Source organism: Setaria viridis, chromosome 1 (genome assembly GCF_005286985.2).
Source record: "Setaria viridis chromosome 1, Setaria_viridis_v4.0, whole genome shotgun sequence".
NCBI lineage: Eukaryota > Viridiplantae > Streptophyta > Magnoliopsida > Poales > Poaceae > Setaria > Setaria viridis.
In genome coordinates this window covers 25,853,639-25,918,422 of record NC_048263.2, presented here as the reverse complement: position 1 = coordinate 25,918,422, position 64,784 = coordinate 25,853,639, and the positions used below count along the sequence as shown (strand labels likewise).

General features: G+C 45.3%; 7 protein-coding genes and 1 non-coding gene across 8 annotated transcripts in view; 5 read left to right on the top strand and 3 right to left on the bottom strand.

Annotated features, from left to right (window-relative positions):
* Nucleotides 1-8,565: 8,565 nt before the first annotated feature.
* Nucleotides 8,566-13,286, bottom strand: LOC117866902 (mitochondrial fission protein ELM1). Its single transcript, XM_034751198.2, has 10 exons — nt 12,882-13,286; nt 12,503-12,735; nt 11,798-11,894; nt 11,526-11,675; nt 11,318-11,444; nt 10,173-10,285; nt 10,015-10,078; nt 9,836-9,929; nt 9,631-9,739; nt 8,566-8,985 (listed from the first exon to the last, which is right to left on the bottom strand). Exons 1-10 carry the CDS (start codon nt 13,071-13,073, stop codon nt 8,887-8,889), a joined length of 1,278 nt encoding a protein of 425 aa, XP_034607089.1. The 5' UTR covers nt 13,074-13,286; the 3' UTR covers nt 8,566-8,886.
* Nucleotides 13,287-28,729: 15,443 nt separating this feature from the next.
* On the top strand, nt 28,730-32,927 carry LOC117836527 (cysteine and histidine-rich domain-containing protein RAR1). Its single transcript, XM_034715982.2, is given in 7 exon segments — nt 28,730-28,808; nt 28,811-28,956; nt 30,106-30,108; nt 30,186-30,268; nt 31,940-32,091; nt 32,291-32,511; nt 32,595-32,927. Coding segments are annotated over 7 exon segments (762 nt in total). The 5' UTR covers nt 28,730-28,744; the 3' UTR covers nt 32,688-32,927.
* Nucleotides 32,928-33,177: 250 nt separating this feature from the next.
* On the bottom strand, nt 33,178-35,297 carry LOC117836538 (uncharacterized). Its single transcript, XM_034715991.2, has 2 exons — nt 34,698-35,297; nt 33,178-34,595 (listed from the first exon to the last, which is right to left on the bottom strand). The coding sequence occupies exons 1-2, from the start codon at nt 34,828-34,830 to the stop codon at nt 34,069-34,071; spliced, it is 660 nt and encodes a 219-aa protein (XP_034571882.1). The 5' UTR covers nt 34,831-35,297; the 3' UTR covers nt 33,178-34,068.
* LOC140221647 (probable carboxylesterase 18) lies at nt 34,886-36,691 on the top strand. Its single transcript, XM_072291383.1, has 2 exons — nt 34,886-34,957; nt 36,341-36,691. Exons 1-2 carry the CDS (start codon nt 34,886-34,888, stop codon nt 36,689-36,691), a joined length of 423 nt encoding a protein of 140 aa, XP_072147484.1.
* A 10,134-nt stretch (nt 36,692-46,825) lies between these two features.
* Nucleotides 46,826-49,779, top strand: LOC117852852 (protein ORANGE, chloroplastic). Its single transcript, XM_034735137.2, has 8 exons — nt 46,826-47,236; nt 47,734-47,848; nt 47,949-48,062; nt 48,163-48,249; nt 48,377-48,453; nt 48,550-48,677; nt 48,854-48,978; nt 49,263-49,779. Exons 1-8 carry the CDS (start codon nt 47,010-47,012, stop codon nt 49,338-49,340), a joined length of 951 nt encoding a protein of 316 aa, XP_034591028.1. The 5' UTR covers nt 46,826-47,009; the 3' UTR covers nt 49,341-49,779.
* TRNAL-UAG (transfer RNA leucine (anticodon UAG)) lies at nt 49,566-49,645 on the top strand. Its single transcript has one exon. It is a non-coding gene; the product is annotated as a tRNA-Leu (tRNA).
* Nucleotides 49,780-50,088: 309 nt separating the features above from the next.
* Nucleotides 50,089-52,511, top strand: LOC117852863 (small ribosomal subunit protein uS11y). The gene is made up of 6 exons (XM_034735147.2): nt 50,089-50,245; nt 50,347-50,469; nt 50,592-50,637; nt 51,434-51,519; nt 51,594-51,723; nt 52,248-52,511. The coding sequence occupies exons 1-6, from the start codon at nt 50,243-50,245 to the stop codon at nt 52,313-52,315; spliced, it is 456 nt and encodes a 151-aa protein (XP_034591038.1). The 5' UTR covers nt 50,089-50,242; the 3' UTR covers nt 52,316-52,511.
* A 10,225-nt stretch (nt 52,512-62,736) lies between these two features.
* LOC117866337 (beta-fructofuranosidase, cell wall isozyme) overlaps nt 62,737-64,784 on the bottom strand; it is a 4,072-nt gene continuing 2,024 nt past the window's right edge. The window contains exons 3-6 of the mRNA XM_034750530.2: nt 64,539-64,700; nt 63,648-63,892; nt 63,324-63,414; nt 62,737-63,212 (exon numbers count right to left, since the gene is read on the bottom strand). Of these exons, the coding sequence (XP_034606421.2) occupies nt 63,027-63,212; nt 63,324-63,414; nt 63,648-63,892; nt 64,539-64,700 (684 nt within the window). The 3' untranslated portion in view covers nt 62,737-63,026. The remainder of the gene's footprint in view (nt 63,213-63,323; nt 63,415-63,647; nt 63,893-64,538; nt 64,701-64,784) is intronic.

The following is a 64,784-nucleotide window of genomic DNA, read 5'->3' as shown; positions in this document are numbered from 1 at the left end:
GGAGCCGAATGGACCGCGTCGTCCGGTCTTGGCTCTATGGCACCATTGCCAACGACCTCATCAATGTCGTCATGGATTGCGGCGAGCGCGGCGCCACCGCCCGCGACACCTAGCTCACCAGTGAGATGCAGTTTCTCGACAACCGGGAGACGCCGGCCCTCTACCTCGACGCCAAGTTACGGAACTTCATCTAGGGCGACTTGTCCATTACAGACTACTGCCGCCACTTCAAGAGCATGGCAAACACCCTTGGTGATCTCGGCGAGCAAGTCTTCGACCACACCCTCACCCTCAACATCATCTGCGGGTTCAACGAGAAGTTCGCCGCCATCGGTCGCGACATCCAGCGCTCTCATCCTCTTCGCTCCTTCCTGGAGGCCCGTGACGATCTACTTCTCGAGGAGCTCATGTTGGCACCTCCTTCCTCGACTCCGTCCACGGCGCTGCTCACCGGCGTCAACACTAGCTCCTCTCGCCCCTTTGCACCTCCCCACCAGTCTGCCGGGGGTTCCGGCTCTGGGGGCGGCAAAGGGGGCGGCAAGGGAGGCCCCCTCCTCCAAGCAGAAGTGGGACAGGGGCCGTCGTGGCGGTCAGCAGCGGTAGGGCAGTGGCAACGGCACCAAAGCCCCTGCCACCGGCGCCCAGGCCCCTGCCCCTGGCCCTTCTTATGGAACCCCTGGTCCGATACAATTCAGATGTACCCGGGCCCTTGGCAGCATGCCGTCGTTCCTCCCCATCCAGCCGCGCACACACCAGTGTTTCAATAGCAGGCGCAGCAGGCCCTCCTCGCCCAGCAGCAGGCGTAGCTCCAGAGCCTTCAGGCCCCCCTTATGGGGCAACAGGCGCCCTACCTAGGGCAGCAGGCGCAACAGGTGCCCCCAGGGTTCTACAATCCCATGATGGGCCTACCCTCCTCCTAGGATCAGCAGTCCCTCACCTTGACGTTTAGCACCATGACCCTCAACTAGTCGCAGATGAATGACTGATATCTTGATTCAGGTGCCACCTCACACATGACTTCAGACACTGGTACTCTTTCACATTTTTCTCATCCGCGGTATCCCTTTCCTTCATCAATTGTTGTCGGTGATGGTTCCTTGCTTCTTTGTCACAGCTACTGGCGCAACTCATTTTCCGGGTTCCTTGTCCCTTAACAATGTTCTACTTTCATTTAAACTTATTAAGAACCTTATTTCTGTTTGCCAATTTACTTCTGATAACAATTGTTCTATTGAATTTGATCCCGATGGCTGCTCTGTGAAGGATCTGGCGTTTCGGAGGCTGATCATCAAGTGTAATAGCTCCGGGCCACTCTATCCCCTGCGGTTTCCTACTGCCCATGCTCTTGCTGTCGTGTCTACCTCCTCTATGTGGCATCGTCGTCTCGGACATCCCGACCATGAAGTTTTGTCCAAAGTCGCTTCGGTTATTCCTTTTTGTAATAAGGACATTCATACCATCTGTCATGCGTGTCAGTTAGGGTGGCACACGTGCCTCCCTTTTTCAATCCTCTGCTTGTAGAGCGTCTAGTAATTTCGATCTTGTTCACTGCGATTTGTGGACGTCACCTATTCCTAGTGTGTCTGGTTATAAATACTATTTGCTCATTCTTAATGACTGTTCTCGTCCCTTTACGTTTCAAATCTGACACTTTTGCGACTCTGGGTAACTTCTTCTCCTTTGTGCGTACTCAGCTTGGTGCCACTATGAAGGCTGTTCAGTGTGACCACGGCCGCGAGTTCGATAACTCTAGCACACGCACCTTTTTCCTCACTCACAGGGTTCATCTTCGCATGTCCTGCCCCTATACATCGCCCCAGAATGGCTGGGCCGAGCGCATGATTCGGAGCATCAACAATGTTGTCCGCTCCCTTCTTTTTTAGGCTAGTATGCCTCCCTCCTATTGGGTTGAGTCTCTGCACACTGCCACACATTTACTGAACATTCTAACCACAAAAAACCTTAGCTCCTCCACGCCGCACATGGGTCTATTTTGTGTCTCACCGTATTATGACCATCTCCGGATTTTTGGTTGCATTTGCTATCCGAATCTTTCCGCTACTGCGCCACACTAACTCGCTCCTCGCTCTACCCTGTGCATTTTTCTTGGCTGTTCTGCTCATCACAAGGGATACCGCTGTCTTGATCTCTTGTCCAACCGGGTTATCATCTCTTGCCATGTCGTGTTTGACGAGACTACCTTTCCCTTTTCTCAGTAGCAACCGCCCCCAGCTAACGAGAACTTTGATTTTTTGTTGGAGCCTTCTGATGTGGTGCCGCCCCCTATTGGTCCGGCACCATCTCTGTTACTGTAGGACTTCCACACGGTGCACCTTTGGCTTCTGCTTCTGGCGGCTCAGCTGCACCCGCTGTCCTCGCACAGCCACGTGCAGCTGCGCCTCCTGGTGTCCTCGCACTGCCACGTGCGGCCCCGACTGCGACCGAAGCGCTCCCTACTGCTCCAACCACGACCGCGCCACGCGCGGGTGCGGCCCCGACCGCACTGGTGAGCTCTCCGATCGTTCAGGTGAGCGCCCTGACTGTACTGGCAAGCGCTTTGATCGGTCGAGCGAACGCCCCAACCGCACCGGCAAGCTCTCTGATCGGTTGGGTGAACGCCCCGACTGCACCGGTGAGCTTTCCGATCGGTCGAGCGAGCGCCCCGACCGCACCGACGAGTGCTCCGACCGGTCGGGCAAGCGCCCACGGTTCCGCCCCCCTCCCCTCGCTCGCGGCCCTAGCACCTCCTGCGCCCTCCTCATCACCACCCCCTAAGGTTCCTGCTGCCGACGCCGCCTCGGCCTCACCGGGCAGCCGCCTCGGCGTCGAGCAGCCTCTCCTGGTGTCCTCTCGGCACCCTCGACAGCCTCACCAGCCTCCTGCTCCGGCCGTTCTTCCTCACGGTGCAGTTCCCGTGCGTCCTGTCGCTAATCAGCACCCCATGACGACGCACGAGAAGCTAGGATTTCATCTGCCAACACTTTTTCATTCCTCCCAACTGTCCCTAGTTCCTTGCACTTATCGGGGTGCTCTCATCGATCCCAATTAGCGCCGGGCTATGCAGGAGGAGTTCGATGTGCTGCTGGCCAATCACACGTGGGATCTTGGGATCTTGTACCACGTCCTGCTCGGGCCAATGTTATTACTGGAAAGTGGGTTTTCAAGCACAAGTTTCATGCCGACAGTTCTCTAGAGCGCTACAAAGCACGATGGGTGCTTCGCGGGTTCACTTAGTGATCCAGGATTGATTTTTCTGAGACTTTCAGTCCTATTGTTAAGCCAGCCACCATCCGTACAGTACTATCTCTAGCCCTCTCTCATCATTGGCCGATTCATCAGTTGGAGTGAAGAATGCTTTTCTTCATGGGACGCTTTCAGGGACAATCTACTGTGCTCAGCCTGTTGGTTTTGCGGATTCCACCTGTCCTGATCATGTTTGTCAGTTGAATTGCTCTCTGTATGGACTTAAGCAGGCTACTCGTGCTTGGTACAGTTGCTTTGCCTCTCACCTGCTGCAACTCGGCTTTGTGGACGCCAAGATCGACACTTCCCTATTTGTGTACCACCACGGCGACGACATGGTCTATCTCCTCCTTTATGTGGATGATATAGTACTCACGGTGTCTTCGACACCTCTTCTTCATCGCACTACTGATGCTTTACAGCGGGAGTTTTCGATGAAGGACCTTGGTGAACTTCATCATTTTCTGGGTATGCATGTTCCGCGGTCTGGTGATGGTCTTCTTCTGTCTCAGCACCAGTTTATGTTGGAGATTCTGGAGCGTCCTGATATGACTGATTGTAAGCTTTGTTCCACCCTGGTGGATACAAATTTGAAGCTGTATGCTACTGACGGTGCCCCGCTTGTCAATGGGACTGATTTTTAGAGGCTTGCTGGTGCTCTGCAGTATCTCACCTTCACTCACCCAGACATTGCTTATGCGGTTCAACAGGTTTGTCTACACATCTTGCCACTTTGAAGCGCATTCTGCGGTATATTCGTGGCACTCTTCACTTGGGTTTGCATCTACGGCCCTCTACTCAGTCAGATTTGCTGGTTTACTCCAACGCTGATTGGGCTGGTTGCCCGAACACCCGGAAGTCCACTTTCGGGTATGCAGTCTTTTTGGGCGACAACTTGGTCTCCTGGTCTTCAAAACTTGGTCTCTTGGTCTTCAAAGCGATAGACTGCAGTCTCTCGCTTGAGTGCCAAGGCTGAGTATTGGGCGGTTGCCAATGCCGTTGCTGAGGTCTCCTAGTTGTGCCAACTTTTAGTTGAGCTGCATGTTCCTCTGCGCCTGCACCGTCTTGATTTATTGCGATAACATCAGCACTGTCTACATGTCTTTGAACCCCATTCAGCATCGGCGCTCAAAACACGTGGAGATTGATCTACACTTTGTTCATGAGTGCGTTGCTACTGGTGATGTCCACGTTCTTCATGTTCCGACGAGCTCTCAGTACGCCGACATTTTCACCAAAGGCCTGCCTTCTTCAGTGTTCACAGAGTTCAGATCCAGTTTGAACGTTCAAGCTGCCGACGATCAGACTGTGGGGGCGTGTTAGAAGATGTGTATGTGCTGTGTGTGTACATGGACCCTGGCTGTGCACCAGGCCCAGGCCGGCTCCCTACCGTGCCTTAGATGGATTAGGATGGGCAGTCTTATCTCTTGGTCGGTTATGTTTCTATAAACCTCACCAAGAGTTGTCTACATATTTGTACATATTGTATACCCTAATCAATCTATTATTCCATGCAAAAATCTATTGCTTTCGGATAGCATTGTCATCTTCATTCCAATTTAGAAATTCACGAAAATAAAGCTCTCTTTCATTGATAAATTTCCTCCTCAATTTCTGATGCAACTTGTGCTGTTGAGTGTTGACAATCCTCATCAGGAAGATTCAACAATTCCGCCTTTTCCAAGTATGCCATAAAAAAGGACATTGCAATCCAAACATTATTGTGGAATCTCAGGTTCAAATGAGAAAGATTGCATCGCTGAATACGATTCACATATATACAGACATGAGTTCACCAACTCTCTGCTTGACTGCTAGCTTGTAGTCATGGAGTTAGCATTCAGCTGGTCTATGGGCTATGGTGCCTGACAGCTTTTGCTCGTTAGCTAGTGACCTTTATTTGACTCTTCGTATTCGCCTCCGTATTCGTAACCGATACTGCCCGTGAACTATAATCCGTGTAGTGCCGTATCCAACTTCGTATAAGTTGATGATATACCTTAGGGGACATGTAAGATAAGAACAAGAGTGACATAAGAAAAGGAGAGGGCGGCAGGGTAGTAGCTGGAGGCCTATTACTCGAGGTCAGAATATGCTTGGGCAGCAGCCAGCAGCCGTCCATGCTCTCTAACCATTTCCAACATCGATAGTGAATTAGTGATAGAGACAGAGGCTCTATCATTGAACATATGTGACGATGCCTTACTACTTGGGTAAATGTGATGTAAACATGCTGATGTTTGCCAATTTTTCAACTGCTACCATTCTTTAACCTATCTCTCGGAGGTAAGCTTTCTACTTGAAGCGTCCTTTAAAGCTCTTTTTCCTTCCTTTTAAATTTGAACCAGCTTGCTGCTATGATCGGATTAGTTCATGAGGTCAGCTTGCCGACGTCCTCAGTCTAAAAAAAAAAGAAATCTTAGAAATTTCAAAAAAAATAAAATATCTGACCATCTAACAGCTCAAATCATCATAGCCATTGAATCTATTATGTTTTTCTAAAAAATTACCCACCTATACCATTATGAAAATAGCCTAAAGTAACCCTCTAAATATATATCTAAATTACCAACCTCTGCCATTATATAAAATAAACTAAAGTAACTCCCTAATCTTCATCTAAACTACCCACTTATACCATTAATAGAAAATAATTTAAAATAACCCCTAATTTTTTAACTAAATTGCCCACCACTAATACTTAGAAAATAACTTAAAGTAATCCCTTTAATTTGCATCTATATTACCCACATATGCCATTATTAAAAATAACATGAGGTAATACTAAATATTGAATCCAAACCACCTTAATTAAAAATATACACAATTATATGATTCTAAATTGTCTATTTCTTACACTATTGTTATATGATATAATAATTAAGGTATATAGGCATGATGTCTGTCACCATTTATAAAGATATAGAGAAAGTGATGAGAATATAAAAATTATAGCTCAAACTTATGATCCATTAAACAAATTCAAGTGCATGCCTGCAACGCAAAGTGAAAAATTAAAGATTATAAATGTGGATGAAAATATTATAGAGTAATTACTAACTAAAATATATCACAATCAGACGAAGAAAATAAGTATATATATATAAGTATTATGTTCAAATGTTTAACAAATGAGAGGTAGCTTAAGGTAGTAGTTTTGTAGTAATGTGACCTATTTTTTCCCATTGAAGACTCCGCATTAGTTCTCAAGAGACACACTAGGAAAAAAAGATAAATCTTAGAAATTCTCACAAAAATCAGAAACTTCAAACATCAATTCTGTAAACTCTAATAATCATAGTTACTAGTCTATTATATTTTCTAAAAATTTACCCACCACTATCATTATAAAAACATTCTAAAGTAAAGCTCTAAACCTATATCTAAATTATTGTGCTCTACCATTATAAAAATAATCTAAAGTTATCCCATAATCTTCATCCAATTTACCCAAGCATATCATTATAAAGTATAACTTAAAATGCCATTCTAAATTTATATCTAAGTTACCCATATATGTCATTATTAAAAAACCTAAAGTAAACACCTAAATATTAATATAATTATCTTTATGTTCATCAAAAATATCCACAAGTAAATTAATATATAATTCTAATTACCTATCTATGCCATTGTTAATATAGAAATACTAAGTTAAGGTATATACGCATGATGGGTGTACCATGTAGTCTCATTTATACATGTATGTGAGGAAGTGATGAAAAATATTAATTTTTATGCTAAACACAATGTATGGAGGTGTGATACAAAATGAAAAAAGTGTGAATGTGGATGAAAAAGTGTATAGAATAATTACTAATTAAAAATCAATCACAACTGAAAAAAGATAAGTGCACATCTATATAAGTATTATGTTGAAGTATTAAACAAATAAGAGAGTAGTAGGTAAATTTTTTATTATTAGCTAGGATTCTAATTTCTAAATATTTTTCTAATAGAATAACTTTTAAAAATATTAGTCCGTGCGGGAGCACGGGTTGATGGACTAGTAGTACATAATAGTTGTAATTAGCAAGTAGACTAGTTAATGATTCATGCATAGCACAAGCACGGGCATGATCATTTCATTGCATATCTTTTCATCAGATGTTATGGATACAACATATTTTCGTTGCACATACAGTTTACTCCCTGCCCTCAAAGTGCACGACGTAAGTGATTGTAAATCTGTCATTAGAAAAGCCAAATCGCCATCGCATTCCCGCTTGTCGCTAGCTTGGGGTGCAGTGCGACCTGTGACTTGGAGTCACTCGAGCCATGGAGCATCGAAAGTGCATCGTTGAAGCACGGTTGTAATTTCAAACGGGAGACCTCGCGTTGCATATATCTCCAAACTAGACCAAACTGTGAAGCGTATACACTATACCAACTCATGCAATGACTAGTCTATTTTGCAACACTACATATTCATTATGTATAAAACCGTTTATTAAGCGAATGATGTATAAAACCGTGGGTAGAAGTAGAACATAAATTGTTGGTAATAAAGTAGTATTAGATAAAAAGTGTTAACAGTTTTTTTTCCATCCGAGTATCTAACAAAGCATGTGCCTGTTGCCCCTTAATACTGTACTCCCTCTCCGTCTGTAGCAAAGGGCGTCAGCCGCAAGGACTGACATTATTTGATGGGCTCGCAAACCCGAAAGGGATCAGGCAGTCAATTCAGCATCATTGTCACTTTGTCAGTGTCGTTTCGCTCTCCTGATGTAGTCAGCGTGCAGTGCAGGTATTATACCCCGCCGTGCTAGACTCGTTCAAAAGGAACGTGTTCAGATCAGTACTCGTGTATCTTCCAGAGTTGAAAACATTGCGAAAACAACCTCTAGGTCCCGACTCCTGACCATGATGAAATTCTCTATCAAACTTGTCATCTCTCTGAACCCTACCGCGGCCACGGCGTCGCGTTGACGTTCGTTTCAAATGCTGGACAGAACTCAAATGGCTTGTATTTTGCACAGGCACAGCCTCATTCTTCCGGTCTAGCAACGGTGTCGGGCAACTGAAGCAATGCCGGTTCCAAATGGACAACTTGTTCATCCAGTGCAAACCAGCGGGACACGTGTACACTTGCGCTTTTAGTTGCAAGTTGGGACCTGCGACTGTGCATCTCTCCAGGTAGAATGCAGACAACCAGCGCCGATGGTCGGTGTGCAGCAGTTCCGGAATGCAATACAAATCCAGGACATTCGATTACCACCACCTTCCAGTAAAAAGTAGCATCAACAAAAACCGATAAGTTATGCATGTTTCATGATACAACAATTTGACCAAGTAGGGCAATGTCATAAGCATACAACACACTGCAGCAACTTCAAGTTTTCACATTCCCAACTGTACTTACTCCAATTCTTTCCAGCAGCGTCAAATTTACATGAGGCAACATGTTACCAGTTGCCAAACCAAAAACATCTCCCGGGAGCTGTGCACTCACTCAAAAATTGGGTTATAATACCACCAAAAGAGTAGGTCAGCTTTTGTACAGGCCATTCCCTGGCTATATTATTCTTCCTCTGAACAACATAAACTGAATCCATGTGAGGTTAACCAAACTGTATAAGTTACCGTATATCCAGAGACTGAAGAGAAGTTGACAGAATAATACAATGCTACTTGTGATCACTATCATCCCACTGTCCACCCTCGTTCTGCAATCACTTCACGAACACGAGTAGCTACTTCAATGGCGTCATTTAGGGGAGCGTAGCTCCAGCTATTTGAAATCTACAAGGAAAAAAGAACAGTGATACAGCTGAGCAAGTACATCCATCTGAACTTTGAGGAAATCTATGATAATAAATTACATGAAGAACTCCCAGCTATAATAAGTAGCCAGGTTGGCACTTCAATAAAACAGACTAGCTTTTGTTGATTTTGATCCTTCTACCAGCATAGGTATATCTACACAAATCTTCTATATGGTGGTGCAAGCTACAGGATGCAGTACAAACAAGTCTGTGTGCAGTAGAATTGTAATTCTCATCCAGCATAACTGATGCAGTAACTAGAGAGTTCTGATGTATTTAGATGAAATCGTGACAGTACCTATAATTGATGGCAAGAGTAAGTATACAGCATTTTCCCTGCCACAGTTGTGCTGCTGAACTCTGTGTGTGAGATGCTATTAGGTATGTGCACGAGTGCAAAAAAGGTTCAGCATTTTGGAGTAGGTATCAAAGTTGGCAAAATCAGGGATCCATAAGCCAGGTTGCACAGAAATTAAAGGAAAATATTTCGGTATTCTGTATGAAGTTAAACAATCAGCATTAAAACTTGTTTAAAATGGATATAATCAAACAGAATCTTCTTACATTATCGAGTGGGCACTCAAGACAGATTATCATTTTCTAACAATATTGACAAACTTACATCTTCCAATCCAGTGAACGGGCGCACAACCCCTCGCTCCCGCAGAGCCTTGTGAAAAGCTGAAAACTTCCATTTACAATGCTCGGTCCCGATAACATAAACAGGTTTCCTGTAGCAATTGTGATTTGAAGCTTATCACACTCATGAAACTTAACAAAAGGGTTGCAACTTGCAAGTTGTTCAAATAAAAAAAAAAACATCTTACCCTGTGCTGCATGCCTCACTTAACATACTTATCGAGTCTGCTGTTATGACAAAAGCATCACCCCAAGCAAGATGTCCCATGTGAGGGTTAGGTTCTGAAAAAAAAAAAGGTAACAAGCTCAGCAATTTGAGTAAAAAGCATAAACATGGAACAGCTTAGTGCTCGTCTTCTGGGTCTACCTTCACCTTCCCAAATATAGACCTTCGGATGTCCAGCAAATTCTTTAAATACAATATCAGAGACCTGCCAGCAGATGGTTAAACTGAAGCTTACCCACTTAAACTATAGTAAAACTGTCAGATATCCATCTCAAAAAACAAATTGCCAAATATCCTACCTTCCACGGTGTTCTCCGAGAGAATGAAATTCTGACACTCCCACAGCTATCTAGCACATTGTAAAGAGAACTTATGAGCTGCTTGGCAAGGTCTACACCATATTTGCAATTCCCTGAACATTGAAAGACAAAACACATTAAAAAGGTCATCATGTATCTGGAGTATGAAAAGCATTTGACAAATCACTCAACACAATTGGAAGCTGCATTCAAAGAACTAGATAAAGAAATTGAAACAATTGAAGGCCAATAGGTATGCAAGTTATAGAAGGGAAAAGTCCTCCAAGATAGTTCACATTGAACTCCTCCAACATAGTTGACATTACTTTGACACATATAAAGAAAACAGCATTGCATTAGCTTTCTATTCTAGCTACCAGATTCGCTCCAGGGCTAACTACACCCTGGATTGACTTGGGTATGGGTTTGCTATGGAATCTGGGAGGAAAAGTGGTGAACCATTCTTGATAACTAAGGGTTTACACTATCAATGGAATAATATTAAGAGAAATTTTCTTTCAGGCAGTGAAAGCCCTATTCCTTTTTCCGCCATCCGTTCCACTGCAGGCCTGTCTATTTTGCCCTTCTCAGCCAACTCCTCAGTTTCAGGCCATTTGATGTGGTGAAAATGGGGACATTTTCATTTCACCTGCTCAAAATGGGGTAATTTTGAGCCCTTTTGTCACTGGGAATGAATTATTCGGATCAGTGGGGCAATGGCTTACATGTGGCACTGTTCTATTGAATTGGATATAGAGCAAACATTTGGGATCTCAAATTGGTTTTATTGACATGAAGTCCAGGGTAACATTGATATATGGAATATCTGAATCAATAAACCAAATGTCACATTCTAGCAGCCAAGAAATCATTATTCTAGTACAGGTTATTAGAGATCAAATCTTTATTAGGATCATCAGACTACAGAACAAACCTATCAAATGTGACTTCAAAATGAAGGAAAAGACTCTGATCAGTAAAGGAAATAACAAATTCACTCATTATTAGCAAACATGTGTTAGGCAGGCCACACCCAACAGTATCCCTGTTTGAATGCAACAACTGACATCATTTCTAGATTTACACTGCAGCCAAGTCAAAACAGGACTATTATATGTAAAAACGTGTGCTGAAGACAGTGTTACTTGTGGGTCCGCCGATGTTAACAACAAGCAATGGCTTAGGCAAAGGGGCAAGTTCATCATGCCAGGCAATAGCAGCAAGCCTGAGTGCAGCAGAATCAGCTTGGTGTAGCGCACCAACAGTAAGAACCTGAACATTCAAATATCAGAATTAGCATGCCAAAAATGTGCAAGTTATTTTACAGCTATGAGTAATGAGAAATCAGCATACCACATTGCTCCTGGGTGGTTCCTGTGGAGTAATCCATCTCCGGAACAGGCGTGGAATTTCTTGTTGTCCACTAGCAGTTAAAGCATAGTAATCGTGGCGAGGAGTCACCACCAAATCAAACCTATCAAGGCGGGACCTGGGGTGCTGGATCTAATACGAAACAGCACATAACAAGAATTACATCAGAATTTTCAAGACAAGTAGGTTTATTTTGTGGATCTACTGTATTAGCAGATAATAGTGAAAGTCAGCAGATTAGGTTTGAATACTACCTGAATGACAAACACATTATCTGAAGCCAATTTCCTTATCAAGCTTGAGTATGATATGGTGTCCCAGCCACATGCAACAACTAATGTTGGACCTTCCCTGGAATAAGAATTAATGGCCATGATGTCATGTTCACATCTTATCATAATATTTAGAAGCCAGTAGGACTGCCTAATTCTGAGAACATTACAAAACCTGACAATCCGACCAAAAGCAAGGAACATGTTTAGGCAAGAACTTAGATATTCTACATGGATATGCGCTACAGCCACAGAAAATATAAAGTGTATTCTACAAAATGATCCACCAAATAAATGTTATTCAAATGATCATAAACAAAATTTCCTCATATGACATGATCTTTCCTTGAAGCACAATTCACATATTACATATTTAGATACAGAAGGTGAATGCAAGAAGGTAAATGAATGTTATTCAAATGATGACAAGACATCAGTAGCTCCAAAGACAATAAACAAATCGATATGCCAAAAGGCCATTATAATGCAATAAATAAGGTAATTCCTGGGATTCCAGTTGGCTGTAACTTCTAATTGCCAATCATACTAATTCCAGTTGGGCAAACACTCATGAACTAGTCAATTATTTCACATTTCAGTGAACCATGACCAATGGTTTAAAGAAGCTAGATTCCAGTATAAGTTCATAAAAGGAAGTAATTGAGTACGACAGCAATTGGGACTTACTTCTCATATGTCTCGCGAGCCACAGTCACAATCTTCTTGACGTCAGGTTCCAGAATTGTAGACAACCCAACTGAACTGCTATTCAGGACACGATACGGCTTCCTCCCCTGAACCACTATCGTGAACCTCGTGTTGCGGAAGAACTGCCTGAGCACTTGGTCTATAAACTTGTGCAGGGAAATGGGGAGAAAGTGCAGCCACTCGTTGATCCCTCCTCTCGGCCTCGTGACACGCTGCAAGCCAATCCCCAGGAGCAAAATTAAGCCCCCAAAAAAACTACTAAATTCTGCAACGGCCGAACAACAGAACGGGAAATGCGTGGAACGGAAATGGTGGGTGCTGGGAGGAGTAAACGAGAGGGCAGGGAGGGGGAACTGACGTAGAGGGTGAGGTTGTCGGCGAGGCCGAGGGCGCGGGCGAGGCCGAGGCACTGGTTCTCGGCGCCGGGGGAGCCGTTGCCGATGAGGACGGCGCGGCGGACGACTTTGGCGCCGCTGCCGCCGCCGGAGAAGATCTCGGGCGTCTCCATGCCGTCGACGCCCGGCGGCTCGGGCAGCCGGATCGGCCGCATCGGCCTAGGGTTTTGCGGGCGGTTGGATTCGCGGCGGGAGGGGAGGAGGAATTCGCGGGGGCGGTGCCGTGGGAAGCAAGAGGGTTCGATGCGATGCGGTGGGTTGGAAGGTTTCGGTTCTGGAAGGTCTGAACTCGAACCGGTCGAGAAGGTGGCGTGGCTTCGTGTGTTCGTGGGTGGCCCTCTGCTCTTCCAGGGCCTCGGCGCCTCGCAGTGACAGGGGATGAGGTGTCGGCTGTGGCTCCCTTGCTGTCTTGCACGCCAAGATGAACAACTCGGCTCGGACCATCAAGACGAGGTTTATTTTTTAAAAAAAATGCACAGTTTCATGACACAGGTACTAAAATTGAGAATTAGATAACTATGTCGGCTGGATTTCACGGTGACAAAATTTCTCACAAATGATAAAACTTCCTCTCCTTTCCTTTATAATAATCTTGCCATGTCAGCAAAATTGTTGATGTGACATGTTATTTAATAATTATGAAACTTTTAATGAAACGTCCACTGACGTTAGAAGAGGAAATTTTACTAATGCTTCTTAATTCTTTGGTCACCACCAGTGAGCATGGACATATCGATGCTTAAATGTTTCGCTGATGGTTTGATCACTTGCTCGCCGCATAGTATGCGGTAATTTTGGTTAGAAGAAAGCAAATATAATTATAAGATAAAGTGAGCAGGAAGAAAGAAAGAAAGGATCGCCAGAATCGATTAGAAAGATAAAAAGAAGAGGGGCTTTTCCAAAAGAAAACCAATTATATACAGCGTGGCATCTTAATTAGTACAAACTGTTACCTGAGGATCATTTTTTTCAATATGAAAGGTCAAATTTTACGGAGTACACAATACAATTTTTTTTTGTACTCCATAGGTTAAATGAACTGTTCTTTAATTTCTAGATGCACAAAAGTGACAACCCAACTAACATAAATGAGTACAAAGCACAAATCTGTTTATTGAGTAAAATGGCAGTTTTTAAGTTATATATGGCCTGATGCACAAAAGTGAAACTAATTAGCACCAAAGGTGATGATTGGTATAATATTGACCTCGAGTGCGCCACATGAATTTTACATTGACTACAATGGGTTGATCGCAAGTTTTGTGATGGAATTTTAGCACATAACATGCCCTTGAGTTGAAGATGAGCACACAAACAAAATGGTTTGTTTAGCAGAGTGATCCATATATTTTGGAGTTTGTATGACAAACAAAAATGGTTTGAACCTCTGTGTTAAATAAAAAATAAGAGCAAAAAAGCTCAATTACACTCCGTGATTTTTTTTAAAGCGGGTGAGGATCAACTCAAAAAAGATTATTGGAGTTAAGTTCTACCAAAAAGGTCTACATATACACATCTTACAACATATGCTCATAGTACTGATTGAAAATAAGAAAACATTGAATGACGTAAACATTCATCGAAGTAATGAGTTTCAATCACTAAAGGTTTATCATAGGAATTGTGCACTAATTTATATGGAAATTACAAAAATTTAACTAATTCCCGCATGGGTCGAGAAAAGAATTTTTAAGTAGTAAAATTTTCTCCTATTTTCTAGTTTTCTCTTTCGTTCTGACTTATGCTATTTATATGTAATATATAATACTCTTAAGACAAAACCACACCTAGAAGTTCTTAAAAAATACTCTAATTACATATTGATGCATATTACATTAGTGAATGATCACGACCACGTAAACCTTTAAATTGGTTATGACGGGTTCCTGCACCAGGGGTACCCCTGGCGCATGAAAAGACCAAGGGCTCAATAGTGAGAAGCATATCGAAGGCAGCCCATGCGACATCGCGACCCACCTCCCGACCTCCCTTGATCGGGAGTTGAAGACAATGATTCGCCGCTCCAACTGGCTTGGGGATGGGGCTTGCAAGGGGCCCACAGCGCCCCGCCTACCCCTTGACTAAGGGCGACGATGCCGTACCAGGAGCATTAAATGCGAGACGTGGCCCTCCTGACTATCCCACGTCAGGACGTGACACGGCGAAGGGAGCCGACCCTTAGCCAGGGGTCCAAAGGGTAAGGTTACACCCTTCGGACCGCCCAGGACAACCTGTGGGACAAGGCCATGCGGTCCGTACTCGCTCATGCACCTCGGCGTCATCATCACCCTCCCCATCATAGTGACTCGTCCCGGTCAAGGCCAGGCCACCACGCAAAGTCTAGTACGGGCCCACAGGCGAGGTGGGATCCGGGGTCAGGCGTCACGACGTTGAGTGGCCGTGAGCACGCTGAAGATCTCCGACCGATTCTGTAAGTTCCGTTTATCGAGTAACATCTAAGCTTTAACTTCAGGCGCATCGCTGTCGTTTCGTTTAGATTTATTCACTAGTTATCGATATTTACTAGAATTGTAGGTTTCATCTATTATTCTAGTTTTATCACCAGTTATCCAGCTTGAAATTTGAACTATCGGCTTTGTTATTGTTATCTTTCGTTCGTTATTATCACATAGCCGATTAGATCTATTTCAAGTGTTGTTTTTGTAGCTTTGTCTAGTTTACTCTAAGAAGTTCTCTTTACAATCGCTACGTGATTGTCGGCTGTATTATAGCCGATTACTTTTTTTATAGCAAATCGGCCGATTCGCTGATGCACTCCTCGAGATCGGAATTTTAGCCGACCAGAACCCCTGGAATTTGACACGTTTTCTTCCTTGCCAATCAATAGGTCAGATTGGCTGGCACGCCACGTGAACCGCACCAGGGCGATCACCCGAATAGGAGTTAAGCAGATTCTCCCGGGTTGTGTGTCCGACGCTCAGGGTCAATCGGCTGACTTTTAGCGCCAACACACTTTTGGCACGCCCAGTGGGACCATTCAACCTCTAACATGTCAAAAGCTGCCAAAATCTCCGAAGACAACGTCATCAAAGTGATGGAAGCAGACATCAAGGACGACCAGAAAGAAGAGTTGGAAAAGCAGATAGAGTAATACCGGAAAACATGCCTCCAATTTTTCAGTCGTACCAGAAGGCGGGAGACCATCAAGAAAGGTCCTTTCCCAACCTCCCGCCAGATCACCATCGCTGAGGACTCGGGCAAGATGTCCAATATGGTTCAGCAGTCCGTCTACCAGGCCTTCATCGATCAATCCCCGGTGATGGCTAACACGGTATACAATGTCGTCATCAGTTCCTTGGCCAATGGCGTATCTCAAGGATATCAGGGGCCAGCATACGCCCCGCCCATTACGGCCCCAGTCAGGAGCTCTCCAAGCGCATCTCACTCGGCTCCTCAGCTGATGCCAACTCAACATGGAGGACACAATGCTTCATTGCCTTTGATCCATCTAGGATATAACGGTGCGCCATGCTTTCAGACACAAGCGTCACCTCAACCTGCTCAGATTTCCTCCACGCAATCATTGCCATCAAACTCAGTGCCTTGGGGGGCACCATCGATAGCAGTCGTTCTAGATCAATCGCCTGGCTATGGAGGCTCTCCAAATCACGCACCATTCCAATCGGCCATCTGACCGACGGTTCCACAGTATCAGCCTGCTACGTCAGAAATCGGCAGGGGGGCAGACACTGCTGAGGGCTCCGAGGTGCAGCGCCGATGATACTGTATGATGAGATGGTCGGTTCGCTGCGCCACCAAATGTCAACCGCTCAGCCGGCCACGTTACCGCAGAATCCGCCGCACGCTTTTATTCGTCACCCAGTCATCCCGCCGCCAATCCACCAACACGTGCCAATTCCCCAACCAGTAGTTCATCAGCAGCAAGTAGACTGGGCGGCAAGGATAACGGAGGTGATTAGATCAGTTCGGGTTAAAGCTGAAGGTACAAACTTACACGTACAAAACACCATACCCGCCTACCTACGATCTACTGCCATTTCCCCATCGGTACAAAGTTCCCGACTTCACCAAGTTTTCGTGGCTAGATGACACCTCAACTGTGGAGCACGTAAACAGATTCATCATCCAATGCGGGGAGGCGACTACACAGGATGCTCTACAGGTGCGTCTGTTCTCATCGTCCCTGTCCGGGTCGGCTTTCCAGTGGTTCACTACGCTACCGCCTAATTCCATAGTTACTTGGACCGACCTGGAGAAGCAGTTCCATAAATACTTCTACGCGGGAGTCCATGAGATAAAGCTCTCAGATCTGACCAGCCTCAAGCAAAGGAGCGACGAGCCAGTGTCCAATTATGTGCAGAGGTTCAGTGAAGTCAGAAACAAGTGGTACACCCTAGTCCTGACCGACGCGCAGCTGGCCGATATTGCCTTCCAAGGCCTCCTGCCATACATCAAAGAGAAGTACGCTTCCCAGGAGTTCGAGAGCCTGAGTCAAATCGTTCACCGATTGGCCGGACAAGAAGTGCGCCCTTTTGATCAGTGGAGAAAATTTTCAGAAGAAGGTAGCGTACTTAGAGGGATCTGAATCTGAGGAGGAAGCGGAAATCGGCCTAGCAGAATGGGTTAAAGGAAAGAAGCCGATATCGTGTCCTTTTGGGAAAAAGGAACCGAAGGCATTCGGTTTTGACACCTCAAAGGCCGACAAAATTTTTGACTTACTTCTCCAAGAGGGGCAGATCAAACTATTACCCTATCATACGATCCCATCGACCGAGCAGCTAAAAAAGATGAAGTATTGCAAGTGGCACAATGCCACATCCCACGACACAAACGAGTGCAAGATCTTCCGTCAGCAGATACAATCAGCCATCGAGCCAGGTAGGCTCAAGTTCGAGGTCCCAGCAAAGCCAGCTAAGCCAATGAAGATTGATCAGCATCCTTTTCCCACTAACATGGTTGATGCGGGAAGAAACGCGCTTCAAACCAAGGTGCTGACATCGGAATCGGCTAAAAAGAGTGGCGCTGTGGACCCCAAAAATCAGGCTTCTGTGGAAGATGTCAAGGGGAAGCGACGAGTTGACGACGATGGTGAAGGATCGGACAGGCCGCGCAGACCTATTACCTCCCAATTTCTGCTCGACAAATATCAGCGGTAGCAGCAAAGTTCGAGACATCATGAAGAAACAATACGACGACACGAAAATCATTGGCGATGCCCATTCTTCATCCATTGCTAGGAAAATAACCTTAGATTGCCATCGGCCGATAATTGCCCGGAGTGCAGCTGTCCATATCGCAATAATCGCTCGTTCAGGAGGTCTCGCTTCAGGGACAGAGGATCACAGCCAATCAGCAGAAACTGGCGCGAGCAAGAGAATCGGCGCCTCTTAGTGCGTGATCGGCTAGGGGCAGAGTTGACCGATATGATCGGCCAAGGGACAGACACGAGCAATATGATAGGCCAGGGGGCAGATCTGACCAACACGACCGACCAGGGGGCAGAGTCAGCGCACACGATCGGCTAGAAGAAATGGCCGATGCTCGGGTGTCAGATGAAAATCCCTTAGGACGAGAACCAGACTGGGAATGTGCCAAACCGCTGGCCAAACCGGTGAACCCCAGGTGGTGCCCTAACGGATTGACCAAATCCCAGAAATGAAGAATCCAACGCCTGCGCCAATGGGAGCAACAGGAAGAAGAGCAGAAGCAGATGGTGGATAAGAAGGATGATAGGTCTCGAGTCTGGCACCCCAAAAGAAACAACAATGAGGAAGATGGGAGCCAGGAATCGGCAGATAACGTCAGCATGGTGTTCATCTTGTCGATGGAGTTCATGGCTCCCGCCGATTGGTATGACACAACGAAGATGGAGGAACAGATGGCGCAATTGGCTTTGGAGCTAATGACAGCCACATTTGAGAAACCCGAAGATGAAAAATGACAACACCTCAAGGCACTGTTCCTGAAAGGGCACGTCAACGGTCGGCCCGTCACCAGGCTACTAGTAGATGGAGGCGCTGCAGTCAACATCATGCCGTACGCCATGTTCTGAAAGCTGGGTAAGAGCGACGAGGATCTAACCAGGACGGACATGATGCTCAAGGACTTCGAGGGTAATGTGTCTCCCGCACGTGGGGCGCTCTGCGTCGACCTCACCATCGGCAGTAAGACCCTTCCTACTACTTTCTTTATTATTAATGGCAAAGGGTCCTACAATATGTTACTTGGTCGCGATTGGATACACGCAAACTGCCGTGTCCCGTCTACAATGCATCAATGCCTCGTACAATGGGTCGGCGACAACATCAAAATAGTCACCGCTGATTCCGCCTACAGTGTTGCTGTGGCCGATACGCAACAGTTGAGCTGCGAACACGTCAAGTGCATATCCGGAAGAACTTGGGACACCGATTTTCTGAAAGTGTCCGATTTTGGCCTACAGCCGATCCGAGCAGTCGGCTCTGAAGATTCAGAATAGATGGATCATTTCGTCCGAGAAGATGGGAAGCTGGGGCACGGGTTCACGTCGGCCGATTCATTAGAGATGATAGATCTAGGTGATGGCACCAAACCGAGGCCGATGTACATCAGTGCTAACTTGGATCCCGAATATAAGTGTAAATTGACAAATTTATTGAAAGAATTTAAAGATTATTTTGCCTGGGAATATCATGAAATGCCTGGTCTAGACCGGTCTATTGTTGAACACCGGTTTCCTATAAAGCCGGGATATCGGCCATACCAACAACCCGCATGACGATGCAATCCTAAAATTCTACCGGACATAAAGGCCGAGATTACAAGACTGATCGAAGCGAAATTTATTCGGCAATGCCGTTACGCTGAGTGGATCTCTAATATTGTACCCGTATACAAGAAGAACGGAAAGCTGCGCGTATGCATTGACTTCGGGAACCTTAATCAGGCTACGCCGATGGATGGGTATCCAATGCCGACAGCCGATGTATTGATAGATGCCGCCACAGGACATAAAGTCATCAGTTTTATGGATGGTAATGCTGTGTACAATCAAATATTAATAGCCGTAGAAGACATCTTGAAAACGGCCTTCAGGTGTCCGGGCCACCTCAGTTTATTCGAGTGGATAGTAATGACCTTCGGATTAAAGAACGCCGGCGCCACATATCAACGAGCTATGAATTACATCTTCCGCAAACTCATTGGCGTCCTGGTGGAAATCTACATTGACGATATCGTAGTCAAATTAAAAGGGCATCAAGAGCATCTGGCCGATCTGCGAGAAGTATTGGAGTGTACAAGAAAGCATGGATTGAAAATGAACCCGAACAAATGTGCATTCGGCGTATCGGCCGGGCAATTTCTGGGATTCATGGTTCACGAGCGCGGGATAGAAGTCAACCGGAAAATCATAGCAGCCATCAACAAGGTTGTAGCCCCACAGAACAAAACCGAGTTGCAATCCCTAATCGGCAAAGTTAACTTTATCAGAAAATTTATATCCAACTTGTCCGGGCGTATTCAAGACTTCACGCCGTTATTGAAATTAAAGCCCGACCAAGAATTTGTGTGAGGAGAGGAACAGCAAAAAGCACTGGAAGACATCAAGCAATATCTAGTCTCACCACCTGTACTGGTCCCACCACAAGCTGACAAGCCGTTCAGACTGTACCTATCGGTTGACGAGCGGGCCATCGGATTGGCGCTAGTGCAGGAGTTCGAAGGAAAGGAACAGGTAATATATTATGTTAGCAGAAAACTTCTGGACGCAGAAACAAGATATTCCCCGGTAGAACGGCTATGCCTATGTCTTTATTTCTCATGCACCAAGCTCAGTCACTACCTGTTATCGGCAGAATGCATAGTCGTATGGAAGGATGACGTGGTAAAGTACATGTTGTCATTACCGATTTTGAAAGGACGAATTGGAAAATGGATCCTGGCTCTGTCAGAGTTTGACTTGAGGTACGAATCGGCCAAAGCTGTCAAGGGCCAAGTCATGGCCGATTTCGTGGCCCAGCACTACGGACCAGAAATCGCCGTCGTTGAGCCGGCTCCATGGACTCTATACTTCGATGGTTCGTCATGTGGCGCCGGATCGGGAATCGGCATCGTTCTCATGTTGCCTCGGGGGGCAAGTTATGATTTCTCTCTGCCGATAGAAGCTTCCGCGACCAATAATTAGGCGGAATACCGAGCTGTCCTAAAAGGCATTCAATTATTGAGAGAGATCAAAGCCGACACCATGGAGATTTTTGGGGATTCCATGCTCATCGTAGACCAGCTGACGGGAAGATCGGAATGTAAAGATGATGTCATGAGTATTTACTACGAAGATTGTCTCCAACTTTTAAAAGAATTCAAGACTGCAGTTATTGAGCATATTCCCAGAAATTATAATGAAGAGGCCAAAAGGCTTGCCCAACACGTGTCCGGGTATCGGCCGATTCAGGGCGCCATGACTTTGGAACTCGCGGTCGACGATTGGCGAAAGGAGATCGCTGATTACTTAAGGGATCCGTCCAAGAAAGTGGATCGGCGAGTGCATTTTCAAGCCACAAAGTATGTACTACTCGATGATGAGTTATTTTACCGAGCGATTGATGGAGTTCTGCTCAAGTGCCTGGGGACGGAAGAAGCAAAGATCCTGATGGGAGAGATCCATGAAGGCGTGTGCGGAGCTCACCAATCAGCTCATAAAATGAAGTGGATGATTAGGAATAACGGATATTACTGGCCGACGATACTCGAAGACTGCTTCAAATATTATAAAGGGTGTCAAGACTGTCAGAAGTTTGGCAACATACAACGTGCGCCGGCATCGGCTATGAACCCGATAATTAAACCATGGCCGTTCAGGGGTTGGGGAATAGACCTCATCGGACAGATTTATCCTCCATCAAGTAAGGGGCATAAGTTCATATTGGTAGCCACTGACTACTTTACCAAATGGGTGGAGACAATCCCATTAAAGGCCGTGACATCGGCCGCCATGGTCGATTTCGTAAGGGACCACATTGTTTATCGTTTCGGTATTCCTCAAACCATCACAACCGACCAAGGGACGATGTTCACTTTGGAAGAATTTGAGGAGTTCACTGCCAATATGGGAATCAAGTTACTGATTCTTCTCCATATTATGCTCAAGCTAACGGCCAAGCTGAATCATCCAATAAGGGGATAATTAAGTTGATTAAGAGGAAGATTGAGGAACAACCTAAGAAATGGCACTTGTGTCTGAACGAGACTTTATGGGCTTACAGGATGGCCTACCACGGGGCTACTAAAATATCTCCTTATCAATTGGTGTATGGTCACGAGGCAGTGCTGCCTTGGGAATTAAGGACGGGATCAAGACGCACATCGCTTCAAAATCAGTTGACGGGCGACGACTATTCCCACCTCATGAAAGGAGAGCTCGACGATCTAGCAGGTCAACGATTAAGGGCTCTGATCAGCATCGAGGAGAATAAAAAGAGGGTGGCCAGGTGGTACGACAAGAAGGTTAAAGTCAAGCAATTCTTGCAAGGAGATTTGGTATGGAAGTTAGTGCTACCGATAGGATCCAAGGATCCCAAGTTCGGTAAATGGTCGCCCACTTGGGAAGGGTCATATAAAATCGGCCGATATGCTCCGGGAAACGCATATATACTGGAGATGATCGAAGGAGAAGAATTCACAAGGGCCTTGAACGGGAGGTACGTGAAGAGATATTATCCTAGTATATGGGTCGATGCATAACTAAGTTATGAAGTGTATCAAGATAGCACGGCCAGTTCCTATTAGATCTTATAGCCGATGCAAAGATGAAATCGCCTTGAGAACAAACATTCGTTCGAGTTGGCCGATTTATTGTTCGGTGTGAACGATGGGGTACACAGCCGACACGGTACAAGTCACCCTTAGAACAAAAGTACCAATACATCTATTAACCACGCTTTTTCTTAAGCTTCCTCTCTACCTGACCTAATTCTACCAAGAGGTGGGTGCTCCTTTCCTCCAGATCCTTCATCGCGACTTCAGCCTCAACTTGGTGTGGAAGAGGATGGCTCCGATCTAGCGGTGGTTGAGACGTTCTCGCTGCGGCGTCTTCAAGGGTGACTGGGCGAGGGAGTGGATGACTCCTTTCGATTGGTGGCCGCCTGTAGCAGTTGGCGTCGATGTGGTCCCAGATCCGTCGTACTTCAGCGGGGACGTGGTCCCTGAGTTCTTCGTGATGGCTCTTATCAAGTCCTTGTCCTCCCGCGACAACGGTTCGTCAGAGTGCATGATCTCGATTGCTCATTCCACTTCGGGACTAAGGCGTCTCGGCTGGAAATTGACAAGCAACCTCTCGACGTCAGACTGATCAAAATGTCAAATCAGGGAATGGAGGGCGAAGGAAGGATCCAGTACCTGGTTGACGGAGGAAGAGGAGAAGGAAGAAGATGAGGAAGACATCTTGATGAATAGTCCGATGGTATGAACTACTGGACGAGAAGAGGACGAGCGAGGCGAATGACTTGGGAAGTAATACGGGGTCTCGTACTTATAGAAAGAAAAGGGGTAAGAGTTTGGTAAGACGCGTCCCATCAGAGTAAAAGGGGTAGTAAATGAAAGGCCGCCACGAAGGACGGGTCAGAATTGGATTCATGCGTCAAGCGGTCAAAAGACTTTAATGTTTTCACAGAACAGCCAACACTTTTACAATTCATCCAAGGAGGGCATTAATGGCCGCAATCGCTCGTTGCCTAACTTGATCGGCCGAGTCCAATATTCGTTGGTCGTCATTGGCCGATCTTGGGACTTCTGGCATACGGCGATGGAGTCTGATTGCTTCGTGGGCTAGGTTTTGTCTCTCTTGCTTCAGTTCGGCGATGACAGAGGGGAGGTCTTAGAGTCTCTTTTCTTCAACGGCTATGTTCTTGGTCACCTGCTCCATCTCTTTGGCGAGCTCCACCCTTCGGCGCTTGAGGCGATCTATAGCACCAACGATACCCGAACGGGAACTTTCAAGAAAGTTGATCCGGTGATGTACGTCTTGGGCTCGGTGCTTGTAAGAGTCTTCCTCCTCCTGAGCTTTAGCCAGCTTGGCGCAATCGGCCATGTGACGCAAAGCCCTGAATACTGGGATCCGCATTGATTCAATATATGCTGCTGGCGCCAGGGCTTCTTCCGCCTCTTCTGGGACTCGGCCACTGATATCGCTGAAGAGCTGCCGAATCGGCAAAGCGTCCTCCACCAATCGGCCGATGTCTTCCTGAAGGAGGGTCCATATGCTCTCAAGTTTGGCGAGGACGTCATCGGGGATCGAGCTTATGGTGACCTGACGTGAAGCGACCTCCTCGTCATCAGAAAGTGCGACCGCGAAGGAGAAGAGACTGTTGTTGGGAGTATCTTGTTCCTGCAGGAAAGTAAAATAATAAGCATCGATTAGCCGACGGTAATAGGAAAATCGGCCGATTCGGGTGACAAGTCTCTTACCCCTTTGAAGCGATTTCTTCTGATTGCGTCAACGGGAGTGCTGCCCTTGGTTTAGGAACAGGTGCGACCGGCTGATAAGAAAAGGAGGACTCAATGATTATTGGCGTCCTGCTCGGACCGACCTCCTAGAAAGGTACGAGGAGCAAGTTCTTATGAGTATGATACAAATGTTTAGATCTGATGACATGTGGTGATTGTCGTACCTCCGTGGTTTCCCTGGCCGATGGCTGTTGAGAAGGTACAATTGACGTACCAAGGGTAGCCTGCATCAGAATCAGTCAAGCTTTTGGCTAAGTATCAAAAAATTGAATGAAGGGATTCTTTACCTCAGTGGGAGGAGTTACTAGTGCTCCGATTTCTGCTTGGGGCGTTGTCGATTGCTGCGGAGGCACCGGGGCATTTTGGGCGGCCTAATGTAAAGAAGAAGTTAGTATATGAAGAATACTTAAGAGGGTGTGAACACAAGGTTACCTGAATGGCTTCTAATAGCAGTGACGCAGCGGCACTCCAGTTTCTGTAGCAGCTTGGGGATCGACCTCCTCGATAACCGGGAGGATCGGCGCAGCCAAAGTTTCTGCCGATGCCGCATCAGACTAAACGGCCGATTCCGTGCGGGCACGCACTCGGTGGCTTGTCTTCTTGACGGTTTTCTTCGGCGTTTGCTTCAATCGGCCAGTGGTGATATCATCAATGGATGGGGCGTTATGGCCGATGAGTGGGAATTCCGTATACGGGTAACGGTTCTCTATCGGCCTGCCACTCCGGCTGCATTTTGGGGGAAGTTGACTCCCGGACTACAAAAGAAAGTAAGAGTTAGCAACAAATTTGTAGCATAAGAAAGAAAATAACATCAAAATTGGCTAAAGAAAAAGCAGTACCTCTGCACTCGGGTCGATGTTCTCAGGATCCAGATCATTGCAATATGTCGCGGGGGATGCACAAAATAGATGCTGCTTCCATTCTGCCAACCATAATTTGAATGGTCGGACAGCAAAAGGAGCTACTATCCAGTTGTTCAGATCGATGGTGCTGGAATCAGGCACTCGGTCGCACAGCCGACTGTAGTCAAGGCCCTTGGTGAGCCCGTCTCGGAATTTCACGCAACCGGCGAAATAGACTCTAAGTAGCAGCTGACCTAGGCCGAACTGCCGTGCCGCAACTGATGGGTTATAAAATTCATAAGTAGGGGCATCCTTCACCGAGAAAAAGTTCACCGGTAAGATCCCCGGTTTAATAAAGACGTCCATGAGATCATTATCAAAGGTGTTGGACGTCGAATCGTAACAGAAGGGGAGCTCAAAAAGCGGCTCTGTCCTCAGATATGGGTACCAATTGGTGATTTCCTCACTAAAGCCGTTGTAGAAACATCTGAAGTACTCGGCTACTTTGGTGGCGGTGAGCTGGCAACCAGGGAAGACTGATGCTGCTTCGCCGAAAGAGGTACATCGGCGCCATACGATGGGGTTTTCTTCCGATTCAATGTTGGGGAAGGTCATGTGCTCCACCCGATGCTGAGAGATCTTGCTCATATACAAGTTGAGCCAGAGATTGATGAGCCACCAGGGGCCACCTAGGTTTTCAATCGGCTCTCCTTGGATAGTTTGACGCCGATTTGGTGCAGCATATGATAGGTCGATCCCAGCAGATGTTTCCCGAGGGGGACAGAGGCTCCTCTTGATAATGCTTCGGCTAAAGCTTGTGTGTTGGAAGATGGACCGACTGCTCGGCCACAAAAGAGATGTTTCTCCAACCACATCATCAGGAAGGCTGTGTATTCTTTCTCCGAAACGGCCCCGGTCTTCATGTTGTTCTTGATGTACCCCTTCCACCCGCCGATTGCTTTTGTCTCCAGCCGATGGGTCGGCTTGACCAGTAATGGAAGGGGGTATCGGGAGAAGAAATGTCAAGGCCGGTCAACATTACAACATCGGCCAGAGTAGGGGTCATCGGCCCGTGGCCGAAAAGGAAAGCATTAAGGGCGTCGAACCAGAAGTAGGAGGCCGCCATCACCAAGGGCTCATTTCTCTCCATTTGAGACAAAGAGAGATTGATGCATTGGCCGATTTTTCGTTCGTCCCATTGAACCCTCTTGGAGTTGGCTATCCTCTGGTACCATTCTTTCCAACCGAGGGTTTCATTCAGCCACGATCTAAAGGTGCCTGACCACTGATCCAATTCCATTGGGGATTGTTTAAATGGGATTCTGTGAGTTTCTAAGTTTATCAGATCGGTTGGGTCTGGATTCCCCATAGGACCTAGACAGATGAGGCCGGGGGCTTCGGAAAGGCGAATAGTGATTTGATGTCTAACCGCCTAAAAAAGGTAAAAAAAAGGGAAGAACTAAGAATGGATCTAAAACAAATGCCTAGGCGGTAAAGGTAGAAAGAAAAGTTCTGGGTAAATACCTCCGGGATGAAAGTCATCGTCGCCGACGGGGCTGCTGGTGGAGCTACCGCCGCCGAGGCCGCCAGTGGAACTTCTGTCGCCGATGGAGCTGCTGCCGCCGCCGTTGGAGCTGCCGCCGGGGTTTCCGTTGCTGGTCAGGTTGCTGATGGTGCCGCCATTGAGGATGGAGCAGAAAGCGGATGAAAGGAGGGTCGCCGGAAGCTGTGGTTGGAAACTAAAAAACTAAAAGGGCGCCAGAAGAAGATGGAAACTAGTGCGCCAAGAAAGGAAGTTACTGGCTTGTGAAGAAGAGGTGCGGGACGTGCCAGTATTTAAAGACGGTCCGAGAAGGGGTAAAGGCGGGATTTTTACCGTGCCATCTACACGAATTTCGGGGGAGTGGTTGTCTCAGGCACTCGTTTCGAAACGATTGCAATCATAAGGTAGGAGACCGCGAAACGGAAGGATATTTTTAATGCATTTGTTTCGGAGGAGAAGTTGAAAAGGAATTTTGAAGTAAAAGCTATGTTTTACTCCGAAACTGGGGGGCATATGTTGACACCAGATTTTGACACATATAGAATCGGCGTCAAGGAAGGAGAAGACTGGCTGATGCGGTAGATTAAAAAGGTCACAATTGGGAATCGACCGATTGGTGCTACAGTTGGAGATCGGCCGATTGGCGCTACAGTGTTTTGGCAGACAGAGTTGGTGGAAATCGGCCGATTGGAAGGCTGGAGCAATTGGGCAAATATGGGCTTAAAAGTGGGTCAGAGGAAGAAGATAGAGATTGGCCCACAGGAGTATAGTAACCAACTACGATACGAGTTGTGTTTGTAAATATTCGTTTTCGTTTAAAATTAGAGATAGATTCTAGTCGGTTAAGAAATTGGTTGTAACAGGCTATAAATAGCCATCTTTAGAGATTTGTAAAACAACACATCAATCAATACAACAATCTACTATTTTCTCGTACTTTACTTTCAAGTCGGCGACTTCGCCAATACTTTTCTTCTTTCACGAGTTCGTACGGGTTGGCAGGGCTGCATCGACACGATTCTGTAAGTTCCGTTTATCGAGTAACATCTAAGCTTTAACTTTGGGCGCATCGCTATCGTTTCGTTTAGATTTATTCACTAGTTATCGATATTTACTAGAATTGTAGGTTTCATCTATTATTCTAGTTTTATCATCAGTTATCCAGCTTGAGATTTGAATTGTCGGCTTTGTTATTGTTATCTTTCGTTCGTCATTATCACATAGCCGATTAGATCTATTTCAAGTGTTGTGTTCGTAGCTTTGTCTAGTTTACTCTAAGAAGTTCTCTTTACAATCGCTACGTGATTGTCGGCTATATTATAGCCGATTACTTTTTTTATAGCAAATCGGCCGATTCGCTGATGCGCTCCTCGAGATCGGAATTTTAGCCGATCGTAACCCGTGAAATTTGACACGTTTTCTTCCTTGCCAATCAACAGGTCAGATTGGCTAGCATGCCGCGCGAACCGCACCAGGGCGATCACCCGAACAGGAGTTAAGCAGATTCTTCCGGGTCGTGTGTCCGACGCTCAGGGTCAATCGGCTAACTTTTAGCGCCAACAATATGTCATGTTGCAATTTATCAATTTATTTGTAACATGATGAAAAGTGTTCTTAGAGTACAATGCTAAGATTTAAAATTTCTCAAAAAATATATAATTGTAGCTTTTCAAGTTTGAACCAACTCATGAAGTGCATTTAAATTATTCCCAATCAATTGCACCTTTTTCTTTGAAATTTTGAATGAGCATTAAAACAATGGCACATTAAAAATCAGTACTCCTATTTTTCGACATGGATGTCAATACAAGTTGGTATTTATACTTGTGGAAACACCCGCGTCCGGTGAAAATGAGTGAGATTCGATTCGGATATTAGTGTAGCGTTGAATTTCGTAGTCATATTCGGATCCGTTTGCGGGCCGACGACCCTGCCCTGCTGCCCCTCGATTTATTCCTTCCGTGCTGTGGGACGGGCGATGCGGCAGGGTCTAGACTCTGGAGCGACCGAGATCTTTCGACTTTTCCAGAGCGAGCAGAGGGAGACGGGGAGGGGGCGCCGGCGATGTCGACGGCGACGGAGGCGGCGAAGAGCGGCACCGCGGCGCGGGTGCGTTGCCAACGGATCGGCTGCGACGCCATGTTCACCGACGACGACAACCCCGAGGGCTCCTGCCAATACCATCCCTCCGTAAGCACCGCCTATCCGTTCTCTCCTCTTCCCCCCAAAACCCCCCGCACATCAGCTAAAGTTTCCACCGCTTCAAACCTCAAATCGGAGGTGGGGACCTTCTCCTACCTCGTGCGGCTGCCCCAAGTTCCGCCCCCTAGGCTAGGTCTCACTCTTGCCTCGAGTAGCTGGGGATTCGTGTGCTAAGGTTTTGGCTGTGGCCGGAGTTGAAGGGTTTGCTTGATTCCGGAGACGAATTAGCTATTTGAGAAACCCGGTAGCTTCCAATGGATGATGGTTCGTGGATGTGATCTAACTAGAGTTATTGCTAAGTGGAAACATGGTGTTGGGAAATAATATTCTCTCGATTGAGTTGCGGTACTCAGGAAATTACCTGTTGTCTGTTGACATGGGCCTGAGCATTGTGTGTGCCCATGGGTGAGGATGATTTTTGTTCATTGGGAGATGGGTCACATGACGATTAAAGGAAAAAAAAGGGTAAAGGAGTTTCTTCACTAGCAGGTGGTAGGAAGAGTTAATCCATGATATTGTAGCAATATACTGTTTAGTTTTTTTCTGCTGACCAGGAGCCTGGGCTTTTCTTGTTGTGATTTAAATGTAATATTTGCACACCAGTGGTGTAAAATGTTCAAGTGGAATAAAAAAGGCCGCAACACCTCATTATGTCTGCTGTAATGTTCTATTGTAAATAGCTCTACTTGTGTTCTGTAGATAAAAACAACAGCATGGTTGGGAAAAGAATAGCTACCTGTTCCTCTAGGAACTGTTTCTCTTATTGTTTCATTAAGATTAAAATGCTCAACCAGACAACCACAGCACTGTATTTGTGTGATCTTTACACACTCATAACACTTTTGCTTGCTACTGCAATTGAATGTGCCTATGGAGTATTAGTGGCACAATAAGGTTTTGGCATAGTAAAAATATCATGCAAATAGCCAATCATCATGTTGGGGAACTTATACATGCATCCTGTTTTTTGGACCTGACAAAATTGAATCTTGCAATTATGTTTTTATGAAGTGCGTTCAAAAATATAGTTGCTATCTCAATACTTACTTCCACTTTCACCGGCAATTGGGACATTTATTTCTTATTTTTCACTATTAGTATTTTGACAGCTTTCTCCATCCTTTTGTTTTCTTGCAGGCAGTAAGTTTCACCCTTGCTTGAGAGGCTATTTCTGTTTAGGAAATCATCATTGGTTTTCTTAAGATATGTTTTTTCAGCCTTTATTTCATGACGGCATGAAAGAGTGGAGCTGCTGCAAGCAACGAAGCCATGATTTTAGCTTATTTTTGGCAATACCAGGGTAAGGATCCTTTTCTTCCTCCCCTGCTTGCACTGACAGAACTGTAACTTCAGTGTTAGTGTGTATGACGTGTAATATGGCATATTAGTATGGTTGTCTGGTTGACAACCAATATAAACCAGACAATTGGTAATTCCAAGGAAAATTTGCTGTGATTTGGTCTGAATCCACAATCCAGAATTTGTTAACGCCAACGAAAATCTAACATTGTTTTTGGGCAATCCTTGGGAGTGCAAATCGCTTGCTTGCTGATCCACTGAGCCAAATGGCCATAGTCTAAATGACAATATAGTTATTAGTTACCAAATTAAGCTTCACCTGTTAATTTGCTTTGCCGATGAATTGGTTTGGTCCGTGAGTTCTCAAACCAAACAAGTGGGAAAAATACAGTTATAACTGCAAATGTTCTTCTCTATGTATTACTTGAAGATCCTGATGCATCACAAGTTAGATTTACATGCTATTTTTGCTACTTTATGATTTATTTGAACATAGTATTAAAACATAGCTTGATCACTGTCTGGTAACTGTTCCAACAGATTTTATGCTCATTTTCTCCTCTATACTTCTGAAATTTAAGGAGTTTCTTACACGATAGCAAAGTAGGGGATAATTTATGAAATTATAAGTACATGATGTTCCTTTTTTCTCCACTAAGGCACTACTGCCGCCTATGCGCAAACCTGTTTGCAGTTGCCGTTGTTTGGATTCACAAAAAGTATAAGTTGATGGATTTCATGTGAAACTGAGAATGCCTGTTTTGGTTAAAGCATGATCATTATGCTACTCAAGAAATGAAGACATTCTTCTGACAATAATGTATCATAAACACTTAAGCAGGATGGCTTGCCTTTTTACACAGTAAAATTTGCTAGTTTGCACAAACTCTCTTTATGTTAGTGCTTTGGCTACTTGACCAACCCAACATAAAAAATATATTGACAGATCACAACGTGCACTAAAAATATCTAATATTTGGCATTTGTGAATTAGTCGCAATATTAATAAATATGTAGTTAGACTTTAGAATCTAGATTATCTACTCAGATCTAATTAATGGCATCTGACTTAAAACACGTATATACTGCATTCACCTGAGACTGAACTAACATAAGAACAAGGGTTGTCGTCAATTGTCTAGTATAAGTAATCAAGTACATATGTTAATGGTTATGTGAAGTGAGTTAGTACACAAAAGTAAGTTGGTCACATTTAGCTAAAAGTGCTAAAGATGATTAAATGGAAGTAGCTGAATTTAGGTTGGTACTGGTTGACAAGGTATTTGGCTTCATCCTATGGTTATATTTCATCTTAGATTCTAATGTTATTTAAGTTACCAATAGTTGACCAAAAAGTACTTAAGATGTTTATTAAGCGGCAAACACCATAACAGAAATAAGGCAGGGAAAAAAAATTAGGTTGAGTTATCTCAATAAAGTTAGTCTACTCTCCATGTGAGTCCGTAAACATGGTTCCAGTTCACTGATGAGTGATGAATAAGCCTGTTCTGATAGATTTCTACCATTATTCACGATGACTTTGTGTTTTTAAGCTGGTGGTTCTGGTTTTAATCATGGCCTTTTTCTCATTTGAACCAATATAATGTTCAGTTGCCTGTTATATTTTGGTATAGAACCAGAAACAACTGACGCATACCCTATTGTGGCACAGATGCACAACAGGGAAGCATACGACTGAAAAAACAGTCACAAAAGCTGTTTCTGCAAACCCTCCCAAGGCCACACCAATCCAGTCTTCTAAGCAGGGTGTAGGAGCCGATGGCTGCGCAAGGTGTCGTCAGGGTTTCTTTTGCTCCGACCATGGTGAGTTTGTATTTGCAGTAACAATATTTCTTTTTAGCCAATCAGTTTACTCTTTATGGACGTTAACAGTTACCACCCTACACATTGTTCGACTAAAAAAACCATCCAGTGTTTTTAACACTAACTTAGTAATCATGATGACCATCAACTACAAAAATGAAATTGTTCACTGAGTGGAGTGCAATCTGTACATTTCCAGGATCGCAGCCCAAGGTACAAAAACCAGCTGCTACCAACGATACAAAGAAGGAACCTGTTGAAAAATCCTCGGTTCCACCTCCAAAGAAAAGGATTGATATAAATGAACCAAGAACATGTAAAAATAAAGGATGCGGTAAATCCTACAAGGAGAAGGATAACCATGACTCTGCATGCAATTACCATCCAGGTCCTGCAGTTTTCCATGACAGGATGAGAGGGGTATGTATCTGTTCTGATGTTGATTTGTGCTCAGAAAATCTCTCAACTTATGCGATCCTTAACTTCTCTATCTGTTCTTGCAGTGGAAATGTTGTGACATTCATGTCAAGGAGTTTGATGAGTTTATGGAGATACCTCCATGCACCAAGGGCTGGCATAATGCTGATGCCGTGTGAATTCACACCATGCCTAGGGCTAATTTTGTGCCGTATCTCCTGCGGCATGTGAGAGGCAATCTTGCTGCAGTTTCTTGAGAGTTTTACTTGGAATTGTGACAAAAACTTTGATGGGTTGCATTATCTTGCTCATAGTGATTGTCCCGAAATCTTACTGATGCTCCTTGTACTGTGAACTAGAACTTGAAACCATATCTTGCAACTTGATTTAAATTGAAATTGTATTAGTTCGAAGCTAAATCCTTTCATTTATACTCCTTCCATCCCAAATTACTATTCGACTTTTGAAATGGATTTAGATGTATGTATTTCAAGAATAGTAATTTGGGATGGAGGTGGCAATTGTCTAAAAGGCAGTACATCTGTTGTGTTATTGTGTTCGTTCCATTACCTTGGTTGTTGGTGAAGCTCTGCTCGTGTGGTGATTTGAGGCTTTGAGCACTGCTCGCGGGCTGGTTTGAGCAGGCAGAACCTGGACCACGGCGAGCAGGAGGCTGTTGACTGTCTATATTTGAAGACAGAATTTCGGGCATGTCATAAAAAATGTTAACATTTCCTTATTTGTCATCTAAAAGTTTTATTTCCCCTCCACTGGAATATTTCTTCCCATGCCATCTCTATTACTTCCGTTAGAGTATATGAGCACTGCTAAACTGTACGTCCAGTACGGTTGGCTTTGTGCCAGGATCGATGCCATCCGATTTCTCCTATCAAACCAAGCAAGTAAACCAGCGGGATACAGGTAAATTATTTTTCATCATGACACAAAAGGGAGTAACATAATTTCTAGAGACATATAGCGAATTTTCAAAATGAAGGTAGGATGGCACAGTTGCATTGTCAATTTGTAATGAAAACGAAACCTGCACTCGTTGATTCTGGAATAGAAGGTCGCTTCGCATTATTTGTTGCTGTTATACGCGCTCATACGGTGACATACTATATTGGATACCTAAGACGTACGTGACTCATGAGACGCAAATATGAGACAAGGCACTCGGCACGTCATTAAAATTTAAACATTTCCTTATTTGTCATCTAAAATTTTCATTTCCCCTCCATCGGAATATTTCTTCCCATGCCACCTCATTGATATTTCTTCCCATGTCTATATTTGAAGAGAGTAACATAATTTCCAGAGACATAGTGTAACGGATTTTCTAAATGAAGGTAGAATGCCACGTTGCATTGTGAATTTGTAATGGAAACGAAACTTGCACTCGTTGATTCTGATTCTGAAACAGAAGGTCGCTTCGCATTATTTCTTGCTGTGATACGCGCGCATGCAGTAACATACTATCCTGGATACCTGAGACACGAGACGCAAATATAAGCAGTTGTGCTTCGGAGACGGCACACGGCACTACAGTTCATTCAGGCTTCAGGGGATCCCGATGATGGGGATGAACGGGAAGAAGTAGATGAGCGGCAGTCCCCCTCCCATGCCGAAGGGCGGGCTGCCGTTCCCTCCAGCGCGCGGGGGAGCGCTCACTACCGGCGGCGTCTGCATTGCCGGGGGCATGGGCCTTCTTGGCGCCGCCACCCGCGGGGCGTCCCCCTGCTGCCGGTCAGGGGCGTCCATGGTCGTCGCGGCAGCCGAGCCGCCGCCGGTAGTTTGACGGCACCTCGTGAAGACGGCGAGGCGGGAGCCCAGCGCGAAGTGTGAGGAGGAGGAGGAGCCGGGTGCCCGGGCCGGGACGACGCGCGCCACCGCGAGCCCCCGCGGCGCGCAGAGCTGCTCCGTGGCGCCGAGGACCCTCGCCGCGCACGGCGTGGCGCCGGAGGCTCCGGACGACGACACCGCCGCTGGCATGGCCATGTCGAAAGCGCCGAGGCCGTCGGTCTCCGCCGCGTGGAGGGCGCCCGCGCCGCCGCCGTCACCGGCGCATTTCACCGCGACCACCACACCTGGCACGTACGGAAGCATGTCACGCTCTGCCTCCAACGAAGACGCAAGACACGGTCCGACGTCGCGTACATGTAACTGTACGTCCGTGCGTGCGTACGTACCGGAGAGGTCGTGTCCCGCGGCGCAGTCGAGGCAGGCGACGGAGCCGCGGAGGCGGGGCGCGTCGCCCTCGCCCGACACGGCGAGAACGAGGAGGAGGAGGTGCGCCCCGACGAGGGTGAGGCGGGGAGCCATTGGATCGGCCTGGGCGAAGGATGCTTGGAGGAAGGCGCTGGAGCCTGGCGCGTCGATGTCGAGTCACCTGCGGCTGTGGGCTGTGGCTCCGCAGTCCGCTGCGTGCTCTGCTCACGTCTTTGTCGATGTGCGCCGCCGCGTGTATTTGTAGTACGAGGAGGTTACTTTACAGTCATCATGTGAGATTCATTCACTTCTCGCGCCTAACGAACTTCTCAGCCTCTACCCGGGCACTTGCTGTGACCTGTGACGGCATCGTCAAAAAAAGAAAAATGAAGCCGTGACGGCTTGAAGATGTGTACTACTGTAGCTACCGTGACCTTTTTGGGGGGGGGGCGAATGTAGCTACCGTGACTCTGTGAGCCTGTTGCACTTCTTTTTGGAATTCCTTCTTTTTGTGATCGTGCAGTTCTCTTTTTTTTTTCTTTTTGCAAGTTACAGCCGAGATCCAGGCCCAACGTAATAAAGCGCCGAGGTCCACCCAGGCCAGGCCTTCCGCCGCCTTCTTCCTTTCATTGAACTTTAAGTAACGGGCCCGTAGAATAAAACGCGGCCCAAATTTGCACCAGCACGGTGGGGCTGCGGGAGCATGGGAGATGGTTTTAGTACCACATCGGGAGCCAACGGCGAGGCCGCGAGGGCACGCGGGAGGAGGACGTCATAAAAAAAAAATAGGATATGTTTGGGACTGCTCCGTTTCGAAAAAAAAATAACTCCTCTTTACCAACTCCACCTTCCTTCAGTTCCACTCCACCAAATTCACAAAATATGGAGCCGTTGCACCTGATTGGCAAATGAGAGGACTCTAGCTCTAGGAACATGATGTTTTTATGTGCATTGGCTATTATACCCTTGTATTGTGGGATCCACGCGTTATTGTACATTGGAGGAGTTCTTCGATCGGAGCCCGCGAGGAGGGAAGGGAGTGCCAGGTTTCTCCACCACTGGCGGCCGGAGGCCTCGCCGCAGGCCATGGAGGAGCTCCGCAGACACCCCAGGCCGGCGCCCGCGCGTGCAACAAGGCACGGCGCGTGTGCGGTGCCACTCCGCTGGCCGGCACGCCCCAGCAGCCCGACGCCCGCAGGGAAACGTGGCCCCGACGCGTGGCGGCGTCGCTTCGCCGGCTAGTGCAGCCCCAGCAGTCATCTTGCACTCAGCTCCACGCCCATCACTGTTCAACTCTGACGGCCAGAGGTGCCACCACCCATCAGTGGCAGCCACCTTGGCTTTGTCTTTCCAGGAGGGGAGCTCAGTGCCGTCTGCAACTACAGCACCAGGAGCTTGCTGGGGAGAGAGAGATGGAAGCCAGCATGAAAGAGACGCAAGAATGCCGCGGCGCCTAGCGCGCCGACGCTACCATGGACGGTGCGGCTCAAGATCTTCAACCTCGTCTCCGCCTTCGATATCGCGCAGCGGGCTGACACCACGGTCAACCGCTTCGTGTCAACTACTGCCTCGCCTTGAGCACCGATACCCCGCCGCCTACGATGACGGCATCGACGTGCTCTAGTACCTCACCTCCACCGGCCTCCCTGACCTCGTCGTCCCAGTCGACCTCTCCCACTACTTCCTCGCTAAGGACAGCGCGGGCGGCAACCTCACCCACCACGTCACGCAACACTGGACAGCCGCTCCCTCCTCCCCCATCTGCATCGCCAGCATCATCCTGCTGCAGCCGTACTTTGGCGGCGAGAAGCGCACTCCAATTGAGATGAGGATGGAGGGCGTGGCGCCAGTGGCGAACATGCGACGCTCGGACTGGGTGTGGAAGGCGTTCCTGCCGGAGGGCTCCAACCGGAACCACCTAGCCGCGCACGTCACTGGCGAGGCCGGCATGGAGCCCGGGTGGCGCCATCGCTAAGGTGGCGGTGGTGGAGGTTCGGCGAGGTGGGGGAAGGAGCGACATGATGAGATGAGAGGGTGACAGATGAGGAGTATCTTTTCTAAAATTGAAATGGTACGCTGTGTAACCGGTGGCATGGTGGGTAATTACCCCCAACTCCACGAGAAGGTTTGAAACTAGTGTTTTGAGAGCACCCCTTGAGGTGCTTCAGAAAAATCTTAGAGTTGGCCCCTAGATCCACCTTTTTTCGGAGTTGGTGCTAGTGGAGCTGGAGGTGTTTGGCAAGATGAATCTGGAGCGGAGCTGCAATACTTGGAGCGAAGCAGTCCCAAACACGCCCATAGTATCTGTTATGTGGATTATATCCTTACCTTGTTGTTAAACTAGCAAAATGTTCGTGTGTTGCTACGGTAAAATACTAATTATATTATGTTCTTTAGATTATTTTTATTGTTGTACTATTAATTTTACTCCATGGATAACTCATATAGTTTTGGCCTAATATATTTTCATGTAAAGCTGACAAGCCTCATCCTTCAATCGGATGGATTTGTGGTCAACTGGTTCATCTAACCGTATCCATCTAAGTGGATGCCTCTCAGCGCCGCTTGCACGGTCAGGAGCAGGGCAGGACGGCAGTCGGTCCTGAGCGGAGCTAGCACCGCGGCGCCTAGAGGGGCTGCCGTTGGCAGTTTCAATCCACGGGCCATCTCTTCACTTCCCTATTCTTTTCCTTCACGATTCAATCCTCTAGCCATCACCATCCTTAGCTTGTTCTACTCCTTCGCGAGCCATTCAATCCAAGAAGAACTACCAGCTGCTATCGCATCAACTGCTAATCAATGTTTAGGAGCTGCGCCGGGAGAGCTTTTGCGTGTGCGCTGGTCGAGGCGCCACCTTCCTGTTGGTCAGAGGATCGAAGACGGAGCTACGCGACGATAGTTTGCATGGGGCGGTGGGGTATGCGGCCGCCTCCTGTGGCCCGCATGGAGTTCTGCAGCTGTGCTCGGTGGATGCCGGCACCTCAACGAACATCAGGGTGAAGGCGGATCTGCGCTTGAGCGAACGGCTACGCAGGCGACCTCTCGATGGTGGCGCGCGGAACTCTCTCGCAAGTTGAGTAGCCTGCACGGAAGAGCCATGGCTCGGTGGAAGGGAGCCTGCGAGCAAGGCAGCGCTGCGGCGAGCGCCCCCACGGGCAACCTCCATAGCCGCACGCCGAGTCGCCAACCTCTCGGCATCTCTCTCCACGTCGATTTCGTTTGAGTGAATTTCACCATAGGTTCGTAAACTATTTCCGAGATCTCATATAGATTCATGTACTTAGGTCCATGATCTAATAAAGAGTAGTTGTGGAGGTCCACGGATATCCACGGAGTAGTTGTAGAAAAAATTAGGGACTTTTTTTTTGCAAAACTACATGATAGTTGGAAAAACTAGCGCAATTAGTGTAACATCCGCAAAATCACCAACTAAAATCACCCGTTAAAAATTACTTTCAAAATCTTTTTACCGCTGAGCTCCCGGAAATCTAAAATCTTCCCGGCGATTCCGCCGTCCCGGCACCCAAGCCGACAGCCATCATTTTATCCTTGCCCGTAATTTTCGCCGCGTGCCGGTCGACAGACCGCTGCACGTGCTCCGATTGCGTGCTGCAATCGCAGCTGGTTTCCATTTTCTTTTCTCTTTTCCCTCCTCTCTTTTCTTTTTCTTTTTCTCCTTCTCTTTCTTCTTCCTTCTTCTTCTTTCTTATTCCTCCTTCCTTCTCTCTCCTCCTTTCTTCTTCCTGGCGCACGCTACCCCGGCGCCATACTCCTCCTGGCGCCATACCGTCCGGCCGCCTCGGACCCGCACGCCCCGAGCCCCGTGCCTGAGCCCCGGCGTCGGCCCCCGCTCGCTCCAACCCCGCAGGGCTCCAGCGCACCCGGCGCCGGCGCACCCGCCGCGCCGCCCGCCGGCGCTGCTTACCGCCGGCCCCTCCCCGCGCGTACCGCCCGCACCTCCGGCCCCGCCCCGCCGCCGGTGTCCCCTACCACGGCGCCCACGGCCGCGCCTGCCCGAGCCCCACCGCCACCACCACGCCGCCCGCCGGTCCCCACACCGCCGGCCATTACCCGGCCCCTACCGCCGGCCACCTCCGCCGGTTATAAAAGGCCCCAACGCCAAGCTCCCCTCCACCACCTCCCAGTCGCCAACACCCCCGCTCCCCGCCTTGTTCCTGCGCGCTGCCAAGTCGCCACCGCCACCGTGCCGTGCGCCACCGCCCAAGGACCACCACCAGCCGCCCCCTTGCCCCTCCCAAATCTCCGAGGTAACGGGCAAAACGGAGCCCCCACGGCCTCCTCTACCCTCTCCTACCGCCTCCCCTCGCCGCCGGCGAGCCTAGGCCGCCGCCCTAGGCCGGCCGCCCCTCCCCTCCAACTCCCCTATCACGGTACAGGGAGAAAGGAAGAAGAAGCCCCAAATTTCGATCTAACCCCCACCTTTCCCAAAATTTCAAATAAGCCCTTCAACCACTCTCATACCCCTTTCACAGATCAGCCCCTCCACTCCCAAAAGTATTTACAAATAGGTCCCTGGTTCCTTGCAAATCAGTCTTAAACCTCCTTTTTAAGCCCTAATCCATGTTTAACTCGTCATTTCATGCGCCAAACTCCTTCCAATTAATCCCAAATTCGACCACGACATCCTCCAGTATACTCACGCCGATCCATATACAAATTTCTCGAAAATACTCATTCTACCTATTTTTCATTCGCGTTCTCTGTTCGGAGCTCAACGGGTAAAATCGTATTTTCTTTTATTTATTTTGTGTGCCCGTTTGTGTGTGCCGTAGATCGCGGAGTACCCAAGGAGGAGCACGAGGAGGAGTTCGATCGCGAGCCCGAGCCCGAGGACCAGCAACACGAGCCGGAACTCCCGGAAGGCTTTGAGGACGGCAAGTCCAATCTCACCCTTTGATGCATATTCAATTCCTAGTTTTTCAAACACAACCTATTGGCCTATTTTATAAAAATGCATATTGTTTTATTGCAATACATGGTTGGATAGCCACCCCTTGATTGTTACGATTATTCCTTGTTGTCCTATATTTATCTCTAAATATGACTTGCTCTGTTTAGATGATAACTACAGCTAGAATTCTTAGGAATTCGTTACTCAAATTCAATCATGATTACAATGATTTATTTAGAGAACAAATGCGTGAGTGTGTTCAAATGGGAAAATGGGTTTCCGGGTTCAAAGGCAAGGAATGTGTAGATGAGATGGATAAGTGTTTCTTGTGTGAAATGCCAGAATATTGTGCTCGTACCTTAGTGGTTGAGCAAGGTTGGGAGATATCCATCTTGTCATGGTTAAGGACCGAGTTGATGTGTCATCTTGCCTAATTCAACCATCGTGCAACCACTCGACCGTTGTATGGGCAACGGCTTAGCATAAATCCCACTAGCTAAACTGTTAGTCTTCGGGTGTGCTGGTGAGCAACGGAAGCCCATGAAAAAGGAGTAAGATCTTGGTGACTTAGGTCCCGGTTACGGCCTCGTGGATGGGTCGTTAACCCCTTGGGTGTTTCCGTGTGGACTATTCAGTCTTAGCTAAGGTGGGTAATGGATTTGTTAGGATCCGCACCGGCACTAAGGTGATCGTGCTGCGGTAGCCTACTTGTGGGAAAAGTGTACAACCTCTGCAGAGTTAAAACCTATCCGGGTAGCCGTGTCCATGGCATTGGACGAGTTATGGCTTGGTCACATAACTAGCACTTGGGAATGGATGGTTTCATGGTGTGTGTGTTGGATTTTGGAAGTGTCCGGTAGTTGTGCCGTGAGCTATGGCGGACGGGGAGTCCGATAGTAATAAAATTTGGATCCTTTGTGTAGGATCAACCCCACTCAATGTCTCGGTTACTAAAGGAAAAGCTTTACCAAAAAACCCTTTTGAAAACAAACCCGTGCATGTGATGAAAATCTAGCTTTATTGCAAATGAACATTAGCCTATCCTTATTATATCCTGTGCATATACTTGAGTGTATCCCCCTCCATGGATGGGGTTGGACTTGTTGAGTACTTTTGTACTCACCCTTGCTTCGTTGCTACAGAGGAAGACCCGGACTTCGTCGCCAAGGACTTTGAGTAGGAGGTTGTGTCCGCACCCAACGCTGCATGTGTGTTGGCCTTCACAAGATGCTTCTGCTGCCGTGTAGTCCCGAGTGCTGTCTTTTGGCAGTCGCTTGGTTAGCCGCTATTATTTATTTGCTTCTTATCATTGCATGGCTTTCACGCCCACTCCCTCGGGAGTTGTACGGTAACTGAACTATCTGTTGAATAAATGTGTTATCAGCCTCCTGGGATTGATATTTGCATCACATTTAGTCTCTGCTGATGTGGGGACGCTTCAATTAGGTGGTGATTTATCTTTTTAGAATGGTAATGCTGAGAGTCGGGCATTCGATGTGCCAGCTAAAATCGGACGCCTCGTCCACCGTCAAATGAGTATCGCATACCGTCGGTTTAAAAATAAAACACATGCCCCCACGCCCCTCATCATTCCTATCCACCCATGCCCCTCATCATTCCTATCCACACACGTCTCCTAGCACGCAACCCCCTTCTCGATGCTTGCTGCTTCCACATGCTCCTGCTCTCCAGTCCCCACCGATGCAGCTGCTTGAGCTGGTAAGGTCAACGGAGGCTTCCAGCAGCAACCCATCTAGCAGCAAACGGTGGTGGCCCAGGTCTTGTTGGTGCTGCACCAGGAAAGACCCTCGATCCCGTGCTGCAGATGGAGGCCGAGGTGGATGCCTAGGTGGGTGAGGTCATCACCGAGTGGCAGCGGGGGGAGCTCCGCGGGCGGGGGTTGTGGCAGGGAAATTTTGGGGGGCTACGAAGGAGGAGCCCCGGACGGCGGCCATGGTGGGGCAGCTCTGGGAGGCTATGGAGGATCTCCGAGCGAAGGCTATGGTAGGGGAGCATCGGGTAGCAGCCATGGCGAACGAGCTTCGGGCGGCTACATCGGCTCTCCTCGCTCCAATTTTGTGGCACATATGCTCGATTCGACGATGGAAGAGCTCGATTCGACAACACCAGTGCTCCCCCCACCACGGTGTAGTTGTGATTTCGTGATGTTCCAGCTATGATTTTGGGATTTTTTAATCGACTTTTGATATGTTGCAGTCGTGATTTTGGGATGTTTCAACAATGACTTTGTGATGTTTCACCTGTGATCTGCGATGTTGCATCTGCCATTTGATTGGGATGGGATGTTTCATGAATCGATAGTTTGATGTTGAATGGTTTGTCTTTCAGTTTGATGTTGAATGGTTTGTCTTTCATGAAGTTTCGGTATGTTACTCTGGATGTTGCACAATATTTTTTATGATGGTGAAATAGTTAGTTTCGGATGTTGCATTTTTTCCAATGCGAGATTGAATATCGCACGCAACATGATACAGATGTTGCGGCGGGCTTTTTCCATCATCAACGAATCACTAAGAAGTTTTTTACACGTTCTTTGATGTTGCAAACGTTGATTTTTGATGTTACAAATGTTGATTTTCTATGTAGCAGATGTTATTTTTGAATGTTTTCCCATCGGACGTCCGTGCGCTAGCACATCCCTTTTTGGAAAGGTTTACCCTAGTGACTTGCCACTAGGATTCTTAAGTATCGTCTAGCCATTGCACTTTTGGTTAGGATTAGCGTACCCAACCAAATTAATATGTTGAAATTTATAAGTCCTTAGCAAGATTGTCTTTTATAAATGTGTTTGTAGTTGATAACACACATTTAAATACAGTTAAAGGCAGTTGGGATTATGCAAGCTAGGATTCCGACGTAACATACGAAAGCTCTCTAAATATATTTGCTTGACCTGATTTTTTCATGCTGCAGAAAAATGTTTGATTTGATGAAATTGATGCCATGATTTTCCACACGAGGCGGGGAGAGGGCTCTTCCGATAACAATCAGTGGAGAGCCCTCCCAACACGGAGGCCTCATGCACAAAAAAAAAGGAAAAATAGAACATCTAGGCAAGCTCCACTCTTCGCCCGCCCCGCCACTCTCAGCATGATCCACCCCCATCGCCATCCTCCGCCTCACCGTTGTCACCTCGCCGCCTTGCCGTTTGCCCGTCGGCACCGGCCACCGGATGTCCTCCACCACCTGGCCGATGGCACTATCGCCGCACGGCCTCACCACCTCCACCAAGCCTACCGCCGCCACCAGTCATCTCTCTAATCCCATCGGTTATGGAGCCCTCCTCGATAACCCCGAACTCTTAACCCTAATCTACGGTCTTCTCCGATTTCAGCGAGCCAGCCATGGAAGAATTACTTTGCTATTTTATTTCCTCTGGTGATGTAGTAATACACTTCTTCATTTAGATTATACTCCCTCCATTCCAAATTGTAGCCTGTAAGTCATTTGGCATTTCTAGATGTATAATTTTTACTATTTTTTACAGGCATAGTGTATATGTAGATTAATAGCAAAAGTTAATTTGAGACGGAGAAAGTATGTTTGTATGTGGTTACCTAAATTGGAAGGTGGAATAGCAGCGGGCATCCGAACAACCGGTGTTTCATTGAGGTAGGGAGTAGGGACGCTGATGGGCGGTGGCGGAGGGAGGGGGCACGGGGGGCCTGGCACAACCTAACCCTCTGCGGCATCCGCAATGGCCCCTTGTGGCCTGGGCCTCTGCGGCTCTGCCTGGCACCCCCTGGCAGCCTGGGTGCCTTTCACCCCCTTGTAGTCCTGCCCCTGGCTAGCTTGGGCCTGGCCCAATAAAAAATTAAGAAGCCTCTGAGGCTCTGAACCCTTGGCGCACGGCACGGTAGCAGTCACCAGACGCCAGTTGCCCCTCCGTTCCGCCGTTCGTGACTTCGTGTCACTTCGTATTCCGCTGTCGCCAGTCAAAACGAGCAAATAGGCACATCCGCACATGAGCATGAGGACAAGGTCAAGGATGAAGGATGATGGCGTGATGCCATGATGGACCAATGCGCAGCAGCGTCTCTGTGGACTGTGGTTCATTTGTTTTCTCCTATCTTCATTTTTCTAGGCTATAGATCTTGGGGATTTTTTGTTTGTATTTCATGATGCATGTACAGATGATTTTCTTTCCAATCCAATTGAATGTCTCAAAAGCGGATGGATTCTTGCTCCAAACTTTTTATCTATCGCTGTTGAGTCATGTTCTTGCTCCAAATTTTAGACAATATAAAGAAGAGAAAGACCATCAATAGCTTTTTTAAGCCGATCCAAGTGGAAACTCCTAATATGGAAGGGGAAACTCATAATAATCATGTACAAAATCCTAATAATCAGAGTAATGTTGCTACTACCGCTGAGCCAATCGAAGCCGAGGTTGCCGAGCATCCACCAGTTGTTGCTACTAGATTTGAGAGAGACCCTAGTAAACGTGTTCAAATATTGGAATTGCCAGCTGATCAACGAGATGAAGCTTGGAAATTTTATATTTCAGAGGGTCCATATCAACCTGTGTTGGTAGAGTACTCACTCAGTGAATTAGCTCATCGTCGTCGAATTTAGAGTAACTGGTTCAAGCAATTTACCTGGCTAGAATATTCACCTCATACAAATCGTGCTTACTGCCTGCCATATTTTTTATTTTCCAAGAAGCCAATTGGGAAAGCTGGATTAGATACATTCATAGTAAAGTGGTTTCAAAACTGGAAAACAGTTAATTGCAGAAATGAATGTTCTTTTCTAAAACACGTGGGAGATGTTGGCTCATCCCACAATTATTCTGTTCGGTGTTTTAATAAACTTAAGAACACAATGGCTCAAATTGACAATGTGCTTGTTAAGCAAAAAGAGATAATGGTTGCAAAAGGAAGACGAATGCTTGCGACTACAATTGATTGCATTAGGTAATAAGATCAATTTCTCATGTCTTTCTGCAGTATTTAAATTTAACTTGAGGTGGTTGACATTCCAAGGTTGTCCCTTTAGAGGCCATGGTGAATCTCCAGATTCCTTAAACAGAGGTAATTTTCTTGAAATGGTCAAGCTTTTGGCTTTCTATAACACCGAGGTTAATGAGGTTATGTTGGGAAAATGCTCCAAAAATGCAAAATACACTTCACCTTATATCCAAAAGGAAATTCTAAGCATACTTGCTCGAAAAGTGCAGAAATCAATTAGAAAAGAAATTGACAATAGCAAATTTTGCATAATGGTTGATGAAGCTTGAGATGAGTCAAAAAAGAGCAAATGGCGATAGTCCTCCAATTATCAACAAGGAAGGCCTTATAAAGGAGCGTTTCCTTGATCTGATTCATGTTAGTGATACTACAACTTTGATATTTAAAGAGTCAATTTGTGCTGTCCTCTCAGCTAATGGCCTAAGCACACAAGATATAAGAGGGTAAGGTTACGATGGGGCCAGTAACATGAGAGGGGAGTGGAATGGATTGAAAGCTCTAATTCTCAATGAGTTCCCATATGCATATTATATTCATTGCATGGATCATCAGCTTCAGTTGGCCCTTGTAGCAGCATCAAGGGAGGTCCATGAGGTACACAATTTTTTTCAGCACGCAAATTTCATTATAAATGTTGTTATTGCTTCTCCTAAGCGCAATGATGAGTTGCTAGCAAAACAAGCAGAGGAAATTGCCCATGAAATTGAATTGGGAGAGCTTAACACAGGGCGAGGGGCAAATCAGATTTCCTTCCTACAAAGGCCAGGGGACACTAGATGGAGTTCCCACTATAGGTCTATTCTAAGCTTAAAAAAGATGTTTGGTGCCACAGTTTCAGTCCTACGCAGCATTGCTAATGATCGTTCAGCTTCGAAGTATTCTCGGGGAGATGCTAGTGGTGTCTTACGAATCATTATCACATTTGATTTTGTGTTTAGTCTACTCCTAATGGAAAAGATTATGAAGATCACTAATGTGTTGTACCAGACACTCCAAAAGAAGAGCATTGATATCTTAAATGCGGTGGATTCTGTTTCTACCACAAAAGTGTGGCTTGGTGAGTTGCGAAATAATGGCTGGGAACCTCTTCTTAAGGAGGTCAAATTGTTTTGTGGAAAGCATGAGATTGATATTCCGGATCTGAGTAAGAAATATGGTTTTTTCCAAATTATTTATTCTTTTGTAAAATTGTACTGGTTCATCAATCAATCCATATCTTCCCATTTGTAGGTATGTTGATGTGACTAAATCTCGAAACAAGAATGACAACACCACAGCCTTTCACCATTACAAAGTAGATGTGTTTAGTGTTGCAATTGATCAACAACTAGCAGAGTTAGAAGATCGATTCAGTTCTCAAGCGACAGAGCTTTTGTCCCTTTGTGTTTCTTTGGATCCTAGGCTGGACACATTCAACATAGACAATATATGCACTCTGGTGGAAAATATTATCGTGCTGATTTCTCAAGTCAAGAAAGAGCTCATTTCAATCAAGTCAAGAAAGAGCTCAATTGAAATGTCAGCTGCCACATTTTCAAATTAATGTATGCAACAGTCCAGAACTAAAGGAATTATCAACACTTGCTGATCAAACAAGTGGACTATTTAAAATAGGAGAATATTCATCTTATAATATGGTGGACATGTTATTAAGATTAGTATTAACTCTTTCAGTATCAACTGCAACCACCGAAAGATGCTTTTCAGCTATGAAACTTGCGAAGACACGTCTCAGATGTACAATGGGAGATGGATTTCTGCGATATTGTTTGGTAATTTATATTGAGAAGGAATTAGCTGCATCAATCAGTACTGATGATATTATTACAGCGTACGATCTTGCTGCTAATCGAAGAGCTAAATTTAAGTTGATAGATATGTAATTTAATTTTGATTAAGACTTGTGAAATATGCTATTATTATATCATTATATGTGACTAAAATCAGTTCACGTGACTATCAGCTCAAGTTGCTTTGTCCATATCCTGGTTCCGCCCCTGCCGACGGGTATACCGTAGTATACGCGTAACAGCCTTGCGTCGTCCTGTCGAGGAACGTCACGACTCACTCACAGCCCGCTGCTTCTTAGCTCTCCACGGCCGCCACCTACTTTTCGCCACCATCCCACTTGCTCGCTCTTGTACATTACTCACGGGCCCAGAAAAGGGAGGAAATTCCGATGCCGCCGTCGCGAGATGCTGCGGCTTTCCACCTTTGTCATCTACCGCGGTAGAGCGGTAATGGCAAACGGCCCGTGAACCCGACCCGCTCCGCCGGCGCGGGCCTATCCAACTCCGTCACCACCAGCTTCCGTACGTCCCCCCAACGGCCACGCCGCGCGCTTGGCTTGGTGGCTGGCTGGCTTTGGAACTCCCCCGGGTTGGCCGGCCATGTCCTCCCTCGCTGCACCGCCGGCGGCCCCGCCACCGGAGAGGGTGCGCCTGCTCGTAGCGGCGCCTCCCTCGCGTGCCCGTCCTCCGGGTCGGGGGTTGCATTGCGCGGTGCGGGGAACGGCAGGGGGAGGACCCGGTGCCGGGTGCGGCCGGCGGCAGCTGGTGCTGCAGCGGTGCTCCCCGGCCGGCGAGTCCAGGGTGGCCGGCGACGGCGGCGTCTCCAGGTTGCTTTACTTAACTTCATCCTCGCAATTTCCCGTTTTCATTCGTTAGGAAATGGTCCCAGGAATGGCGTTGTTTTGAGCTACGGGTATCATGTTTCCCTTATTCGTGGCGGTAGCACCGGAGCACCCGGTCGTCAAATTCGAGATATCTACATAAGCTGCTTGGAAACATATATAGTCCAGTTAGCTTAAAGCGAGATCTGTTCTAAGAAATATCTTTTCGAGCGTTTTACGTTTTAATGTTGAATTGTGACCTTAGAGGGAAAACCACATCAAAGATTCACCCAGATATCATAACTCATAAGAAAGATGTTTACATGCCGGATCAAATTGATAGCGTACAGTATTGACTTCATAGTGGGGAGCACAAAAGCAAAACTTATGAATTCGAAGTAGACTCGCAGAGTAAGCCTTTCCTTAGAAATCTAGTCGAACAAGACATATGCTAATCCATATGGGCCCAGTCTTACAGGCTCGATAATGTTTCTTCTCTACAGCTTTTGTATAATTGAAGGTCCAGAGACAATCGAGGACTTTGTTCAGATGCAATCGCATGAGATTCAAAACAACATCAAGAGCCGCCGCAACAAAATTTTCCTTCTAATGGAAGAGGTTTCTGTTTTGGGCATTATGCATATCAGTTGGTCAATTTTTTTGGTGGTCCATATGGTGAGGCTCATCTCATTAATCTATGTATGGAAAATGTTATCAGGTCAGACGATTGCGAGTGCAGCAGCGAATCCGAACTTCTGAAAGCAAAGGTCCCAGTAGTGAAGAAAATGAAATGCCTGAGATTCCATCAACTATTCCATTTATGCCTCATGCGGTGACCAACAGCTCTCAACAAACTTCTGAAAAATGATCACATTGGCATTTGAAGTTGTTCTAAGTTCTGTTATTTTTTTTCTTTTGTTTGCCCAAAACAGTCAGCAAAGACAATGAAGCAACTCTATATGACATCATTCTCTGTCATATCTGGGATAATCATATTTGGAGGCTTGATAGCCCCAGTAGTAAGTGCCATCATTCTTCAAAGCACCTCAATGGTTTATGTTTGTACTCCATGTTTTTTTTTTTTTCAAGGCATCTTCTCAGTATGGGCGGTGATATAGCAAGTCATCAATCTTTCTTCATATGCAGCTTGAACTGAAATTAGGGCTTGGAGGTACATCTTATGAAGATTTTATACGGACCTTGCACTTGCCTCTTCAATTGAGGTGCTTTGAAGAACCTATATCTCGATGGTGAATTCTGTATTTATGTATCAGTGTTTAGAAAAGTGATTTGGTACATTTTTGTTGTCTTCTGTTCAGTCAGGTAGACCCCATAGTGGCATCCTTTTCAGGTGGCGCGGTTGGCGTTATCTCAGCTTTAATGTTGGTTGAAGTGAGAAACGTCAGGCAACAAGAGAAGAAAAGATGCACATATTGCCATGGGACTGGTACAAGCAATCTCCTTTTGAACTATCTGACCCAAGAATGGCCTCAGCCATGCCTAATGCATGATTCATCATCCGAATGCAAACTTGGATATATCTGAGATGATGTTTTGCCTGTGTACCTAATACAGTAACAGTAACTCTGTACTCACATGTCTGATCTTGCTTCCCCAATGTAGGATACTTGCCGTGTGCTCGCTGTTCTGCTAGCGGGATGTTATTGAGCACAAAGCCTTTTTCACTATCAGGGAATAATATGCGGTCAATGAATGGAAGGTGTCAGAGTTGTTCAGGAGCTGGAAAGGTATGCTGTCTATTGCCATTGTGTTTCACATTTATCAGTTTGATGCTGGTAGAAGATTGAATCGGAAACAATGGAACGGTTATTATTCTTTAGGTATTTGTCTTTAGGTAAAATTGCAAGGTGATAGTGCAGATTAAACAGATATTTAGTGCTTCAATTCAGTTTTGCACAAAAATTGTTCCTGGTTACAGAAGAGAACAGATCAGGCACTTCACATCATCTTCTACCAATAACATGATTGCCTCCATAAAGTATGTTGATTCTTGGGTCTCCATGTTTGCCAGGTTATGTGCCCGACATGCTTGTGCACAGGAATGGCGATGGCAAGCGAGCATGATCCACGGATAGATCCCTTTGATTAGTGTTGAGCAATTGGGGAGTAAGCCTTTTTTCCTTCGCGCCTATCACTGGCCGTGCAAAACTCAACGTTATCAGATCAGGCATAATACAGCACCGAACACTGGCAGTCGTGTTATTTGACCAATCAATATAGCGATCTGAGTTTCCCCTCCGGATTGTATTTGGCGCTAAGCCTTTGTTGACGCGTACGTTGATATAAAACTTTACCCCTAGAGCTGTCAACAAAAGACAGTTTGGCCGAGTGGTCTAAGGCGCCAGATTTAGGCTCTGGTCCGAAAGGGCGTGGGTTCAAATCCCACAGCTGTCAAGTAATTTTATTTTTACATTAAATTTTCTGCGCCTTCTATACTTCGCGTTTATATATCCTAAATAACAATCTGGCTTGTAAGACTTTTTGACCATCATCATATTTTTCCATACCTGCATATGGTATCTTGTTCATATGCTTCAGAAGAAATCTCCGTTACTCTTCATTTTATTATTTTCGTCACGAATTTCTTTGTTGGGTGATATAACTTGGCGAGGTTCGAAGGTTCTCCATGGTAGCAGTATAATTTCTTTATTGGGTGATATAATTTGGCAATTTGCATCGTTCTTGGTCCCAACAGTTTGGCAATTTGCATCGTTCTTGGCCCCACAGACCAACAGCACACACAAAAAAAAAAACGAATAAATCTGTTGCCATTTAGACCTATTGGGCTGCTTCCCGAGAGGAGGCCCCGCCTAATGAGCACGGCTGGCCCAGGAGAGGCCCACAGCCACGCATGACCGAGCGGGCTACTTATACGGGCACCCAAAAACCGAGTCGCAGCCGCTTGAGAGCTAGGGTTTTTCCGCCGCCGCCACCTCGCCGCCGTCCTCCCTTGTGAACCCTAACCGTTCCTCCTCCTCACCCTCCGCCGCCATGGTATGGAGCTGTGCCACCTCTCACCCTCCTTCCTCTTTTAGATCTCATACCGCGTTATCGTCGACGGCGATGTATTTATTGTTGTCGCCGATGCTGTGCAGTCCGGAAGGAAGAAGACGCGGGAGCCCAAGGAGGAGAACGTGACGCTCGGCCCCGCCGTCCGCGAGGGGGAGTATGTCTTCGGCGTCGCGCACATCTTCGCCTCCTTCAACGACACCTTCATCGTAAGACGCGGCAGTCCCACATTCTATTTACATCCGATTCGGCCAAGTTTGCTTGAGCGGAGGATCCAGGGGAATGAGCGAGAAATGGAAGCTGACATGTGTAATTGTATGTCGTGTTGCAGCATGTGACGGATCTGTCCGGGAGGGAGACGCTCGTCCGCATCACTGGTACATAGCCTTCTCACGTTTCACCTGCAAGTCCCGATGTATTTGTCATGTTTGAATGCAATGGTGTCTAGTTTTGCATGTCTGTTTGTGCTACTAACTAGTCTTGTGTTATTTCTATGAAGAGATGTAGCTATAGTTTCTGAATATACTGCATAGTTTGGCGAGTTGAGCTTGGCAATCCACTTGATTTGGTTCCTTCATTTGTATTATGAGTTTGTAGTATCTGGTTGGAAGAAATGTTAGAGGTTATGCTCAGTGTTTAGCTGAAAGAACTACTTTTGTATTATTCAAGCACGGCCCTTAAGATCGCCTCCCTTTCATTTACATGGGAGCGTTTCGAGTCATAGCTGTGCAAGATTGATAATGAGGGACCAGAGAGTTTTTCTTTGGACCCTCTCTCTTCCTGTTTTGGTAGGTGTCTCCATCTTGCTATTGTGTATCCTGTGGTAGTATACTTGGTTTCAGTCAGTTGCTTTTCTGCGCTGATTGGGCTGAGTTATTCCTGCTGGGTCCATTTGCTAAATTTAATGGAGGCATCTATATTATGGAAGTGAACATGAACATGACCTGTGCCATTTTATGATCTATTGCTCCAGTGTGTTCTGTTACAAGCTTTCAGACCGCCATTATCTATTGTTTAGTAATAGCCTTTTGAGTTGGATTGAATCGTCTTATTTAACGATCATAATTACCAGTATTGTTTTCTTAAAGACGCAAGTATTTTTTAGGTAATCAAGAACCATACTTTTGTTCCATTTGTTATATTTATTAACTTGTCAAATGTTGCATTGTCTAGGTGGAATGAAGGTTAAAGCTGATCGTGATGAGTCGTCACCTTACGCTGCTATGCTTGCCTCACAGGATGTTGCTCAAAGATGCAAGGTATTTTTCTTCTGGGGCAAAACTACATTAGTTGTTTATCTGCTGGTGCTCAGTTTCTTATTTCCTTTTTGCAGGAGCTTGGGATTACTGCTCTGCACATTAAGCTCCGTGCTACTGGTGGAAACAAGACCAAAACTCCAGGTCCTGGTGCTCAGTCTGCTCTTAGAGCTCTTGCTCGATCTGGCATGAAGATTGGTCGTATTGGTAAGCACAGGCCTATGTTTTACCCTTTTTTTTGCATCTTCCATTCATGTGGGCTTGATTTAAAAAGGTCCCAGAAGTCCTCTGCTATACTGATCAAGCCAGTGATAGTTTGGTCTACTTGCTACATAACATATCATGCTTGGCAATGGCAAAACCTGAGCTTCGATGATGATTAAAGTACATTATCTAGTTATTATTCTGCAGTCTGCTGACCCCATCCATGCGGTGCTGTTCATTTCCAGTTAAATTTGCTGCATAACTCAGTATGTCTGACTTTGCAAGCTGCAAACCCCATCCACAGGTTTCCAGTTATTGCGGCATAACTAAGTATGATTTGACTAACATTAGAATACATTCCTTGCATTTAGATATCATATATGTAATGTAGAATGTATAGTGTCTTGTAGTTTATCTTTTGGAAAGGTAAGTGACAAATCAAAATTTGCCAGGCTTTCCAGTACTATTTGGTAGAATGCAGTTCTTGCATTGTTTGATGTAACCTGACCAATTCTTTGTTTCTTCAGAGGATGTCACCCCAGTCCCAACTGACAGCACACGCAGAAAGGGTGGCAGGAGGGGAAGGAGGCTGTAATTTCAAGTCTATCGGCGTGTGTTGGCAGATGTAGCAGTTCTATACTGTTTTCATCTCATATACTGAGCAAGTTTTGCAACATGTATTGAAGTTTTGAGGTGTCAACTTGTGGACATGTTTCTGTTTAATCCTTGTTGATGAAGTATGTTCCTTTCACTGAGCAAAACACAAATACAGGAGCTCCCACATCTGATAATTTGTTTGCTTGTTGGCCCGATAAATAGTTAGCCTGAAATGCTATCGTGAGTAGCCTTTTATCACTGATTTTGTGGACTTGAATTTTATGCAAAGAGGATAAAAGGGTGAAACTCGAAGTGGTAATTCCTCGTCGGCTGCTTTTATGTCGGAAAAGAGTCATGGAAGTGCCGATGCCGTGATCTTGTATGGTTGCCGTCGGAAAAGAGCATCTCAAGCAGATTCTTAATGTGGCGCAAAGTTGCGTCAGCTCTCAGCAATGCGAAGGTTGCACAACCAACAAATTGAACTGGCTCTATCCTTTCCACTCCCTGGCCTTTATAAAGCAGGCCATCATAACTTTCATATCGACTCAGAATGCCACTTCGACCTTAATTAATCCAATAGGAGAAGAGGATGGAACTCCTGATCTCAACCAAGATCCTATCGTCCAGGGAGAAGACGAAGTTGTTGATGTAGAACAAGGCCCAGCTGTGCAAGATCTTGCTGTCCACACAGCTGGCCAGGATAAACAAGTCAATTTTGATCTAAACATGGTGGCAGGTATGCAAATTTCATATTGCAAAGATTAATTACTAGTCTCCATGATTTTCTGGACCATCCATTTTAGCACCATCTTCAATGCTGCTAGACATTGACGGAAAATTGCAATGGTTAACAGAATCAACACAAAGGATTCTAACTAGTGCAAGAATGGTTCGCAACAATATCACAGAAACATAAAAGATCTGATGCTATGGAGTACATTAAGGAAGATTTTCAGGAATGGCTGAAAGCACAAAATAGGATGCTAATTGTACATATCAAGCGCAAGGCATGCAAAACTAAATTCTTTTCTAGATTTCTAAAAGTAGATACCTCAATAACATGAATCTCGATCCTCAATCTACAAGGCCTTCATCCATCATAATCTGACATCATGTTCAGGAGGTTCTGGCGGGATCGCTGAGGCACAAAACTGTCCTCAAGTGACAGAAAAATGTGAATAACTTCAATTCTGGTTCAATTGTCAAGTGGCCACTATCACAACAATTGGAATGTCAAATTCACAATTAATGTTTTACACTGAAGCATGCCTATTCACATTTTATTCTTATGTATTCATGCTAACTCAACCACACTCCAGAAATGCTTTCTTTTGTGTACCTCACGTGTCAACCGTTTTTCCTCCATGCAGAAGAGGACCTTGATGTATACGCTGATCATGACATCATGTAGACATTTCTCTTTTTTGTTTGTTCTTTCAGAAGGCTTTGTTTAACCTTAAGTTGCACATGATAGTAGATACTTGCGTGATGTACGCATTCATAATTTTTGTTAAATTTGTTGTGCATATTTAGGGGTGCTACAGTGCGTAGCATTGAATCTATCTCGGGTTTGACCCAGGGAGAGGGCGCTCTGTCCGGTTCTTATTCAAATTTGGACAGCCCATGCAACCCATTACCCATTATATGGCCCAACGCAACACACCAACAAAAGGGCAACAGCCCATAGGCATCGATTTTTTTTTTCGTTCAGTTTTTTTTTCGAATTCCATGTTTCTTATTCATCTGTGTTCACTAATGTTGGTCTATCAATCGGTGCTCCAACATAGATGAAAATTTAGAGAGTTATTATAAATATTTTCTATAATGACATACACAGGTAAAATTTTTAATAAAGAAAACAGATCCAATGGCTATGATTACCAATGATGATTTTTCAGTCTATTGAATTGATGACTAGACATTTCAACTTTTCACTAGAATTGGTAGGATTTATCTCTTTTCCAATGTGTTTTGTGAGGATTATTAACATGGAGGGCTTCAAAGAGTGTTTGGTTAGTAATAGAGTCTTATACTATATGCATCCAACATTCTATTGACTTAATTTAATATTATACAAGACGTAGTTCAGTTTTATGCAAAACTGCTAGCATGGTATATTTAAAATATTACAGTATGCACAAAATAATTATGTTTTAAAAAAATATATTTTTGTTAAACCTTATTGTTTCTTGCGTTAATTCTAAACAATAACATGGTTAAAATGGATTAAGAAAGGCTTACCAAAGAGAAAAATTGTGTTCTAAATTTGTAAATCAAATCCTTTTTCACCACTTATCATGCCACCAATTAGAGGATGACATGTGGTCTGTCTGATTCTAAATTTGTAAATCAAATCCTTGCGTTGGAATCCAGATTTTGCACACAATTATTTTTGGGCCTCTACTGTGCAGCAGACTCCACATCCCTAAAGGAGGAAGCGTTTGTGTTGATTCATTAAGATGGGCACTTCATTGCTGGCACATAGGCTAAAATCACATCTTTTTTGAGACAAAATTTGAATGCTAGAATCGTGATTTTTTTGGATGGATGGAGTATGTACCTGCACATCGGAATTGAAAACATTAATTTGAAGATGCATGGTACTTTTACTTAGTTGGTTGCATTGTGGCAGTGGGCCAGATTGACTTTGGCAAACGATTTTGATTGAACAGGATGCTGATGAAAGTTATTGGCTATGGATGCTTGTGAGTAGTTTACTTCCTCCGTCCCACAAAGACTGTTCATTTAGAAAATTTTAGATAAGATAGTAGCTAAAAGTCTAAAGTACCCTATTAACTCTTCTTAATTTGATGGATTACCGAGTAGAATTAATTATACATGCACGCTTGCAGTAATTGTCGGACCTATTAGCCTTCCTTATTTAGCAAGTCTGGCTCGGGCATTGATGGTGGGAGTAAACGATGATTCGTTAACTAGGTCTGAAATTATTATGAGGGTCTTTGTTGGATGGTCTGCAAGTTATATGAACATTCTTTGTAAGATAAATTTTAAAAGCTAAACAAATAGTCTTTGTGGGATGGAGGGAGTATGGTTTTGTTTCCTGTTTGTCGGTGGACATCGGGTTCTAGTGTTTTTGATAGCCTCTTGATCCATGGATCTTTTTGCATCATGCTGTTGCAGAAAGCTAGAATTTTAATTTTTTTGGGAATAAAGCTTCATTTATTAGAAAAATGGTTACCCATATCCTGGTCCAAGCTCCCGCCATACTCTCATTACGTTTGAATCCGGCAGAGCCGGCAGATCCAGTTGCCTGCTCCAATGATCATCACATCTGACTCATCAAAAGAATCGAAAAGAAATCTAGAGAAAGCGCAGAAAGAGGCATCGTCACCTACACTTCCGCACTATCCTTCCTTCATGATAAGGCGCCGTATCTCTTGCCAGCATTGCAACACCACATCATGTGCTCACTTCGATCCTATACTGATCCATCATACCACCGGCCGGGAGTGGCGTCACATCGACCGATCGGGTGCATGCGCCAATGCAACCTCGACTTGTCTTCTTCCTAGATCGAGCTGATAGCCCACTACTATCCTCCACGCCGTCTCTGCGATTGCGAGCAGTTGAGTGTGATCGATCTCCATGGCATGTGGTGGCCTGCCTGCCTGCTTGTCTCCCGTCGTGGCCGCTTGCCGAAAGGGCGAAGCGGATCGAGGCATCGAGAGGGCTTCGATCACTAATAAGCTGTATCTACCATGCCGTAGTGGCGGTCCATGTCTTCTGAACTGAATGTTGGTGTGCCTGTACATCCTGTCCTCGTCTTTTTTAGCTAACTAAGCAGCTGTGTTGTGTCCGTCTCGTGCCTTCTCGTCAGGCCAGTTCGGCGAACGGCAATGCGCTGCAGTTTCTAGGATGCCGCTACCTAAGCTAGGGTTTGCGTCAGCTCTTTGTGGGGCTTCGCTACTCCAACACATGCTTGAAGAACTGCATGACATGCCTTCTGACTTCCGTGAACTGTTGTGGTCGGTCTATGTAACGTTCCTTTCAGAACTTGGAAGTGGCGCCACGCATGGGTGGCTTCGCTTCCGGATAACCGCACGCGTAGACTGGTAGCGCCTTGATAGGGAGATGGCTCTAGAAAATACTGAGAGATCATCATCAGGACCTTGCACATTCTGTGAGCAAAACGGATGACACACATTCAGGGAATCCGGAGAGCCGTGTCGTTGGAACCAATGGATTGAAGGATCCATGATTTCTCTGAAGAAGATAAAGGATCAAAGAGAACACGAAGATCATCTCTCTTTAAGTTGACCATAGGCTGCAAAGAGGAAGACGATGAGAGGTGGCGTAAAACGTCCAGTTAATTCTTTCTTCAGTGATTCAGTATGTGCTGTCCACAAATCATAAGTTGATAAATGAAAATATGATAGGAAAAATATTTATGATGACGGTGCTTTTACCAGATCGATCAGTTCTTTTTGGCACCGCTCTTCTGACCTTGGTAAAAGCAAAATGCACATGTCGGAACGCAGAGCAGTTCTTATTGCCCCTTTGGCATTTTTGGCCCATTGTTGTATCTGATTCAACAATTGATACATATTTGTTCTCCTCTTAAAAGAAAATGGAACTTCCAGGTTTTGGTGAGTTGTCCGAGATCATGTTTATATACCTACTATGAACTTATTCACTTTCTTTTGAGTGTGTCAATTCTTTGTTCACATATTTTATTACATGTTATACGTATTTATTTATATAATAATAAAATACCTCTATTTTGTGCAAGTGGTAAGAGAACTAAGAGGTGAGTATGCCTGCATGTATGTGATCATCTTCATCTCTACTATCTTTTGTAAAAATAAATAATTGAAAAGAAACAAATGGGAAATGAACTATTCAAAGAGAATTGTATTCATTTTGGTGTGTTAAACAAATGGTTAGAAAAAAAAGACACCTAGCGGTAACTGAAAAGTTGCACGTATTCTTGGTTCACGCAGAGGTTGCAGATTACCTTCATTGTCTAGCTGCTGGGATATATATTTAAATTGCTACATTGAATCACTATTTTTCTTGCGGATTTTGACTATAGATATATACATGACCTTACAAGTTACAATTATACTTGTTAGAAGTTTCCTGTGAAACTTCATGTTAATTTTGACGAAATGGATTAGAAAAAGATATGAATTGTAGAAATTATCATAGGAAAAAGTAGAAGCATCTGTCCATCAGATCTATTCTATTTTCTGTTACCCACCTCTACTACTATCAAAAATATTTTAAGTAACCTCTAAATTTATATCCAAACTACCCACATCTATCATTATAAAAATAATTTAGATCAAATTCTTTATCTAAATTACCAGCATACATTAAAATAATTTAAGGTAGCGATTTAAATATGCATCCAAATTATCCACATCTGTCATTATAAAATTAATTTAGATCAAACCCTTTATCTAAATTATCAGCATACATAAAAATAATTTTAGTAGCACTTTAAATTTGCATGTAGATTACCCACGTATGTCATTATTAAAAATAACCTAAAGTTACTATAGAATAATATCCTAAAATACTCTTATGTATGCTTCTAGATTATCCACTTCACTTTGACATTCTTAATATGTAGAAAAAATAATTCAAGGTATATATACAAGCATGATGTGTACTGTCACCATGCAAGCCACATGTACATGTATGCAAGAAGCGACGAGGTTATATATTTTCATGTTAAAGACAGATTAAGATAAGAATTTAACTAAACACATGCTAAATACACATGGAGGTTAATGTAAACGGGAAAAAAACCATAAATTAGGATGAAAAATCATTTATTATAATTGCTAATCGGTAACTAAAGTTTATCAGGGATGGATAAAGAGTACAATTTTCATACTATGCTAGAATATGAAAATGAGGGAACAACGACATGCCATTCTAATTAGCTGCGCGCCTTTTATTTATTTAAAACATGTAACACTTGCATACGCCAATTAAAATTAACTACTAGCTCGTGCAACGGTTAGATGACTAGTGTACATAACTCTAATGTAAAATTTCGACATAATACTACAGTAGTGCTCACTTTCTGTTCAGATTACTGTATAGATATCAATTCATATTGCCATGAAATGTTCAGTAATGGGTTCAGACTATACTACAGCTTGCCACTTAAATAATGTGTATATATGCACGCGTCGCAACGGTGCTGCCTGTTATCTTGACCTGCTATCTCAAGTTTTATTTTTAAACTTGATAGGTGTCAGTGCAAAAGTTTAAATAATCAGATATGGCTTTACATTTTATATTCGATATGGCAGGCATCTGACCCGGCCGGCCGGCCCGGATACCATCCGCATCCTTGTGCTCATTTCGATCCGGGTATATAGTTCCATACCGTCAACTACGAAGATCACTACGCTGCTTGATTGATTCCTTAGGGTCAAATAGGGCACACGGCCAAGGATCGTGCGCAAATATACTATTATTTCTGTAATAAAAAATATAAAGATTTTGCACCTAACAGTGACCTGTGATACGATGCCTCTTTTTCAATGTTTAGGCATGAATATACTTGATAGCAGGGAGGTTTGTTCTATCACTTTTTGTCAAAAGGAAAAGGGTTTTTCCAACGGGTACCTGCAATAGCCGTGCAAGGAATAGTGAGTTATACATCGAGGTCAAAGAAAAGATCCAGTTGCTTGCTGGACCACATGTGTACATGTGATCGGCGACCATCACCTTCACGGGTCTGCTGCGGCTGAAGTGATGGTTTTGGTCTGTTTCATCATTGGACAGCTGCAACTTGGGCAAAGACTTCGACCCACTCAAAACAACCTTTCCTTTTCGAGAAATCCCACCTACCATTACGCCTGGTTATCCTTGTGCCCAGGGCCGGCTCTGGGGGGAGGGCAGGCCGTGCGACCGCCCGGGGCCCACGAACCAGGGGCCTATGACTATATAGATTGTTAGTATATATAATTTGATTGGTGCATTTTGTTTTAGCTTCTTTAAATGGCACGCGTAACAACTGCTGCTTGCCTTCCATCCATGCTAAATTGGGCCTACCAAATTGCTTGCCAGGCCTGCCAAATACACTTGGCCATGCTGCCGCGGATTCCGATTCGATCAGAGCATCAGGCGATCAGAGCGAGCCAGGCCTGCCAAATTGCGTCCTGACGCCTGATGCCCTGACTCTGTGTCTTCAACTCTCCGTATGCCTGCATCGTATACGCTCCTAAGTCCTAACACCATGCCGCTGCCCGCCACCGATCCGATCGTCACCTCATCGCGCGAGTCAGCGCCTCAGCGGGTGCAGGAGGCGATCAGGCGAGCGCTGCGTCTCAGCATTTGGACTCTGGAGCGTCGAGCGCCGCGTCAGACCGTCAGGATGTCAGGGTTGGATTGCCGAGCGCCGCTTCTGCCTTTTGGAGTAGTGGAGCACGTCTTGATCGCTTGGAGCACCGAGCACGTCAAAGGCGAGCGCTTGCATCTTTATTTTCTTTTACGTCAATTTTGTTAAAAAGTAATTATCTAATTAATATTATTTTAGATCGACTATGTCATAAAAAGATTGAATGGCTTGGCTATGTGCAGCATAGCGAATGATGTTTTGGACGACATTAATCTTGATATTGTTCTTGAAGATTTTGCATCAAGAAATACCCGAAGTCAGTTTTTTACAAAGCATTGAAGCATTATATTTTTATTTGAGGTGATCAGAATGGTTATTATTTTTAGTTTTTTTGTTTCACTATTTTTATGTTTTATGAGCTATATATTGCAAAGTAATTTTTATTATTTGTACCGTATACTTAAGTTTTCATATTAAAATTAGTTCAATGGACCCTTATTTTTATCCTTGCCCAAGGGCCCTCAAAATTATAGAGCTGGCCCTGCTTGTGCCCCTTGAATGTGAGCAGGATCATTTTAAGTAGTCTTTTTTTTTACTATATAGATGCCCAGACATTCACGTACGGGTGTGCACTCACCTCTATAAATATATGCACGCACAACATATCCCTATGAGCACATCCAAGTAATTGGACCAACGGATTTGATAAGATTTGACTATATCATTTGATGCTCCTCATATGTTGAGTATGAAACTCGAACTCAAATACCCAAGTTCCACTACAAGTACCCTAAACAACTAAGTTAAATTCAGTTTGTGAAATAATAGTATAATTTACTATATACATAAATATACTGTAACAATAACTCTAATTTTAATATTGCATTTGGAAGGTCATGATGATGTCCTGAACACCGTTGTTATGATTAACAATAAGAGTATAAAACCAACATGTGTAATAAATTGGAATTTATGTGAGTTTGGAAATTGGAACAAAAGGAATACAAAGGGCAGGAATAAGGAAAAAACCTAGGAGTAGAGAGTGTGTTTAATTTTTTTTTGAATTTAAACATTCTTATGACTTTTATTTGACCTCAACCTCAATCAAATCGCGAGTCACCAAACTTTTACAAAATAGGGGATTGTAAAACACATAAAACTTTTGAAAAGAGGTGTTGAGAAAGCATAAAGTAAAACATAAGGGAGTAGCAAAACAACAAACAATGATACAGTCAAAATTCCTTGAAAGATTATTGGCATATGACCCTGAAATGGGTCCTAGTAGTCATAAACCAGTTCCTCTTTAATCCTTTTTGTTGGAGCAAATCCACCGATTGCTCTCATCCACTCATCCATCCTCCTTATCCCTTCGTTGTTCATCCTCCTTTTAATTACTCGCTTTGTGGATATATATTAATAAAATAAAAAGAAGGCGCTCTTGAATTGGAGATAAGATTATTCCCGATCCAGCTCATCACAAACTATTTATCAGGGCTGGATTTCTGGTGCCTAACTATATATTTACACAGACGCTCTCTCTCTCTCTCTCTCTCTCTCTCTCTCTCTCTCTCTCTCTCTCTCTCTCTAGATGTGTGTGATATATAAAAGCTGCACTCGTAATTGAAGCAAATAAAATGACAGATAATAAATCTGTGGTCCCACGGACCATGGAGAAGTTTTGAGACGTGCTTTTGAACCATGTGTTTGCTGCACACTATAGCTAGTGGTCAGCATGGAGCATAGGAGCACTACTGCACTAGGTGCACATGTACATGTGTTGGTACTTGGTAGAGCTATTGGTAGGCGCGCGCGATCAACTGAACGAGTGTGTATATGTGACTCAAGTTGCATAAGCTTTTTCGCGATTAGATTGGCACCAACACACGGCAACACGCCTAAAACACGCGACTGCTTATTTTACCAAATAAGTTTCAGCGAAATTTCGTTCTCCCGAAAGTGTCGGTGAATGGATGGGATTCGGTATGATCTTGCCACTCAGGCAGTGACATTTAGTATAAATCATATCACTACTGTAATGAATCACACATGCATGATGCTTAGTAATATTGGTGAAAAAAAATGAAGAAAAACCATACTGTATGTTATGAGGCGCGCGCTACTGCTAGTGTTGTGGTGCTGATCCAGTTGCTGTATATGACAACATCGACTGCATTGTGCGAGATGCACGAGTTAGACCAGTCTTCTCCGATTCTTCCTCCTCTGTACTGATCCATGACTCCCTAGTCACATAATTTTCTAATTTTAATATCACTAGCATATACTCCACCCATTCCAAATTTTAGTTCATTTTGATATTTCTAAATTTATAGTTTTTACCATATATCTAGACATAGTGTGTATATCTAGATGAATAGTAAAATCTATGAATCTAAAAATAATGTCAAAATGACCTAGAATTTGAGACGCATGCACCAACCTTAGCTTAAATCATTGATTTTTGGCATAATATTTTCATGTGGGAAAATCTTTCATCATTGTATATATAATAATAATAGAGTATGTATCGTGCAACTGTCGGGAAAACAGTGGAACAGCTAGTGCAATACCGACGTGGCCATTAGTCACCCATTACATATAGTATTATCCTTTAAATGAATCGATTTGCTCGTGATGTCCTTGGTTAACAACCCATTGGCCCTCTGTCACCCCACCTGGAGATAGCAACATAAGAATATTTTTTTGGAATCAAAGGAGCTGTGTCCCTGCACATATTATGAAATGATAAGGTGATGACAAGGGAACCGTCTCCTCCGTGCATCGACGTGTTCGTGTCACTAGCTACTACTAGCACAAGCGCCTCCCATGATTTCTTGTCTCAGATTCAGCCCTGCCATCATTTGCGTCACGGCATGATGATGGCAGATTGAGTATACACCTATAATGCCCTTTTAACTTGTGTCATTACCTTTTCCTATCGATAAATAAATGGTAAAATGTCATATAAGTTACCGGAGATGCATAAGAAGAAAATGGAAGTTCATGTGTATGTTGATTTGCGCAAAAATGGTTGGGGGGGGGGGGGGGGGGTGTGTGAGGGGAGAGAGAGAGAGAGAGAGAGAGAGAGAGAGCGCTCTTCATTATATTTGACGCTGTAAAATTAGCAGCTTTTTTATTCATACAAGTTATTCCTCTCATAATGCATATAGTACAAAGAAGAAGCGTAATCAATTTCTCTCTTTCCTGGACAGCTGAGCACATAAAAAAAAATACTCCCATGTGCACACATCATACACACATAAGAAGAACTTATCAGAAGTAACAAGTCAAACTAGTCACTTCTTGATCAAGTAAGGACCTCAACAATAATAATCCAGCTCCGAAGCAGACGTGTCAAAGAAATGAGTCAGGTCACGGATATATAAGCTTTTTAGGCGCCGTTCATCAGTGGTTTCTTCATGTCCCAGGCAGTCAGGTGCGACACCTTGACATCCGCCTCTCCATTGTTGAAAACGTAAAGATGAGCGCCTGTCCCGATAGCCATGGAGGGGTAGACTCTTGAGAGGATACAAGTCTTTCCTCCGGCACCAAAGCTCTCCACCACAGATCGGTCGATCTACATCACAGAAGAAATATCAAGTGATGGATGGATCAACACGTATAGTCAATAAAGTTACGAGCACGCAAGCCAAAGTGATGTTGCTTGTTAGGAAGGACGTTTACATACCAAGCTCCTGAGGGAGATCTTCCCGCTTGAAATGTCGGTGTCGACGAAGCCCGCGAAGGTCGGCTTGTACAAATCTGGACTAAGAGACGACCTGCTCGACCCAAGAAGGAAGAGAGGAGAAAAAAAGATCATGTCATCAGTAAATTAATCTTGAGGGGGGAAAATATTTGTCTAATTAAATTGTTATGGGTGGATGCTGCCCCGATCAAGCTCACAAGCATGGGAACATGCATATGTACTGTCTTGGGTGTACATCCACATGTGCAGTATGCTTTTTTGTGAGAAGGGGGAAGGACGCCGAGAGAGTAGCAGAGTTGGCCGTACTTTGTGGGGTCGGTGCACATGAGCACCTTGGGCTTGCCGTAACCGTCCTTGAACACTCTGAAGAAGACGGCCGTTTTCTCCTGCAGGTCGCCGGAGGCGAGCACCCACAGGCCGAAGGGTCCCACCCCGCCCCTGACGTCGGCACCCTTGATGCCGCACAGCTTCTGCGCGTCGTTGTCGTACGCCGGGTCGAAGGGCTCCGCCTTGTCCAGGCTCGACACCTCGAAGCTCGCCTCCACGTCAGCCTGCCATCACCGGGCGGATCATCAGTAACAAACGTTATTAAGACAGGGCATCTCTTTGATTAGTTTTGAGTTGCCACACGTGAGTAGACGACGATTAGCTCTGTGTGAAGAAGAGGTGTGCATCACGACATTCCCGGCCAACCGCGACCCTCCACCGCTTGCGTTGATTTCTTGAGGTGATTTTGTTACGCGACAGGTGACAAGAGAGAATATTGTTCAAACTGGAAGACTAAACGAGAGGGTGCAAGAAGCGCTGGTGCACATGTGAACTAGGGATGGGAGCCGCGCGGCGACGGCGACGGCGACGGCAGCGCGCCATATATGGGCGATGGCGAGGACGAGTTGGGGATCGGACGCGCGCAAGTGGCAGAGCAAGACACAAGCGAGGCATGTCATGTAAGGATCAACGCCGACAAGTCATGGGCCACAGATCTTGGCTGGGCTAGCAGAGAGGTACTGCACGTGGGGCCCTTGACTGCACCAGAGTACATGCTACTCCTACCTAGCTAGCTCTCTTCCGTCAACTTGCAGACTCTGACTGTTCTTGAAGATGTAACAGTACTAGCTAGTAGCTACTAGTGCGTCACGTGGTCAACGTATGATAAGTTGATAACAGTAACTGTTTAGGTATGATGGTAGAACTAACCTGGTAAGCCGTCGCGAGGCCCGTGACCTCGAAATGCTCGCCGGGCTTGACGACCTTGCCGCCGACGCTGACGGGCTTGCCCCTGAGCTTCTCCACCTCCTCGACCGGCCACTGCAGCAACTGCTTCCCACTGGGGTCCAGCCAGATCTTCCTCGGGATCGCCTGCATTCAGCCACGAGCACGCACGGGTCAAACTAACAAGCCGTCGTTGCCAACGATTCAAAGCTCGGACGAAATTTCCAAGCA

Bases quoted from the DNA above. Each gene is read 5' to 3' on its own strand.
- LOC117866902 (XM_034751198.2), bottom strand. From the start codon at position 13,073: ATGCGGCCGATCCGGCTGCCCGAGCCGCCGGGCGTCGACGGCATGGAG. The intron at 12,736-12,881 runs GTCAGTTCCCCC...ATTGGCTTGCAG, and splicing joins CCGACAACCTCACCCTCTAC to CGTGTCACGAGGCCGAGAGG. The intron at 8,986-9,630 runs GTAAGTTTGTCA...TTTTCCTTGTAG, and splicing joins CGTTCACTGGATTGGAAGAT to ATTTCAAATAGCTGGAGCTA.
- LOC117836538 (XM_034715991.2), bottom strand. From the start codon at position 34,830: ATGGCTCCCCGCCTCACCCTCGTCGGGGCGCACCTCCTCCTCCTCGTT. The intron at 34,596-34,697 runs GTACGTACGCAC...CGTACGTGCCAG, and splicing joins CGCGGGACACGACCTCTCCG to GTGTGGTGGTCGCGGTGAAA.
- LOC140221647 (XM_072291383.1), top strand. From the start codon at position 34,886: ATGTCGAGTCACCTGCGGCTGTGGGCTGTGGCTCCGCAGTCCGCTGCG. The intron at 34,958-36,340 runs GTGCGCCGCCGC...GACGTGCTCTAG, and splicing joins CTGCTCACGTCTTTGTCGAT to TACCTCACCTCCACCGGCCT.
- LOC117852852 (XM_034735137.2), top strand. From the start codon at position 47,010: ATGTCCTCCCTCGCTGCACCGCCGGCGGCCCCGCCACCGGAGAGGGTG. The intron at 47,849-47,948 runs GTTTCTGTTTTG...AAATGTTATCAG, and splicing joins TTTTCCTTCTAATGGAAGAG to GTCAGACGATTGCGAGTGCA. The intron at 48,678-48,853 runs GTACAAGCAATC...TCCCCAATGTAG, and splicing joins CACATATTGCCATGGGACTG to GATACTTGCCGTGTGCTCGC.
- LOC117852863 (XM_034735147.2), top strand. The intron at 51,520-51,593 runs GTATTTTTCTTC...TCCTTTTTGCAG, and splicing joins ATGTTGCTCAAAGATGCAAG to GAGCTTGGGATTACTGCTCT. The intron at 51,724-52,247 runs GTAAGCACAGGC...TTGTTTCTTCAG, and splicing joins CATGAAGATTGGTCGTATTG to AGGATGTCACCCCAGTCCCA.